The 72,089-nt window shown below is 38.1% G+C and overlaps 2 protein-coding genes across 3 annotated transcripts; one reads left to right on the top strand and one right to left on the bottom strand.

Annotated features, from left to right (window-relative positions):
- The first annotated feature begins 29,999 nt into the window (after positions 1-29,999).
- On the top strand, positions 30,000-49,308 carry acp1 (acid phosphatase 1). 2 transcript variants are annotated; one of them, XM_038271145.1, is made up of 6 exons: positions 30,000-30,145; positions 35,564-35,637; positions 36,358-36,471; positions 41,892-41,953; positions 42,610-42,715; positions 48,997-49,308. In XM_038271145.1, the coding sequence occupies exons 1-6, from the start codon at positions 30,103-30,105 to the stop codon at positions 49,072-49,074; spliced, it is 477 nt and encodes a 158-aa protein (XP_038127073.1). In that variant the 5' UTR covers positions 30,000-30,102; the 3' UTR covers positions 49,075-49,308. The 2 variants fall into 2 exon arrangements, with proteins under 2 accessions (XP_038127073.1, XP_038127072.1); XM_038271144.1 differs by lacking the exon at positions 36,358-36,471 and adding an exon at positions 36,180-36,293.
- Positions 49,309-57,850: 8,542 nt separating this feature from the next.
- Positions 57,851-61,567, bottom strand: alkal2b (ALK and LTK ligand 2b). The gene is made up of 5 exons (XM_038271161.1): positions 61,225-61,567; positions 61,014-61,067; positions 59,450-59,530; positions 59,246-59,328; positions 57,851-58,205 (listed from the first exon to the last, which is right to left on the bottom strand). Exons 1-4 carry the CDS (start codon positions 61,496-61,498, stop codon positions 59,264-59,266), a joined length of 474 nt encoding a protein of 157 aa, XP_038127089.1. The 5' UTR covers positions 61,499-61,567; the 3' UTR covers positions 57,851-58,205; positions 59,246-59,263.
- Between the last annotated feature and the right edge of the window lie 10,522 nt (positions 61,568-72,089).

The raw sequence follows: 72,089 nt of genomic DNA, 5'->3' as shown, positions 1-72,089 counted from the left end.
TGCTGCGAGACGCTGCTCCTCTTCCCTCCTGGATCTCTCTGGCTCAGAAAAGAGCAACGGAGTTGCGCTCCTCTGGATTACACTCCTTCTTCTGGGCACAAAATGAACTCTGCCAGGTTGGTGACTTTCTTGCACATCATCATTCCTCGTTTGAGTTTAGATGTCACTGACCTGAACTTCTACTCCTCCAGAGTTTCCAGTGAACCCGTCGCAGCAGACGAGCAGCCAAACGTTTCGTTGAATGAATGCCTTTTTAAAATTTCACTGTCTGTCTTGCCTAAATTCTGGGTCCAAAGTTTTGGACATTTTATGACTGGGAGGAAGTCGGAGTACCCAGAAATAACCCACACATGCACAGAGAGAACATGCAAACTCCATGTAGAAACCCTTAGGTTGGGAGTCATACTCAGGACCTTCTTGCTGCAAAGAAACAGTACTACAAATTGTGCCACATTGCAGCCCTGTGTCATCTCTCTTCATCTTATTTTTCTTTTTTATTATTTATCTAAATTATTTGAAATTTAAAGTAAAGCTATAATTGATAGTGTTTATTCATTTGCCTTACAACTGTGATTACATTTGATTTTTTTCTCTATATATATACTGGTCATACAAAATTTGGTCCCAACAACTTCCTTAAGCCAGACAGTTTTATTATCACATTTAAAACTGCATCTCAAGGAAAATAAAGTAATACCAGGTGTTATGAGAGCCCCACCCTGCATTGAATTCTGTGCAAATAGGTTTTTAAATCCCTTTTGTTTAAATTTTTACCTCCGCCATGGAGATTATGTTTTTAGTCAACTTTGTGTGTGTGTGTTGTTTGTCTCTCTCTCTGTGTATGGGATAACTTAAAACTGTATGAACAGTGCAACAAGGTGCACCTCAGTTCAAGGTACTGACCCATATCATAATCCAGGTGCAGGAATTTGTTACAGGATCCTTTAATGTTATTTGGTGCAACAAGCAATTCCCAGCATTCGACTCAAAAAAGTTCAGAAGTATTATACTTAAGACAAAAACACAACAAAGGTGAGCAATGCAATTGAGGTATAATTCATAAAGATTTTCAATGATCCTGGTCATGTGCATGTTTTAGCTATAGAGTCACAATATGGGGCAAAATTTGCTACTTGAAAGAGGTCTGACCTCTGCTTTTTTAGTTATTTCGGTCTTTCTAACAATGGGTAGAATGCAATAAAATACATGTTTTCTTAAACAGTTTTATGAAGGTATGGCCAGAGTGAGTAGGTCAAAATCTATCAAAAAGACAGATGCAAAACATCAGACTGAAGCCGCCTTTACCCTCATGGATGCAAATTTAACTTGATACTGCAGACTTCTGTGTCTTATGTTTTGAACATAATGTCAGAGTTGATACTTAGTTCAGAAGCCATGTTTACTTATCTGAGACAACTATGAAATCTGTTTCTTGTTAAAAAAACCGTTTGTGGGACAGAAGGAAGCAAAATAAACATGTACACTGAAACCATTTAGCCACTTTTCCCCTGAGCCCTTTCTCCTTCATTTTAATTCTAACCTTACACGGCTCACTGGAAAAACATATTTTATTCTTTTATGTGACATCATTCGGTAATTGCTTTCTCATTGAGACATTCAAAACAATTACCAGCCGTCTCTGAGACATGAATGAAACAGGCCAACCCAATTAAAAATGGCTTGCAAATTAATAGATATAATTGCTGTGTCCACCGTTTTACCTGCAGTTATTGTTTAAGTATGTAAAATAAGTTAATTGGTCATTTGCATTCATATTTAATTACCAGGAATATCAAATCACTTTCCATTCAGTGCGTCAGTCTATTTATTACAGACTCCTTTTTGAGATGTGACACCAAACTGTTCCATTTTTCTTTTGTATGCAATCCTTTAATCTTCACCAACAGAAGGAACCCCTAATAAGATTTGTTTACATTATGCAAGTAATGCTGTAAATGAAAGGATACATAATAATGTATGCTTTTATTTTATAAACAAAAGATCAAATAAAGGTAAGGATGTGCTTCAGAAAGCAAATGAAAACCAGAGAGTAAAGAAAATGAACACATAGACTTGATTCCTATTTGTAATTATCTTTTTGTAGGTGGGTTATTTCTTGGTCTTTTGGCATTGGAGTTGTAAACATAGAGGTGACTAATTTTGTTTGTATTGTGTAACTATGATGTTTATTGTATTTTTTTTCTACATGAGTTTGACAAAGTCTCTCATGCAAATATCCAGACAGCTAAAGGGTAAATAATTCATACATCTTCTGTAGCTAAATTGTAGCCCAGATATATTATTTTCTATAAAGAAAGTTTATGGTCTGCTACCGTATTTTCACGACCATAAGGCGCACCGTACTAAAAGGCACAGTCTCAGTTATGTGTGCCATTTCTGTATTTAACACACACATAAGGCGCACCGGACTATAGGGCGCGTTTTTTATATACAGGTACATGTCCTCTACTACCTTTAAATACCTCTACTGCGTATTTAAAAATACAGCGGGCCCAAAACTGAGTATGATTGTGCTTTATTCATGTATTTATTACAAAGTATTAATCAAACCTGGGAGCTGGCCGTGAGACAGACACATCGCAGATGACACAGTGCTGTGATTACTCCTAAATTAACTTAAAAACCTTGAAACCTGCCGACAGAATATGTTCGCTTTTATTACCGGTATCCAGTTTAAATTATTTAGATGAAAAACACCTGCCAGCCACCGCGGTGAACCCGCAGGCTGGCCGGCCTAGAGCCTGCTGATGAAGGGATTTCTACTGTCAGTGTACCGCTGGTATGTCGGGGTCTGAGCGCCTCCGACAGAAATAGTATAGGCAGGATGATAACCTGCATGAACTGACTGCAATTATTAAGTTTTCAGGTGGACTTTCTCACTTAAAAACATATTAAAACTACTTTATTCCCACTGATCACAGCAAATATAGCTGCAAGATTTAGATTATTTAGATGAAAAACAACTGCCAGCCGCCACGGTGAACCCTGCCCTGATGCTGCTGTTGAATTAAGTTTTCAGGTAGAAAAATAGAGCGGGAGCAAAACTGAGTATGTTTGTGCTTTATTCATATATTTATTAAAAAGTATTAATCAAACCCATCAAAGTCATCATCCTCTGTTTCTGAATTAAACAGCTGCGCTAAATCAGAAATGCCAATTTCCCCTTCTTCGCTGTCAGAGTCACTTTCCGTGCCGGGCGGCTCCTCAGAAATGATGCCGGCTTTTGCAAAAGCTTGAACAACAGAGCCAGCAGACACGTTAGTCCAAGCATCTACAATCCATCCGCAAACGGTGGCGTAACTTGCCCGGCGCTGCCTTCCACTTATCGTGAAACTGTGGTCTCCGTCTGTCACCCATCGCTCCCACGCCGCTCGCAGCCTTACTTTGAACGGCAGGTTCACACCGATGTCGAGCGGTGGAAGTTCCTTTGTCAGACCCCCGGGATAACGGCGAGCACAGCGTTTATTGTTTTTCACCATGTTTTTCACATCAGCTGTGAGATGGGCACGCATGGAGTCACATATTAAAAGCGATGGTGATGCGTGGAAAAAACCACCTGGTCTCCTCACATACACCTGCCTCAGCCACGCTTTCATCATCTCCTCATCCATCCAGCCCTTTCATTTGCTTTAATATCATATGTCATCAGAGCGATGTGTCTTACTCGCTGTCAGCTCCCAGATCAGCTTCTCTGATTCGTTGATGCGGCGCTTCCAGCAGCAAAACTTCAATTTTTCCATCTCGAGCAGCAGCAGCGCTTTGGCGGCGCGCTCCCGACGTGCCGCACCTGCTGCTCAAAACGCGCTGCGGGACCTTTTGCTGCGTCTATACGCTCGTCAACCGTTGACTTTGCATGTAAACTCGCTGCTTCTGCTGCACAGCGAGCACAGCATTAATTTGTTTCACCATGTTTTTCACATCAGCTGTGAGATGGGCACGCATGGAGTCAGATTAACAGCAATGGTGTGGTGATGAGTGGAAAAAAAACCACCTGGTCTCCTTACATTCACCTCTCTCAGCCACTCTTTCATCATCTCCTCAATGAGGTGGTCTCAAAAGTCGCAGTTGCAACACACATAGGGCGCACCGCACCAAAGGGGCGCACCGCACATTTTGAGGGAAAAAAAAGACGTTTATGTGCGCCTTATAGTCGTGAAAATACGGTACATTTCAGAGCTGGCTTCATTTGTTTTAGAAGCATCAACAAAACTCAGACATGATCAAGAGCAACATGATAGAGAAAAATCTTTCTTTTTTTATTAAAAAAGAAACAACAAATATTTACAACCAGATGTGGGTAGAACAGGGCATGAAACAAAGGCAGAATCTGTCATGATCTTGGCACTGATGGCTGGCTTAATTGCTCATTACATTCACCTGTCTAACTCTGCCTGGTTTCTCATTACTGCTCATCCACCTGCTCCTGCCTCTATTTAAGCTGCTTGGTCCAAACCATCATTGCCAGATTATTCTTGAGCCTTCAGTGAGAGAGTTTTCTAGTGTCTCTAATAGTGCTCTGATTGCCGGATCCTGATCCATTTCTGTATTCAGGCCCTTGCCTCCCCCTGTCTGCTCTGTTTGCCTGACCTGTCTTCAGATTCGGTTGGATTCAACTGTGAACTGAACCTGGATCTATTTCTTGATTTTGCCCTCTGAATTATCCTGCCTTCCTCCGTCATCTGCTCGGATCTGATCTCCTGTTAGTTCGGTGTCCTTCAAGCCTTCAGCACCTGGAGCTCTGGCAGCATTTGCTGCGTTTCGTCAGCTGATCGGCTGGATTCTTCATAATCACTCACCTGTGGTCACTAACCTGTGTTTTTTCTCTTGTAGAGGTTTCTGCCTTATATACACAATGGTAGCCCACTGCTCCCCAAGGGGATGGGTTAAATGCAGAGAATTCATTTTGTTGCACTGTGCTTGCTCTGTAATTAAAAACCTGAAAAAAAGTATTATGAATAATAAGTAAAGAATGCTTAAAACACAAATGTATAACACAAACCAAGAAAACCAAGCCCCAAACACAAAGTACTTACAGAACGCAAATTTTTACAGCAACTGAACATATCCAATTCAGTGGAAGGACCCCAACTCGGATTAAAAACCAGGGCCTTATTACACCGCCATAATGTTTCTGCACCTTAAATTGAGATAGACCGCTGTGCAGAACACATACATAGAAAAAAAGACACTAAAACAAACACTAAAAATCAACCTAATTTTATAAAGTTTTACACAAGAAGGGGAAGGGATGTATTAAATTCTTTTGCTCAAACTCATTTTATACGATGACATCCTTAAGAAAATTAGATCACGCATAAATTCTCTGCTTCCTTGTTAAAAAATAGACACCCATTGTTTTACATGTTGTTTTGCTTGTGTGATCCCACAGTCTTCAGCTGTTTTTGTTTAAAAACACTGCTGCCGATTTGTATCAACACTGAAATACACCAGTAAAACAGTACCAGACTTCTCTGATGTAAAGTCACAAACAGATGAGCTTATAAATCTTATTTGAATGTTCCTTTGGGTTCTGAAACCACGTCATTGTTCATTTTATCTCTTCAATTCTCGATTTACACAGAAGAGAGGGAACATCAGAACTAGAACGATCCAAGTCTGGACTGAATGTCTGTACAGATATTAATTCACAAGATTTAATAAACTTACCACCACATGCAAGTTAAGCTAGCAATTTGGTTCTAATGTAAACTGTAAGATGTATACTTTTCTTTAGCGCCTGTGCAATTGTAATATGATTCTAATCAGGGAAGTATTTGCGGGCAAAGGCAGGACAATTGTGAAAAATTAACACGTGATATGAAAAGTTGGATATTCATGTCTGCACAGGAATTGCCATCTACTTTTATTAAATTTAGAGGTTACTTTATGAAACTTGGAAAGTATTTCCCTAAAGTTTAATATGGCTTTCTGGAAAGCAACCCATTAAAAGTCCTCTTATAATGGTTTCTTGCAAGTTTTAGATGTGTCCTTATATCAACACCTGGTTTGAATATTAAAGTAGAGCACTAAAGTCCTTACACTGGCTCCCTATATCTCAAAGAATAAATTTTGAAATACTTCTGCCAGTTTATAAATCAATAAATGGCTTAACACCAAAAGACATTGTTATATTTGTTGTCATTTTATCAACCTTCCAGACCTCTCAGGTCTTCTGGTTCAAATCTGCTTTCCATCACCAGAACCAAACATAGAGAGGCAACTTTTAGTTATTATGTTCCACTTTTCTGGAACAAACTCCCAGGAGACTGTAAAAATGCTGAGACCCAGAGATCTTTTCCTCATTAAAGACCCATTTGTTTGAGCTGCATTTGGCTATTCTTTTCAAACTGTTATTGATTCTATTGTTGTTTTTTATGTCTGTTCTTACTGCTATTTTTTCGAGTTTTATGCTATAAATGTTAAACTGAAACATTAATTTTACTGTCCGGTCTGCCTCATTTGTACTTGCCTTTGCTATTTCACTATAAAGAAGATACTATAAAGAAGAGGTCACATATTAGCGGACCGCGGTCCAGATCCAGACCCACCTGCTGGCTTATCCGGCCCTAACCTAATTTAAAACATTTATGAATTGGTGCTTGTTGTCCGACAACAGTGTCTAATTCCACTTGCGACACTTCTCCTGCTTGTACGGTAAAGCCCTCTGGAGCGTCCAGCACCAGGCTGCAATAGATGCAAATCATCCAATGAGCTGTGTCAGTCTGGGTTGCTGCTGCTAGTTACTTTTAGACACAGCAGGCAAACCTTTGGCGAGCCGGTCGGTGGGAAAGAAGGAGAAGAAGATGAGAAAAAAATGAAAGTGTGTGAACTAGTAGAAGAAGAACCACTGTGAACTGGTGACAGAAAACTGAAATGGTGTGCTCAAAGAGAACCCTGCACATTTTGAGTAGGTTTGGCTCAACCTACAGTACTGCTGAGACGTAGGATTCTCCACTGTGAACATATTAAAAAATAAATATCATTCCAGGCTCGAAAGGAGCACCTTGATATGTGCTTCAGAATGGCTTTGTCGCCATTCAAACCCAGGTTTAAAGCCTTGCAAGGCTAAATAAAACCCACTGCTCTCATAAGCCATAAAAAAGAAGAAAAAACAAATGGTCAGTTCAGATGTTTTATAAAACATGTGAATCAGAAAATTGTCTATATACCAAAATGAAAAACACTTTAGATTTTAAAATGTAAAAAGATTTTCAATTTATATATATATATATTTAAAGTCAATGTATAACATTGATGCATAAACACCTCCTTTTAATTCAGTGTTAAATTATGTTTAAAGTGTCAAATTATAGATAAAAATGTCTCCGGACCTTTACTGGTTGTTGATTTTCTTTATTAGGACCCCGCTGATTTTTAATTGGTGACCCCTGCTATAGAGGATGAAAACTGACAATCTTTAAAAAAAAAACACACAAAAACATACACACACAAATTTATCTCACTATCTTTGCGGGGACTTATTGACTTCCATTAATTTCTACAGCCTAACTGTGACCCTTATCCTAACCATGTTCATAACTAACCTTAACCTCAACCTAAACCCAATCCACACCTTAGTCCTAAACATGACCCCTGACCCAAAAAGAGCATTCCCCATGTGAGGTCCAGGCATCGGGCCCCACAAGGAGCCAACAACTTGCCATTCCCTGTCTGTTGGATGAACAGATTGTGTTCCTTGCGCCTAAACTAGCCAGTCTTCTTCCCCTTCTTTCCAAACGGCCCCTGAAGTGAACTAAACCGAACCAGAGAGGACAGGACACCGCCCTTCCCCCCTTCCATTCCACTGAGCCAACAAGATGCTGAATAGATACTCTGCTTGGGTGAGAAAGAGGCCAAACAAATATTTTTACATGTGTAGTTTGAGTTTTTATTTGAAAGAAACTTTGGTTCTTAAAGTCGTAAGGAAATGGCTGTTCCAACCGTTGTATTTCCGAATTCTCCTAAGTTGTTCCCGACTTTCCACGAGTGAATAAACTGAATGTGATTGGTCGTTTATCCAGAGGGCAGGATTGTTGTGGCGGAAGGTTCGCATGTAGGTTTGGTTGTGGCCGGTTTGTTCGGAAGCATCTTGCTAACCAGTTAGCAACTTAGTGCTATTATGTTCCCAATGGCAAATTACATTGGGACCAAGTAGCACTAAATTGGTGACTTAGAAACGACAATTTAAAATAAAGCTATGGACAGCGGAAACATGCAAGAGGAGGAGAGTTTTGTGTCAGAGGTCGTGGATGAGTCTCCTTTGTCATAAATTTTTTATTTAAAGAAGGAAAGTGGTACATGTTAGAGCTCTTGCCTCGCAATGCTGCTGGTTCTGTAAGCTCTACGAAGACACAGACGTCCATCTTCATGAACACTGGGACGTAAATCAATGGTAAAGTAAATGATTCTCATTTTGATCGTTGTGCATATTAGCTACGACATATGAATCAAGATCCTATGACCAAAAAAAATGTGATTCACATATGACCTTTGATATATGATATGATATGTGGCCGAATTTAAAGCTACAGTGTGTAATTTTCAGCGACATCTAACGTCCAGACTGCAGACTGCAGCAACATGAACATCTCCCCCCCACCGCTTCTCCCCCCCAACAGTACGGCGAGGGTTACGGGACAAAATGTCTTCCACGATGTCCGCATCACCTACCTTCTCAAGTGATGAGGTTTGTTTACAGATAATTTTACAGATAGTATTTCATTAGTCTGTGTAGGGTATATATTTCATGTAGACTTAAACAACTTGCTGTAGTTACTTTCGAGCATAATGGGCGATCTCGCAATCGCTATTTTGTTGGCTCTGCGCTGCCGTAGCGCAAAGATGTCTGCCTCCATGGCTGCGAGACCCGCTCCTATGTAATTATAAATAACGAATTCAAAGGCAACGCAAATATTAAGGTTAAGAGGCTGAGCTCGTAGATGATGATAAATAACATAGTTATGTATAATATATTACATTTCTGACTGTATATCCCTGTAATTATTACACACTGTAGCTTTAAGTGAGAGACGCAGTTACAAAGTGAAACACATCTGCTTTGGTGGAAAATACAAAATAAAATCTGTTAATTGCAGAGGAAAACAGTCAGTTTTGGAGTCACACATTGCCTATATACCGTAGTAACCGGGAAAGACTTGTGCAAAAACATTGAATGAAACATGAAAAAGAATACTTTACCAATGGTAGGAATTCAGTCGGACGAAAAAACAGATTAAATAGCGATCCTCTTTGAGCCTAACAATAACAACGAGGGACAGACAGCGCAGTTTATCAATCTACTAAAAAAAAATATCTTCAAGAGGAGAAGAAAACACATAGTGATCCTCTGTGACCCTCACAAAAAAAAAATAACGAAGGGATGACAGAGCAGGTAAGTGCGGTGTATCTCTCTTACCTCTTTATGAAAAAAAGAAAAAACTTTGATCAGCTTCACAGATCTCTCTTTTAGAATCACTTCTCATTGGCTCAGTCAGCATGTAAACCACCCTACAGCATTTATTGATGTGTTTTTCTTTTCTTTAGATCTAGATCTCATTATGTTTTCAATATAGGCATATGAACAATCTCTTTCTGTTATGGTTTGAAATGCTGCACAGACTCGCAAAGTAGGGCTTTGCTTTATAGAACGTTCCAGTGGGTTTTTTTGTATTTATTTTTTATGACTATACTTTACTCTGGCCAGATCCACCCTAATTTAGTTAACATTTGAAACAGAGACAGTTTCTTTGGTTGGTAATTAATAACTCTGCCATAGTCCATAGTCCAAATTATTAAATTGGTGAAACACAACTGGATTCTAACAGCCAGTACAGGAGTCCAACCTTTTTATGTAAAAGAATAAGGACCCTGGCGAGCGAGTAAATTACAGTTATAATATTTTAACTGATTATTGATTAATTGATTAATTAAACTTCTAATCAGCTATAACTTCCAGTTCTAGTTATTTAATATAGTCATATTCTTCTGGTGAAATTGCACAACCCTATGCATTTTTGGTTCTGCTTCCTCTTTTTCTGTTATTTTTTCTGATTCTGTTTTTTTTTCCTACCTCCTCCTTTACTTTATAATTTCTATCTCTTTCATATTGGACATTAAATAGGAAGGAGCAGGATACATGTGCATATCAATTGTGCATGCATGCACTTTTGACCCCAGGTAAAGACTATAGAATTGAAGCTAGCCTGCCAGCAAGACTGGTAAACTGCCATTGACTCTGCTCAGATCTGGTCGGACCAATCATAGCTCAGGAAGCGAGTTTTGTGGTTTGCGACTCTCAAGGCCAAATTACCCATAATGTAGCAGTGCTGTTCTGCAAGGGTAGCAACAAGCTGGTGAAAACAATGGAGCAATCTTGCATTTAAACATACATTTTTAGGAAAAATCGGCACAAATATTTCAATGGTGAGTTTCTTCGACAACTTGACAGCAGAGCTCGCCACTTGGAGATTTGTGTCAAAATCCATTACATAAAGAACATAAGACCAAAATAACACTCTAAAATACTATGGTCATGTTAAACTGCACAAATAGATATGAAAGTTTACGGCGGCATAATTCTCTTACTTTGAGCTACAGGCAGATTTCCCTGGTTACAGGTGTCCAAATGTTAAGGTGCACATTGGGGTCATGGAGAAAAAAGTATCTCATGACGGATGAATCCGAAATAAGTTTATGTTTCATATTTCCTCCTCGTTTCTCTCATTATACTATGTAAATTTACTGCTGCCACTGACACTGCTAGCTTGCTTGATGTTGCCATGATATCTTGCCAACATATCTTCCGCACCCTTGTGTTGATTAGGCCTCGAAATAATTAAATAAAAATCCAAATACACATTACAGTCAAAAAAAAAAGTCTAATTATAAATTATAAAATTTATAAATTGTGCCAAGTACTTTTAATAGATTTTTGTTATCTCCCTCTTGCCACTAGGAGCATTTATTAATAAGTGAGAGGCGGGGTACACCCTGGACAGGTCGCCAGTCTATGTCTGTGTTGCAGGGCAATACAGACACAGACACAAACACCCATTCACGCATACACTCAGACCTAAGGAGAATTTAGAAAAGCCAATTAACCTAACAATCATGTTGTTTGACTTGGGAGTCAGCCGGGGGACCAGGAGAGAACCCACTCATGCACAGGGAGAACATGCAAACTCCATGCAGAAAGAATGGGAATCGAACTTTGCAGCCCTGATCACACACTATCTACTTGGGAATTCTGTGTCTCGCAAAGACAGATTTAATGTATTCTATTAGTGGGAGTGCTGTTTTGCCAGAAAGGTTTAACACCTCAGGATATTTGTTCAAATAGTCAACAATAAAACATATGGCTGGCCATTATATTACGTTGCATTGGCCAATAGCTGTTTAGTCTTCTGTCCAAACTCTTCCTTTTTCTAGGCAAACCGTTCATTACTTTTTCACACTCTGCAATGCACTGTCTGCTGCAACTGTCTTTCTCAGCTGGCTGAGTGTGTCTTCACTTGAGGTATCTGTTGCCTCTAGAACCCCAGTAGTCAAGGAACCACCGGCGTACCAGCGGGCAAAGGCGCAGTAGATGGGTTTAATCCTCTTTCAGTCACCAAGTTTTGCAGAATTATATCACTAAATTGGTCAATTAGTGTGTGTGTAATCAAGTAAACATAGCACTGAAACATAGCTTCATAACGCAACATGCTAAACTCCAGAGGGAACACAGTACCGTAAGTTCTTACAAAAAGTGACCTTGTACATTTTTTGTAAATACCTGTTAAGATCCAAGAGCGTAAATAAATAAGTCTTAGGAAATACATGGCAAACCTGATAAACTAACACTAACCTTGAGTAAAGGACTTGATAAGCTCAGAGGTTACCTTTGAGGTCAGAGCCAGTACCTTATAAGTCCTATGACAGTTTAAAAAGTGCAATGTAAGCTAGAGTGACCTAAACTTTTTTGATGACTTACCTCATAAGTTTCAGGATAGTACTTTAGAAGTCTGGCAAGGTAAGTTCTGAACGAAAACTCTAAATTCTTGGAATATACTTTACAAACTCAAAAGTAACCTCTATGGTAAAGGAAAATATCTGATTAGTTAAGTGGAGTTTCCAGAGTGTTTGTGAAAAGATCCTGAAAGGTTATAAGGAGTAACATTTTTACTGTAAGTTCTGGAATATTTTTCATTATGATGTATTTCCTGGGAATGTTTTATTAGTTTATCTTAAAAAAAAAAGAGAAAAAAAAGATGAGAGGCATTTACTCCTACCGTCAAATAACAAATGCTTAACAAGGCCTGTAAAGAATAAGTATTCCTTGATGCTGAAGTTAAGTAATTTCCATGACCTTGGTTTATACTTTAACCAACTGGTTTTATAAGCTGAGACTGTAAGGTTTGGCTTTACAATTAATGAGGTGAAGTTCTGTAAACAGTTTTCTCTTGTGAAACAAAAAAAAAACCCTGTTTTGTCAGTATTATACAAAAAAAAAGGATTCAGGTTACGCTATGTAGTCGACTGATATTTCATAACATTCTTCCCATTCTTCATAGGAAAGAAATCTCACAGCATATGGAGCAAATCTATTGTGGTGCCAGTGTCAAAGGTTAAATCTCCTTAAGCAATGCATAACAACCTCCCTATGGTTCTGACATCCCTGGTTACCGAACAATTTGAACATATCAGATCTGAAACTTTGCACACACTGAATGGCATGTTGGATGTCTTACAGCTTGCCCAAAGGCGAAAGAGCAAAACAAATGTCTTCAAATCAACCCTGTTAAATTATGGGCTGAATTTCCTCGTGAACAAGTGAGCTAAACACCCCTGTCACACCTTGACGATTTAGACAGCGTATGTCTGACGTCCCAGGGTCTTGTAGAACAACAAAAAATAAATTAGTAAATAAATAAAATCTGTCATGTCTGCTAGGAAGTTTGTTGGTCCTGGGTTTGACGCAGGGAGGATGGATCAGACTCACAAACAGATATTTGTGTAACTCTGTTCTGGCCTCCACACCCGCCACTTCAGATCCATTAGCTGATGAATGTGAGTTACTATAGTCCAGATCTTTCATTAGGGGGACCTTTTAGAGTAGAACTGAAGAGAAAAGGGGGATGATCTTACTAATCATTGTTGAGCTTGGAATTAAGAAACTAAAGGTAACTAATAGACTCTTAAAGCTGCAGTCTGTAACATTGAGAAGAGAGCAGACTTCGACTGAAAATTTGAAGAAAAACAGGTTTCACGCCACTCCCCCACCCTCTCTGCTTCACTCATGCCCCACCTCCAAGCTCCACCCCTCTCACAGCACCTGCGCGGCTACCGCATGCGACCAGAAGCGTCCAAGCAGCGTACGCGGCATGGAGTGTGAACCGGTAAGAGCGATAACACTCACCTCCAAGCAGCTAGATATAAGATGCTGGTTATACCGAAGTTTGCCGTGTAAGCAGTTGTCGGCAGGGGCAGTAAGGGCAGTTTCTCTTTCGCTGGTGGCTGTCGCTCCGCCATGACTTCCACGCGCGTCCTCCTGACTGCGGCAGCCGGGCGCTGCGGCAGGTTAAGCGGTGAGGGGGGGGGAGCTGTGATTGACACTCCATCAGACGCTCCTCTGGCTGTGATTGGTTGTTTTGACTCGTTCCAAATTATTCTTTCCAGATTGAAATACAGGCAGTATGCGGGACCAATTGAAGCAGTTTTTTTCACAGGTTACATATCACATGTACTGCTGTCTGGGCATAGGGACAGTTTTAGCCAATATGACAAAAAAGTGATTTTTAAAAACTTACAGACTTCAGCTTTAAAGTGTCTAACAAAGAGTTTCTAATAAATATAGTTGTTCTCTTTATGAGCGGGATGGGATTCCTGAGTCACTCTCTACGGCAAATCATCACTAATCAGCTTCTTGGTATTTAGGCTCAGTGATCTTATCCACATGCTACAAGATTCCAATATGATCATGACTATCAGATCCACCCTAAAAACTTTGCAGCCCACATGCCTCCTAATTTGGACATAAATACCTCAGAAATTTGGAATATCCTATTTAAAGTTTCCAGTGCTTGTTAAGTTGTGTGTGAGCCTCTCAGTGAGCCTTGAAAAACCTGAAAGGTTTCTCTGGTGCCAATTTGGAACTATTTGTCTATTCCCAATGCTAAAACAAAATATTTTAGTTATGCAAATGTTTTAGATCCTCAAACAAAATTCATATCAGACAAATTAAAAATGCACATTATAGATCAGGATTTTATTTATTGAGGTAATAAGAGCTATCTGAACCAACTTACTCTGAAAAGTAGTTGTCTCCTGATTAGTAATAAAATAACTATCAAATTTCAGTTTAATCTCTCATACCCAGACTGGAATAATAATATTACAATTTGAGAATAACTTGTGTGGCAACCTGAATATGGGCCGTTTAGCATTTATTTCATTCTATAAATCTCTTAATTTTGCTGTATTTCCTTTGGTTTGTAATCAAGTAAGTAATATCAATAAGAAGGATTTCATTTAGCAGGTATGTCTTTCTTCTTTTTCTATTTAGAAGAGACCTCTGCTGTAATAAGCTAATACAGCCATATTTCACAGAATATGCATTAAACACAATTATTATTGGACTCACATTTCTGTAACACATTATTTTTTCTGCTTGAGTGAAACACTGACATTTTTTGTTGCTGCTACTCACTGCCAAGCGTCTGCTTTCCTTTTCCTCTGTTTTCTGATCTCAAACCTTCTGCGCTCTCAACATGTTGGCTATCTAGTTCTACATCTGGCTTGCATTTTTCTGGATTTTGATGATGCTTTTTCTTGAATCTGGAATGGGCCATATACACCTGCAGAGCTCCACCGGAACTGTTCCCACCTATTGGAGCCAACGGCAACAACTCTGTGCTAGAATTTACATCTCAACAACTCCACGACCATCAAATCCTTCTGGTCATCCTCTTGCTGCCCTTACAGTAAAGCCTGTCATAATCTTGATCACAGTATGCTAACCAGTCTGGTTGGTTCAGCTAATCCTCCTATCAAGCGAGCCAACACAACTCTTAACTTTCGACCTCAACATCTGTTCTTACAAAAGCAAGGACATCGCATCTGGGATCTACTCATTGACCATAAGTTTAACTTTCTCTGCTTGACAGAAACCTGGCAACAACCTATCAACTGTTCATGACTCAAACTTTGTGAGAGATGCCATGTATTGTGATGATCTACTACAAGAAGTTCATAGTGCTGCTTGTCTCCGCCCCACCGTTCGCCTCCATGGAATGCCTTGCCTTTTTTTGTGTCTTGATTTGCCAGTGTAGCTCTTGGAATCGAGTTCCTAGAGCTAGATGATAGCCCAACAGCTTTGCTTTCACAAGCAGATCATTATGGTTGTTGCCTTATGGTTCCGATTGGTACTTGTATATGAAAATATATTGAAAACTATTTATGGAGTAAAATCATATAAAACAAACCACAGAAAGGGTGCAGGAAAAGAGAGAACAGACAACATAACAACAGCAAAAAGAAGACAACAGACAAACAAAGTAAACATAAAAAAAGCTTCCAGAACAGCTGTTATCCTTTTGATACCCATGTTTGTAAACGACAAAACCTATGGTGATTACACAATGGGTGGTAGGAGTGGTATATATCTATAGCTGCAGCTTAGAAGTTAGTATTAGTGTGTATCTGTGAATACCTGGAACCAAACTCCTGTGGTATTTATGCATGGGCATGCTTGTGTATAAAGATTTTTCAAAGCTTCTTTAGAAAGAAAATTTGCTGAATAGCAGGTGTGGGTGGCCACAAACTCACCCTACAGAGCCAAGGATCTCTAAAGAAGTAATGCCAGCCTCAGATATCTAAACGCACCCCAGATCACTGGGACACAAGAAGGGCAAACATAGTGACAACTGCAACCACCAGAGAGGCCAGACGAGAGCACCCTTGGCCCAACCCTTAAGGGACCCAGTCCCATTCCCCATAGGCCATAGTGCCGAGTTCCCACAGAGCTGGGTCCCTGCAGCTCCACTGTCAACTGGTCACACCTAAGGTGGACCTGGATCAGAGCCCAGGGGTCTGAGGCCTGAGGGCATACACTGCATGAAAAGTGAGATTTTCGTCCCCGTAAACCCCCGTAAACTCCCGCAGATCTCCCTAATTTTCGTCAGTTTCCGACAATTTGCTATCCGCGCTTGTCCGCATTTGTCGTGCCACAAATTGTCGGAAACAGACTCTGACGTATGTGGAGAGCGATCAGCTGTACTAATGGCCCTAATTAGCATATGAATGCAGCAAACCCGCGCGGCTGGCCAGGTCTGGCTTGAATAACCTACTCAGTATTGGCTGAAACCACTATTCTCAAACAAGTAAAATCGCTCGTGATTGGCAGCAAAACCAAACGTGGCCACGCCAGGCTTTAATTTTCTTACTGAGTATTGGACGGAACCATTTCTTTTTAAACAAGTAAAGTCGCTCGTGATTTGTTGGCATATATATATATTTACATATAAATTTACATATATATATATTTATGAATATATATTTATTCGTTCATATATTTATTCATTCATATATTTATTCATTCATATATTTATTCATTCATATGCTGTGTATTTATGTTATCCTTCACTACTACCTCCTTCACTACCTTCACTACAGGAAATGAACATTTGCCAGGAAGCTGTTTATGCAAAGAAAGAGCTTTATTAAAACACACACAACTATACACAACGCGTATCCAAACACATGCGTATCTAAAAATTACAAGTCTGTGAACGGTCCGTTTGCTTCCTCGGGGTTGGAGGTAACTGGCAGCATCCCCTCCGAGGCAGGTCCGATGTGCAGACGCCTACTGTGCGTGGCCCTGTACTTCGGCATCGCTTCTAACCGGGACTGCAGCTTAACACATAGTTCAGTGAGATCCGGCCTACGAAATGGCGGCGACCGTACAATCCATCCAGAGACACCGCCAACGACGCCATCTTCTTCGTCGGACATGAGGCCGACGGTGGCGGACTTCCAGAGTTCCACTTCCTCATCTGCTCGCACACTCTGCCTCGCTTTCAGCAGCTGGAAAAAAAAAACAATGAATCAGCGCACTGCGTATGGACACAACACATCTATTAATGCACCTGAAAAATAGTCACCAAATAAAGTCTTACCCTCTTTCTTCTGGCCCGACTCCGAGCAGATTGCTTGGCAGCCTCCGCACGCAACGGGTTGGCTGGTTGCGTATATCGGAAGCTCCTGCGTACCGTCTCAAAATACGTCTTACAGGCAGCTGGAAAACAATTAAATGAGAGTGGTATGAATAAAAAAATCAAACGCAAGTCACAGTAACAAGGAAGGAGAAAACATTAAAACAAGTCACTTACACACAATGTCGTCTTTATCAACATCGTGCAAATCTGGACTTGCTGATATGGCTCCGAGCAAATAGGAGGTCTGTGAAAACAAAATGTACAGCTATGATCGGTATCCATCCGTATCCATTGCCTTTTACCGCAGAATGAAAGCATATTCTTTAAATCTTACCCTTGCTCCGGTTCATAGCGCCTGCAATTAGTCTCCGAGTTGTGAAAACGGCGTACTGCTTCCTGTGAATCACAAAAAATACACTTTAATAAAACTTGTTCTTGCAAGGCTACTATTAGCCGTAGCTTTAGGCTAGGCTGCTATTAGCCGTAGCTTTAGGCTAGGCTGCTATTAGCCGTAGCTTTAGGCTAGGCTGCTATTAGCCGTAGCTTAGGCTAGGCTGCTTTTAGCCTAGCAGGCAGTAATCGAACATATATTTACCGCTAGCATCTCTTCTTTGAGTTCGTCTTGTTCGATTCAGAGTCGCCATCGCGTCCAAGAGGAGTTTTACCCCGAAATCCCACATACTCCGCTCCTGACCGCCTGCACAAAGCAAAGCATACATCCTCCGATGTGGCTGCACACCGCGCCGCTCTGAGTTTCTTGGAGATCGTAAAGAGCATGCGCGAGATGAACCAGGGTTTCCGCGGATCAAAAAATCATTCATTTTTTTTTTAAATCAAGGCCTTAATTGGCACTAAAATTATTTAAATATGTTTATCAAAGTATTTATAATTCTTTAATAAAAAATGCTTATAAAAACAATTTCGTCAGATATATTATATCGCTCCAGGCGGAGAAAAAGCTAGAGGATATATATATACGTATATATGTGTGTGTGTGTGTGTTTACATACATACAGGAGTCATGGAACTCTGCTTATAGCTCCTTCATATTTCATGTACACTAATAACTTGTGTACATGGTTCTTGTTGATGGCATTAAAATCATTTCAAATAGCATTAAAATAGCATTAAATTAGAGTCACTCATTCATGTATGAACCCTGTGAGCGCTTAATTTAATATGACATATTAAAAAAATCCCACCATCATCCAGCATATGTTCAGTTTCTGCCCAAATATATATATATATTTTTGTAGATTTTTGTAACGGGGATAAGGATAATTCAAAACTGCTTTTTTTGAATGAACTTCTTCACTACTCTCAAACTCAGCATCTCTTTTATTCCTGTAATAAGAAGTTTCTTTTAAATGGATTTGATTAAAGTTTAAGTCCCTCAATATAAAATAAATATTTTGATGGAGATGAGAAATCTGCATCCTCGTTGGTGAATAACCAATAGTTTGGATCCAATCATTTAAATAAACTGTGTTAGTTTTTTTTTTTTTTATATATAAGAATTGTGGTATAATTTCTAGTCACCGATCTGTTGCTGCTATATTTTAATTTGACGAACTGGAATTTGTCGATGTTCTTTTTCCTGTTTGGTGCGATTGCAATTGCGGATCTTGACCTGGCCGGACCTTATGAGCACAGTGTACCAATCTTCTGATGGCTACTTCCAGCAGGATAATGCGCCATGTTATAAAGTGAATCATCTCAAACTAATTTCTTGAAACTTTTCCACTTAAGTAATTGTGAATTGAGCATGTTGACAGACAACATTTTATTTTTTATCTTAAATGCAATTTTTTTTTTTTATAATTACTGCTCTAAATGTATTGCTCTGTCAGCTAAAGATCTGTTTTGGTCTCTATACTTTAATTAAATAAATCAATTCAAGCTAAAATGTCTGAGCCTGATCTCTTTGTATCAGAGATTTTCTTACCTTTTAGAAAAATGTCACTTGGAGTAAAAACCCCCCTGCAACCCTGATTTGCATTTGTATAGCTCACAGCATGTTCAATTACATGTTAAAGCCTCCTCTAGAATTCCATGGAGGGGAGGCATGGGGGTAACACTGCCTAAGAAAGTCCACGTCAATTTCTGACAATTTACGGGAGTTTTCGGCGAAGCCTGCAAATTGCCGTAAAACCTGAAGTTCCACGACAATCTACAGTGCCGCATATTGACGAAAATCCCACTTTTCATGCAGTGATACCAACCTCTGGAGGGGACCCCACATAGCCAGGAGGCACAGGCCCGGCCCAGAGATGGTGACCACTGAAGTACCGAACCCCACACCTAGAGAACCATAAGTGTGCCAACAAAGACTGTTTTCACTGTTCAAGAAGAATTTTCAACCCCTGGATGTATTCCCGCCTCCCTTCCTGTCTACAGCCTCCTGTAATTCAATAATGCAGTTGTTTTAAATGAGAAAATCCACAAGCTTCACCAGTGTCTGTCTGTGAACTTTTCTTTTTAAATACCTCGCCTCTCTCAGTCTTAGTAATTTCAGCTTCCAAGCATCTCCAAAATCTCTGACTTAATCTGTAGATCCAAATTCTCCACTTGCCTGCTTGACTCAGCTTCAACTGAACTGGTCAACTTCTGCCTCCAGCTTCCACTCCTGACCATCCCAGCCATTATTCACTCCTCTCTGGAATTGCTCCATCATTCTTTAAACTGCACCAATCATTCCTACACTGAAGAAACCTGGATCAGGTCCTAACAACACAATAACCTCTGTCCTATTTCTAACTTGTCTTTTATTTCTGAAATACTTTTAAAAAACAGTTGCCTCCCAGCTTCAGTCCCATTTTACTCAGAATAACTTTTATGACCAATTCCAGTCCAGTTTATTCCACCACCACAGTGGTGAACCTGCTCTCTTAGAAATTTACTAACAATTTTTGGATGGTAACCGACGTAAGTCTTTCCATTTTTATCCTTCTGGACCTGAGTGCTGCCTATGACACAATTTCTTACTCCCTCCTTCCCAGTAGGCAATCTTCAATTGGCATCACTCACACCCCGCTCCAATGGTTCAGTTCCTACCTCTCTGACCATACTCAGTTCATCCAAATTAGGTCCTTCAGCTCTAAACCATTCCCTATCACAACTGCTGTGCCTTTGGTCTCTGTCCTGGAGCCCCTACATTTTATCATCTACCATCTGCCGCTTGGAAATATCTTTTGGAAAGTTGATAGTCATTTTCATTATTTGCTGATGACACCCAGTTCTATTTAGCTTGTAAGCCAAACTCCAAACTTCTTCCCTCATCCCTCACCTTCTGCCTTGTGAAAATAAAAACCATGTTCACCTCTAATTTCCTGAAGCTCAGTTGAAACAAAACAGTGATACTCTAGGTATGAAAGAGAATAGTTTAATCCAAAACTGACAGTTAATCTCTTTTAATTGATAGCTCCACCATCTCTACCTCCCCTCAGGTCAAGAGTCTGGGTGTCATCTTTGATAGCACTCCCTCATTCACCTCGCACATCAATAACCTGTTCTGCATATCTTCTCTAATATAATAGTTCTTTCCCCGCATTCTGCATCTTTTCTTGTTCATAGCCTCGTCATCTCCCACATTGATTACTGCAACTCTCTTCTTTTTTGTCTTTTATAAGCTTTAGTTGGCAGAATTAACTTTTGCATTTAATCACCCAGGTCCAACAGGAGCTTCACTGGTTACTGGCTCACTGTTAACTTCAGAATTCAGTTCAAAATCCTCCTGTTATTATTCAAAGTCATTAATAATCTTGGTCCAATTTACCTCTCAGATCTCCTTTAGATTGCTACCTCCTCCCGAGACCTTAGATCATTGTCTTTGACCTATCTGACTGAGCATTCTGCCCACCTGATCAGAAGAAGTTCAAGTGCCAACGACCACTTGTGGAGTGCTTCAGAAAGACCTGGAATTAACAGGTACAATTGTTTAAAAAAAACGGGGAAAAAAACAATAAGTAATGCACTTAACAGCTATGGCCTGTATTCACGCTCACCCCACAAGAAAAAGCATGTTGAAGCTCATTTAAAGCTTGCTGCACAAAATTTAGACAAGCCTGTGGAATCCTGGGACAATATAGTCTGGTCTGATGAGACCAGAACTGTGAAATGAAATTGAATTCTCTGGATGCCATTATACTGTACACATCATGTTTGAAGGTCAAATGGCAGGACACATCACCCCAAAAACACCATACCAACATTGAAGTTTGGAGGTGGGACCATGGGGCTGTTTTTTAGCATATGAAACTGGCACACTTCAAAGAATTGAAGGAAGGATGGATGTAAAAAAGACATTCTTGGAAAAAAAAAATCTGCTGCCATCTAAGAGGATGATGAAAAAGAAATATGGTCATGGAAATTTCAGCAAGACATTGACCCCAAACTCACAGCCAAGGAAACTCTGAGTATGTATGAGAGAAAGAAAATAAAGCTGCTAGAATGGCACACCCAATCGCCTGACTTGAATCCAATAGAAAACCTATGGAAAGAACTAAAGATCAGAGTTCATAGTAGAAACCTTCACCATTTGAAGACAGTTTGTGTGGAAGAATGGGCCAAAATCACAGCTGAGCAGCGAATTTCTCCATACAGGAGGCATCTTGAAGCTGTAATTTACCAACAAAGGCTTTTGTACAATGTATAAAATACAGTTCAGTAAGTATGTTAAATAATTTTTTCCCTGTGTCATTAATTTATTACAAATAACTTAATTTATTGACATTTTTGGTGTGATTTCTTTGTATATGTGGATTACATGGATTGCTACCGACATCTGAAGAAAATGTCATAAATAGTACTTCTAGAAATATATTTAGTGAGAAAAATTGTGACTTTTCTGTAGCTGTTAGGTAATTTTTATCATTTTTACTCATACAATTTGGCCCTGTTTTTGTGACTGAGGAAGTTGTTCAAACTAATCTTTATTGCAGAAAAGGACAGCATCTGAGTTAATTCTTTTTACTGCCTCTAGAATTGTGTTTTTTTTTTTCCTGTAATGCATTAAATGTATTTAGACAATCTCTGCTAGTTATTCATGAATTAGGTAAAATAACAAACTTTTTTTATGTGATTGAGTTTAATTCATTATTTTTTTTTTTTTTATTTTACTCTGGTACAGTCTCTTTCAGCAGGGGTTTGTTTGTCATCTGGAGGCCGCATACTCTTTTAAAATTTGTTTTAATAAACAGATAGTGGTCCCCAGGATAATGGAATAACTGTGAGGAAGCAAACAGATAAAACAGCAGGTGAGGGCTCAATGTCAGCACCTCTTTTCATCTGCTTTTATTACACTGAAATGAGACACAATGTTTGCATTGCAATGAGGAACTTTCAAATGGTCATTTAAAGCAGATGAAATAATATATCTATGAGTGGTGATCTCAAGCAAATGAAATGTTGGCAAAAGAGAAAAAATCATGACTAAAAATGCAAAGAGCACCAACAAAGACAAAGTTGAAGACAACTGCAAAGTGGAACTGTAAAAAAGACTTAGTGAGTTCTCTTCTGATTAATGGGGAGCCCACACAAAGCTGTCCGCCATTAGGAAGATTTGTTTTGTCTTGTGCATGATTTCAGTCAGTTTTATTGCTTATTTCAAAAACAAGATTTTCATGATGAATGTGATTCATTGTGTTTGGGACTAATGACTGTGTCCTCCCTACTGATGAAAGGACATTTTCCATTTCTTTAGAAATTGGATCCTCAAGAATCCTCTGTGCCCACTGGGTATTGTTGAAGACTCTTAATAAAAAAAAGGTGTTGTTCAATTTTTGCTTTTTTTAGCTGCTACTTAGAGCTAGCTTTTTTCTTTGGCCAATTCTGGCCTGATTTAGCTTATGGTCAGGACATAAACTGGGCCGTTCTAAAACATGAGTGTGATTTGAAAAAAAAAAATACTGTATGGTAAAGTCTTTCCGCCAGAAGATATTGCTATATATTTAACTCTGTTCTGTCAATACTGACCATATTTTCTGCTGATGATGTAAGAAACAAACATCCCAATAGAGTGGGGCTGCCCCTCCTTTCGTGTAAATATTGTACTCAGTGTGATGTGCTTTGTTTCTTGTCTGAAATTGTATTTTTTTGTGTTGGCCAAAAAATTTGACTTTGGTCTCTTCTAACCAGAACACCTTCTTCTATATGTTTGCTGTACTCTAAATACTGTCTTCTACTTATTGTGGCCATCTTTAAAAAAAACAGCTTTTAAAAAACAGCTTCAATATGCCGAGGCTCAATATGCTGATGAAGATTCTCAGTCATCCAGGTCATAGTCATTCCATAAAAGTTTAAAAAATAATCCACTGGACTTGGTTTCCAAGGTTTGAAGACCTTGTTTTTTTAAACTTTTACGGAAAGCAGAGGCTCCTTTCGGCCTTTGCTTCATGCCCCCTTTTTCAACTGAGAGGTGATAAAAGATCAAATATATTAATTAAGCTAATTTAATAAGCTTTCAATTTTCCTGCATTCTGAATTATTAGTTGTAAACGCTTTAAAACGGGTCAGCGGCGATTAGGTGAGTTTGAAGAGGTTAAGAGGGAACTAAGTGTAAGAAAACAACTAACATGGCTACCTCTCTGCTTCTTAAACCTAAGGATCTGTTAAAATGGAATCAGACTATTCCAAACCAAAGGACTGACAATACCCAAATAACTGTTTGGACATTTGGAGCATAATTTAAACAGCTAACCAATAGTTTAAATAGCAAACAGCCTTACGGACAAACTTAATGATTTCAGATTTAGAAATCACATGTCAATTATGTACTAGATGTAAAATCCAGGTGCTTTACACACATTTTTATGGATTAATTTATGTGTCACATGAAGAAAAACCTGCTTAAATTTAGATTTGGAACAGTTCATTGTGGAAAAAGACATGCAAAGATGTGTATCACATATTTTCAGATGTTCATCAATGTTTATGACATGGAGAACATCTGACACACTAAAAAAAAAACAGACACATATTGCCTCTATGTCCTTAATTCAGCTCAGGTCAGTTCAGTTCAAAATGTTTGATTACTACCAAAGAAAAATTAAATATAGTAACTCATGTTTTTTTTTTCAACAAGTTGTTATAAATGTTAATAGCTGTAGGCAGGAAGGAACTTCTTGCACCAGAGAAAGTCATTGAATGAACAAAATTATTGCTGTTTAACAATCATGTGATGATGCTGGCTGTTGTCCATAATGTTCCTTATTTTATGAAGAGTTTTTATTTTTGAAATCATCTCCAGAGATTCTAGAGGAGTTCCTAGAGCATAGCTGGTCTTTTTTTATCAGCTTGTTGAGCTTCTTTAAGTAATTTGCTCTGATGCTGTTACCCCGGTGGAAGAGATGGTGGAAGAGATCACACATTCCACAACAGACTTATAAAAGACATTGGGCATCTTGTTTCAAACGTTGAAGAATATAAATCTTCTTAAGGACTACAGTCCTTTCTTTCCTTTCCTATAGGTGGCTTCACAGTTGCGTCTCAAGCAAAGTCCAATGTCCAAGTAATCACAAAGGCTACAATGATTTCCTTATTTTGTTCACATTCAGAATCAGATGATTTTTTTTTCAAACAGTATATCAATATTGTTCATTAGCTCCATGTGCCAAGCTTTTTTCTGTCTCTAATGTGCAACTGCAGAGCCATCTGAGCATTTCTGCTGCACAGGAGTCCAGCTGCTAAAATCCAGTTGTCTTTCACCACTTTAGTAAGTTAGACCAGTGTTTCCCAACTAGGGGTACACATACACCTAGTGGTCTGCGAGGGTATTACAAGGGGTACATGAAAATATAGGGCTGGGATCTGTTCTGCTTTGTTAAGACCCAATTAAAAAATTAAAACAAGCTTCTATCAACCAAAAAGTATGTTCTTCTTTGAGTTAATCTTCAGCTGTGACACACATTAAAACCAAGCAGAGGTAAATCCTGAAAGTAAAGAACAGCCTGGTATCAGCTGTTTTTCACCCTGAGCTATTGGAGCTTATCAAAGCAGCTCAGGTTTCTTGATAAAAAGAAATAAAACTAATTAAGTCAGTCTAATTTAAGTCTGACTAATTTTTGTTCTGCGTTTTGTTCCCAATTCATCAAGTTTAAATGTGAGACTCGTTCAGAGGAGCTCCAGTTTTTTAAATACAGGTTTATATTATGCTTTTAAATTATTTATTTAGATTGATTACTAACTTCCAGGCAAAATAAGTTTTTCTTTTTATTTTAGATGGAAACAATACAGTGATAAAAATGTAATGCTCAATTTAAAAGATTAAGTAAAATGGTCTTTATTTTATTTAGTTATCGTACGTTCCACTTGTGGACAATCATCATTACTTTTTACTGTCGGGAACTTATGGTAAGACAAAATGCCCAAAGGGGTACACAAGTCAAAAAAGGTTGGGAAACACTGAGTTGGACTATTGTTATCAGCAGAGTTATTTATCACCAAACAAATGTCAGGATGGGGTTGAGGCTTGTGGACCCAAATGCAGAGGCAGGGAGAAAGAGGTAAGTTGACAGATCACTGATGCAGGTATCCAAAAATCAATCATGAAAACAAAGACAAACAAACCAGAAACCAAGGAAACATCTGGGGGGAACAATCACGGGGTAATGTTCTAGTACAACATTATTGTATCTAATAACTATGCAAACACCTAACACTAAAGAAAAAAGCACAAGGTAAATGAAAGGCTAAAAAAAAGTTGGAAAAAAAAGTAGTCTAAGAGTTTGTTAAAGTTCTGTTCAAGTCTCTAAGGAATGTTGGGTGGTTTAATGCATTTAAGTTGTCCTTTAAAATCGCAGCAGATAAATATAAATAACTGATGCATAGATCTTAAATGCAATCAAAACAGGGAATATTTATCTGTTTTACTGTGAATAAAGAACAATGAATCAGAAATGCATTAAAATCTAGCAGCACTGGAGAAAAATTAGTTAACTCAGATGGACCCAGAAAGCCAGGCTATGAGGCAGGGCTGAGCCAGGACAAAAGGTTTGTTTGTCCTAATGGATATCACCACTTATACTCATGACTTAATATGAGGTAGCTTGAAGCTACCAATGATAGCTAATCAAACCTTAAAACATTAACTCATTAGACAAAGGGAAAATTAACATAGACAAGAACACACGCTCAACATACTTTTAGTATTAGAAACATTACAGATATGACACAGAGTACAACCACAGGATCTTCACATGCAACAATTTGATCGCATGGTGCACATGCTTATTATGACCTGATTATATTATGTTGATGTAAACAATAATACTGCACTTGACACAACTTAAAATTTTTGCCCTGTTCCAAATGATTTTCTGAACATTTCAGTTGATGAACCAAACTAATATATTGACATTGGACCAACCTAAAATACTTACTTTTAACTAAATTAACAAGAATTAATGTTTGTATAGTAATTCAAACATAACCAAATTAGATTTTTCACATATTATTTGACTTTACTTCAAAAGTAATTTCCATTTCCCATCTTACAAACTCTATACACCCTGGACAGGTTGCCAATCCATCCCAGCGCAATACAACCATTGACACACAAACTCACACCTAAGGATAATTTAGACAACCTGCAAACTTAATTCAGAAAGATTCTGGACTGGGATTTTAACTCACAACTTTCTTGCTGCAAGGCAGCAGTGCTAGCCAATGCACCACTATGTGAAGGTCAGAGTCCTGGACTTCATCACGTGCATGTAAAGCGCATTTCACATTTGACTCAAACAAAAACAAAAAATACCTGCAGGCCATGAATAAATATATACATATTGAGAGAAATCAAAAACTTTGTTTTGGGTCTTTTCTAAATGTATTTAGTTCAAGTTAAATCAAACTTGATGTCACAAACCCCCCCCCAAAAAATGAGTTACACAATCAAATCGATACTTTTATCTAGTTTAGAGTGAAAAGCATTAGTTTAAATGAACAGTTACATGTTACAATTTTTTCAGTGCAGCTGTATCTTGGTCTGTCTGCCTGTGCAATAATTCAGGCTGGTTTCCTCTAATGGAAAATCCTAAAAAGCAACAAAAAAAAACACAACAAACTAAATTGCCTGAGTTGTTACTAACGGAAAAGGGGCGCGAGTCTTTGGGGGAAATGTTATCTTGCTGATATCATCTCCTTATTTTTTATTAGAATGTATTAACAATTCAAAGAAGAAGCTCGTTGTGAGGGAAGCAGGAAAACTTTGATGGTCACCTCATAAGGTTAATTGAGGAAAATGTTGTCAATGAGTTGATTTAGTACCTATGAAAATGAAGGAATGGGTTGGTAAAACATTGAGTTAAAATCAGAGTCATACATTGCAAGGGCTTAATGTGACCAGGGGATGAGGAAAAAGCAATAAGGCTGTAAGTAATTGTATGTTGAATTTAACCCAACAAAATAAAAGGAGTTTAAAAAACTGGAAACTGGTCTCGCTGGCAAGACTCACAAAACTTCTTCCAGGTGGTGAGTGTTCTCACTCCAGGACATGAAAGAAGCAAACACGAAACACAACGGGGTGATTGGGGTGGATACAAAATTCCCAACCCTTGAATTTAAAAGTATTGACAGCTGCTATACAGATTTCAAGAACTTAAAAAATTACTACAAATTGATATTTTCCTGGCTGGTGTTTTAAAAAAGATCTGGGAAAAGAATATAGAAATCTCCTATCCTAGGAACTACTAGCAATAAAAATTTTGTAATTGTGATGTGTAATTGTGTAAGTTGTATGTGTAAAAATAGGTATGAATATATTCTTTAATGAAAAAAAATTACTTTAAATGCAGATTTCAGTAACTTTTTCCAGTAAAACAGATTTTGCACCAGCTCTAATCTTTACAGATATTTTCAAATTGACAAAACTGATTAATAAAGTACTGAACATCAATAGGAGTCTTGAATATCTATGCAATTAATATTTATAATATAATTATAAAACACTGTCTATTCATTAGTAGACTTTAAAAGGGCATGTCAGTAAGTCATAACTCATAATAACTTTCATTCATGAAAAGCTTAGCAACATTGACACTTTAAGCTGTTGTAAAGAGCTAAGCATTACCACTTCAGTCTAGCCTAAAATCACATGCTAATGAGGATAAAGCATTTTTTCCTTGAAATTAAGGGAGGAGAAGTATTATGCATAGCTGGGATCTAAACAGCATCTACAGCTTTTCAGAAACTGACTACAAAAATGTTTGAGCAATACCCCCTTTTGTTTGAGAGGTTGCCTTAAAACATGGACTCTCATCAAAAAATTAAATAGAATGTATTTTGAATTCAAGTCTTTCCACTCTGTCTAACATTAAAATTACATAAAAAAATACAAAACACTTTTCTAACTAACTGCTTAGGAGTTTTTCATATATTTTCACATTCCAGGAATTTTTAGGATTTCACTTGGCTAATATACACACAAAATAGGGTTGTGACGCTGATTTAATTCAGTATGAGAAAAACTGCAATACACCTTCAGCGTAGCTGTAATTTAAATACTACACTGGTTCTATCCTTAATTTCCAATTCCCAACTAATCTAGCTAAGCAAGCTACCAGAGAGGTCTAACAGTACAGAGCTCTGCTGCTCTGATGCAGATTTTAAAAAGTATCTTGAAACTTAAGTTTGTGGAAATATTAAAGGTATATAAATGCTTTTACAATCCCCTACACCAGTTACTGACTTAGCCAGTGGAGCAAAGCGCTGGAGGATATGTTGCTTTACAGAAACAAGCCCCTTCAACAAAGCCCCAGGAAATATAGAAATTACTAGGTTTATAGTAGAACAGGAGCCCAGGGAAAGTGAAATTACCCAATGTGTATGGAAATGCTACTTGGGCATTGAAAAGCCCCTCCTCTGGGTTCTCAACAGGCTGAGGTTTATGAACAGCAATGAAAAAGCAGGCTACTAATAAGCATTAATTTCTATGGTCCAGTTCTATATGAGTCGATGGTGGATTCTACATAGTGGTCAGGTGTAGTTTTGTAGTATTCCTCTTTTTGAAACTGTAGTTTTTTTTTTACAACCTGATATTTATTCTTTATGTGTTAGCATTATCACGTTTGCACTGCATTGATGTTTGCAGCCCTTTTCTACGGCTAATTTCTGCGATATTAGCATTTGTTGTTTGTGAGTTGGTCTAATTTTTTTGTGTGGTAGGTCATTCTGCATTTGCAATACTTTTGCACCCCTCAGCTACCACAATGTTATTCAATAATGACTTTCTTATTGTCACTCGTGCAACAATTTCAAATTTCTGCAGAAATCTGAATAATGTTATCAGATTTTCAGATAAACCTCTCTCTCTTGGTAGGTTTAACTTTTTTGCATTCTTTAAATTCTTAAATGATCTCCTGTTTGATGTGTTCCTTCATGATGCTATTTTTACTCTTTCACTCTCTTACAAACCTTTAAAGGGTTGGAAGAACAATGGTATTGATGCTGATACTAGATAATATAATTCAGCCCCAAATACAGATTTGGGGCAGAATTAATTTACACATCCCTCTTTTCAGATTATTATTATTATAATTTATGTTTTAAATGTGTTCAGCCACATGTATCCTTTTACATATAACTAATGGCATTATGCTGCTTTATATTGATCTCTCAATACACTACCAATTAAATGATTTAAATATTGTTGATTGTATGAATACTTTTGAAAGTCACACTAGGCTTTGTTTGATATTTATACGTCCAGTACATATGTATAATGAAATATACTATACTATACTATTTTTACTACGGTAATAATAATTTAAAAAATTTAACTAATTGTCCGATTTTTTTTTTCTTTTACCCGAGAATGGATAGCGCTGGAGCACAATTTTGTTCAGGCGGGAGTTGGTCGCCTACAGTGACGTAATTCAGGAGCACCAACAGAATCATGGCGGCCACCGGCAACAAATCAGTTCTCTTCGTTTGTCTGGGTAAGAGACGGCTTTTACCATACCTTCAGCAACTGTTTTTTAATTAAACACCACGTGTAGAATAAGTACACATTTTTTACTCTCAGTTATCCCCTTGTTATTTTCTTTATTCAGGTTTCATCGTATTTTTTAGCTAGCTTGCCTCTCAGGTGCTAAAACTTCAGGGCCATACGCCAACAAAATCAGGACTTTAACTCACATTAAAAACATTTTTTCACGTTTTCGAGCATAGATTTGTCCGATGTATCGGAAAGAAAAGTAACTCGCATGTGGGGAAATTTTCTCGCATACAGTGCAGTTTCGGACAAATTTGGGCTAGTTTGACAAGAACAGGTGGATCAATAGTGGCTGTGATCCAGTTATTGGAAGCCCCGCCTCTTTGCATGGTTGTACTCAACGCCCAGGAACTAGAAATGCAGATCTAGAGTGCCTCCCTCGTTAATGGTCTACCACATCAGGTCTAAATCTCTATAATGCAATTATGCCATATTTATTTGTTTTACTGTAGATTGTAGATAACCTTTGACATTTATTACATATAGATTATTTTTTCACCTGGGATTTTATGCCATCTTTTAGATTTATATATATATAAAAAAAACAATGTACAAAAGTCGTTCAAAAAGTAATGCCCCTGACTCACTTCCAGATGTTTGATCCAGCTGAAATTTAGCATGTGAGGTTATTTAACTCTCTATAGATTAAGTAGCAAATTACAGCTCTGAACTATGTGTGGTTTCTGACTTAAAGGGGTTTGAACTGAGTAAAGTCTGAAATGGAGCCTGTTGAGTGTCGAGCAGTGATCCGGTTTTTCTATCTGAAAGGACTCACACCACGGGAGACTTTTGATAAAATTAAAGTAACTCATGGTGATGATGCCCATTATATGACCTTGCAAAATGTTTTACAAGGTTATATTATGGGACATTATCACTATAAGTTACTTTCATTTCATCAAAGGTCTCCTGTTGTGTGCGTCCTTTCAAATGCAAAAACACAAACTAGACTCAGTTTGAACACCTGTAAATCAGAAACCACAATGAGTTCAGAGTTGTAATTTGCTATTTAACCTATAGAGATTTAAATAATTTCAGGTCGATCAAACATCTGGAAGTGGGTCAGGGGTATTACTTATTGAACACCCCTTGTATGTGTTAAAAGTAACTGGAGTGCTCTACTCTAGTCGGATCGAATAATTTCACTTCTATCTAAACCTAACAAGTTTAATTGGATTACATATGATCATATTTCCTTGAAAGTTGAACGTAAAACAAGCCTAAAGTCGTAGGGAAATCATATTTAAATGTCAAATAATTCTGGCTTAAACATAGGGATTAATGTGCTGCTGATGCACCTGAAATTCCCTAATGTGTTACAATAAACGGGAGTCCTAGTTTGTTCAAAATGAGTGTAAACCGATGAATTGTTTTTTTTTCTTTTTTTAAAAGTCTTTATGAAGGTCATTCGGTGGGTGGGGCGGCGCCCTAGTGTCCTCTATTGGCCAGCCGCCACTGGGGTATACAACTTGGCTTTATCACATCATTAGGCTTTGCCCAGCGTAGGGGGGTCTAGGGGTATCCTCCGCCAGAAATTTTTCACATTTATACACTCTGAAACTCTATTTCCTGTGTTTTGAGGTGTAATACAGCAAACATTTTTTGTCTTTGTTATGACACTACTTTTTTCCTGATTATGAGAAGTATGTGTGCTTGACCAGAGGTGGAAATTTCATAAGGAAGGCATGAGATCATTTTCAGGTACAATATTAAATTTCATAGGTTTATTCAAACAATCAGAAAGTGTAATGCTATGTTTACACCCCATGCGATTTAAGCATCAAAAAAGCGCCTGCTGTTTCATTTTTGATGCATGTGCACATTAAGGTCAGACACACCTCAAGAACATCTTTGATGCTTCGAAGCACATCCAGTAAACTGAACAGATGATTCTGCTCCTCTTGTGTTCAATGCCAGAGAGCGGTTTTTCTATATTTGCTGTGATCAGTGGGTAAAAAGAAGTTTTAATATATTTTTATGTGTGAAAGTCCACCTCAAAACATATTCTGTGCAGTCAGTTCATCAAGAATACAATCCTGCCCCAATATATTATTTCCCTGTCAGAGGCGTGCAGACCCCAGCATACCGGTTGGGGTGTAAATCACATCCATCATGGCGATTTGATTCAGTATCGATTTCCTGACCTAACGATTCGATTATATTCGATACTCAAGAATACACCACGATACGATTAATCGGTAAATTTTTTTATTTTTTTATTTTTTTACACCTTACAGGCTAAACACAGTTTCAAGTTTAAAATAAATCAATGAAAGTTGTAATATCGTTATGCTTTTTTTTTTTTTTTTAGAAACAACAGCAAATAACAGAAGTAGAAAAGTTGCATCAAAAAATACTGCAAAAATACTGCACAAGATCAGTGCAAAGAGTGCAATGCAATACCTCGACTCCAGACGTCCCCGCCCCCTCCACAGACGCTCCGTTGCTCTTCTCCCAAATTGTAGCTGGCCGCAGACAGGAGGCCGGCTTGTTTTGTGAAGTTTGACCTGCTAGAAGAGCGCAGGGACCCTTTTTCTACCTGGATCTCCGCCCTTTTTGGCCCTCATGTCCCTCCGTCTTCGGACTAAACTCGCCCCCACTTCCTCTTCGTCTGGGCCGTATCTAGACCCACAGAGTGTAGCACAGACCACGCTTCAATACTGAGCATAATTTAAAAATGTCTGTGTCAAGCTCACTGCAACACACTGCTGTAAGAGTATAACCAGGAAGTGAGGTTGGAGGGCAAAATAGGTTTAGCGCCACCGCAGCATGGGAGGGAGAATTACGCCCAGGAGCAAATGGATAAAAATAGACCGGAGGGAAAAAAACATGAATCGATTCTCTTGCGGACATGTCGATGCATCGGATCGTCGGCTGTTGGATCGTTGCATCGATACAAAACGATTGTTATTTACACCCCTACATACCGGCGGTGCACTGTCACTGGGAATCCCCCAGCAGCAGCTGCCTCAGGCCCTGTCGCCTTTTTAGGATTTTCCCCTACTGATTTGTGGCGGTTGGAAGGTGACGTTAGCATTTTTCAGGTACATGGTAAAAACTGCAGGTTCCAAAATAATAAAAGCGAACACATTTTCAACATTTTAAGTTAATCTAGGCATTAATAAACAGTTTCAGTGGAGTGATCATAGTGATCTGCATCAGGAGCGCCGTCCGTCTCCCTGCCAGCTCGCAGATCAGCTTCTCGGATTGGTTGATGTGGCACGTCAAGCAACAAAAATTACATTTTTCCATCTCCAGCATCTGCTGCTTGTGTATTTTTGAACATTTAAGCGAAGTGTCTGGGGGGGTAAGTAGGGTGTACCAAAGCTGTACATTCCAAAAATAGGGTGTACAATTTGTAATTTTTTAAATAAAGACCATACACAATGTACGCCTGAACACTAAAAGCCTGCCCGATAAATGGTTGTGGTCATGGTAGGATTTGGAGATCATCCTGGGATTGTCCAATTGGAGACGTACAGGTGCTGGTCATAAAATTAGAATATCATGAAAAAGTAGATTGATTTCAGTAATTCCATTTAAAAAGTGAAACTTGTATATTATATTCATACATTACATACAAACTCATATATTTCAGATGTTTATTTTGTTTAATTTTGATGATTACAAATGACAACAAATGAAAATCTCAAATTCATCATATCAGAAAATTAGAATATTGTGAAAAGGTTCAAAATTGATGGCCCCTGGTGCCACACTCTAATCAGCTAATTAACTCAAACCACCTGCAAAAGCCTTTAAATGGTCTTTCAGTCTAGTTCTATAGGCTACACAATCATGGGGAAGACTGCTGACTTGACAGTTGTCCAAAAGACGACCATCGACACCTTGCACAAGGAGGGCAAGACACAAAAGGTCATCGCTAAAGAGGCTGGCTGTTCACAGAGCTCAGTGTCCAAGCACATTAATAGAGAGGCGAAGGGAAGGAAAAGATGTGGTCGAAAAAAGTGTACAAGCAAGAGAGATAACCGCACCCTGGAGAGGAATGTGAAACAAAACCCATTCAAAAATGTGGGGGAGATTCACAAAGAGTGGACTGCAGCTGGAGTGAGTGCTTCAAGAACCACCACACACAGACGTATGAAAGACATGGGTTTCTGCTGTCGCATTCCTTGTGTCAAGCCACTCTTGAACCACAGACAGCGTCAGAAGCGTCTTGCCTGGGCTAAAGAGAAACAGGACTGGACTGCTGGTGAGTGGTCCAAAGTCATGTTCTCTGATGAAAGTAAATTTTGCATTTCCTTTGGAAATCAAGGTCCCAGAGTCTGGAGGAAAAGAAGAGAGGCACTTCATCCACGTTGCTTGAAGTCCAGTGTAAAGTTTCCACAGTCAGTGATGGTTTGGGGTGCCATGTCATCTGCTGGTGTTGGTCCATTGTGTTTTCTGAGGTCCAGGGTCAACGCAGCCACATACCAGGAAGTTTTAGAGCACTTCATGCTTCCTGCAGCTGACCAACTTTTTGGAGATGCAGATTTCATTTTCCAACAGGACTTGGCACCTGCACACAGTGCCAAAGCTACCAGTACCTGGTTGAAGGACCATGGTATCCCTGTTCTTAATTGGCCAGCAAACTCTCCTGACCTTAACCCCATAGAAAATCTATGGGGTATTGTGAAGAAGAAGATGCAATACACCAGACCCAACAATTCAGAAGAGCTAAAAGCCACTATTAGAGCAACCTGGGCTATCATAACACCTGAGCAGTGCCACAGACTGATCGACTCCATGCCACGCCGCATTGCTGCAGTAATACAGGCCAAAGGAGGCCCAACTAAATACTGAGTGCTGTACATGCTCATACTTTTCATGTTCATACTTTTCAGTTGGCCAACATTTCTATAAATCCTTTGTTTTTATTGGTCTTCAGTAATATTCTAATTTTCTGATATGATGAATTTGAGATTTTCATTTGTTGTCATTTGTAATCATCAAAATTAAACAAAATAAACATCTGAAATATATGAGTTTGTATGTAATGTATGAATATAATATACAAGTTTCACTTTTTAAATGGAATTACTGAAATCAATCTACTTTTTCATGATATTCTAATTTTATGACCAGCACCTGTAATTGTAGAAGAGGGCAGCAAAATATGTATAGTTTTAAAATCTTATGCCATCTGTTTCCGTGCTTTGGAAGAATTTAACTTGTAACTCATTTAGTGTATGGATTTAATTCATCTGGATCTCGCATACGATTTTTGTTGTTCTATTTTGTTTGCTTTATCAAAGCGTCGATCCAATAACGGTTTAATCAACAAGGGATACTGGCATTATACTTTTCAAACAGTTTATTTGTTTTTAATCATCCCAATAATATGTGTTGTGGTTTTCAACAGGGAACATTTGCAGGTCACCCATTGCTGAAGCCGTGTTTAGGAAGATGGCAACTGATACTGGAGTGGTTGATCAGGTAAAATGATCTGTATTCACTGAAACATTACAGAATATACATCTTAGCAAACTACTAAGAATATATTGTTTTAAATTCTGTTTCTTTTTTTATGAAGGCTATAATTGCTATATTCAAACCATATGTAGCTTTTTTATATTTTGAAGAATCTCTAACTGTTGGCAAGTTACTTTTATTTTGCTAAAAAAAAGAAAGAAAGAAAGCTTTAAGCGGCTCTAGTCTAATTTAAAACATTTACAGAAAGGCTGCCTGGTCTGGAAGTTAATAAAAAAATAACTGATATAAGTCCTTTGGTAAACACTGTATTGTGTATAATTATATTTTTTATTTGATCACACAGCAGATGATCTGACAATTCTGGTATTAGCAATTAAAAGGTTTGGGATTTATATAATTTAAATTGAATAAGTTTAAGGCTACAAATTAAGATGATTATCTGTAATCCCTATACTATTTAAAACACTTTAAATACTTGACCACTTTTTGTTTAGCAGTATGACACTTCTGATATGTTGTTGTTTTTCATGCCCTGCTATTCCTAGTGGAGGATAGACAGTGCTGCCACCTCTACCTATGAGATAGGGAACCCTCCAGACCACCGCGGTCAAGCCTGCATGAAGAGGCACGGCGTGCCCATGAGGCACGTGGCCAAGCAGGTACGACCACGCTCTTTACACGTAGCAGTAGCTAGCGGCCCCTTTCTGTGCTCTGTTCTTGCAGTGGGTCATAGACAGTGGCGCCACATCTGACTGGAATACAGGCAGCTTACCGGATAACCGCGGTCTGGCTTGTCTCAGGAAGTATGGCATTGAGACAAGCCATAAGGCTCGACAGGTACACCTCGACGATCCATGGCTACCCTTACCTCATCAGTGAGATTTTGTAATAATCTTCTGCTGATAGTGCATCATTTGACTATTAGAGGTCATTTTGGATCCAGAGCTGTCTGAGAATGTGTCAATAGAAATACAGGTGTTTGATAAAAGTTTACTGATTTTTGTCTTCTTAAAAATTATTTATTTATTCGTTCTTTTTGTTTTTGTTAATGCAGAAAAACTATGGAATATGTACAGTGCTGGGAAAAAATATAATTTTCCTCATGCATTGCCTCTCTTTTAGCTCTTTTCTTCCTTAGAATTAAATATCAGAGAGAGAGAACCAGTATAGATAGAAAAAAAGAGAAATATAAATAGGGGAAACAAAAACACTGCCTGCATTATAGAGATTTGATCAGCCAAGTTTTGCTGTCTTACAGCATATATGTTATGCTAAAATATATATATATAAAAAAAAAAAGCACAACATACTAATCAAAAGAAAAGAAACAAGGAATATCAGTGGAGAAACTGTTCCAAAGGTCTTACTATGGCTTTGAGAGTCCAGTGAACATCTGTAAGAACTATTTCTAGCTGGATGAAAGCTTAAAACATTCAAACTTCAATACTTTGCTGACAAAAATTAGTCCAAGATTGCATCAGCTACTCATCCATGAGGTCAGAAAGAACCCTGAACATCTAAAACACTATAGGCCTCATATGCCCAAGTTAAACCTGCTGTAGGAAAGAAAGTGAGGGGAAATGGCACATAGGGCCTAAAGAGTTTTGGGAACATATCCCGATGTTTAATGCTAAACCTTTTATAAAGATCTTTAATCTTATTGTCTATCTAATATAACACTAACAGAGTTTATAAAAAAAAAAAAAAGAAAATCATAGCAATAGCCAAATGTGGTGGAGGAGTGATGGTTTGGGGCTGCTCTGCTGCTTCATGACCCGGATGACTTGTCACAGTTGATGGAACCATGGATTCTGCTCTCTAGCAGAAAATCCTGGTGAATTTGTGACCTTAATCTCCGTTGGTATGCAGCAGGACAATGATCCAAAACACACCAGCAAGCCTGAATCTGAATGGTTAAAAAAAATTTATCGAAAAAAAAAAAATTTATTTTTTTGGGTGGCCTAAAAAAAAAAAAAGGTCCCATCTCGGATCCAATTGGCATCTTTTGCTGTAACCTTAAACAGACCGTTTCTTATTGTAAAATCTTCACTGTGGCAGAACTTAAAATAATCATTACTTGTTAACCAATATGTTGGGCAGTTGTTTTTATGATTAGCGTTAGATGGGCATTACTTTTCCAAATAAACTGAGTTTATAAAAAAAAAAGAAAAATCACTAATGTAATTTAATTTATGAAACATTTGGCCAACAGGTGTGTGTAATAGTAAAATTAGTTTCGAAGTGTGACAATATTGCAAAAAAAAACAAGAATAATACCTTAAGGGTTTTTACTGCATTTTAAAAAAAATAAAAGTTTCATTATTTTAATTCTTATAGTGGCGGAAAAGAAATCCGATATGCTGAAGCCCTATTTTTTGGATTTTAGTTCATTTTTATTTATTCTGAAAATATTTGACTCCAGAACAAAGAATCCTGTTCTGTTTTTTGATATGTACCCATTTTTAGTGTTAAAGTTACAACTCAAATCGGCCCGTCTCCTGTACGACTAAAATTCAGTTTTAAATGATCCTAGTTGTAGTGCCAGAAATCACTCTGAGATATTTGCTTATCTTGGGACTTAAAGCTGTTTGTGACGCTGTCTCATCCTGAGCGTGGCTCCTAGTCCCCCATCACCTTCTAACACCTTTTTTCCCCTCCTCCGTCGTGAGACATCTTAGGTGTCTCACCCTTTTTTCTAAGATCTGCTGTCTCCTCGCGTTGTCTCACAATAAACCCATTCTGTCAGGCTAACATGTAATCTCCTTAAATCAGAAAGCTAGACCTCTGGCTTAAACTCAACCAAATCCACACAATGTGCTCTGACAAGCTTTTGCGTTTTCCTTTATCAGTCTTTTTTTTTCTTCATTTCACTTTTGCTCCCACCATCCCGCTTTGCTGAACTTCTGGTACAGCTTGTCTCTAAGCAAATTGCCCAGTTGGGATTACGCCTGGAGACCATTGCATCCCTAAATACACGAGAGTGTTTGTTTAGTAAAACAAGCATTCTCAGATGATATCTTTAGCAAGTAATGTGGAAAGTTTTTCTCGTATCGAGGAACTGCCAGCAAGACGTAGGATTTAGGAGAGCTAAATTTGTGATTCTATCCTCAGTGATATGTTATCATTGTGTCAACATTTTAGGAATGATCATCTTCAGCCAAAATACCGCAATCCCCATGTAATCACATTCATTTAGCCTATCATCTCTAAAGTCTCTTTTTTTTTGTTTTGCACAAACATGTCTTCCTGCTGCCATTATCGAATATGTTTTTTGATCAGATATTGCTCTTTTTCTTCATACTACTGATTACTAAGAGTTAGTACTATGCAATGGCGGAAAGGGAAGATTAATACGGTAATTAAAAATATTTTTTTTAGCGAATAAAATGTTTTGTTACCTCTGGTCAAAATGGCTTTAATGTAGTATTAAAACATAAACTTTGAAAATTAACTTATTGTATAATAGTTTGCAGGATGTTTTAGATCTGCCACAGGCAGAGGCTCATTTATTTGTTTATTTATTTGCTCCAGTTCTCAGCACTTACCAAACACGTCTGCATAATATCAGGGAAGAATCTTAATAACACTACTGTGGCTTATTATTTGATGACAAAAATAAACTATAATACACATTTTCCACATTCTTTGCTGTATTGTACAATACTTAGATTTCTTTGAATATTTTTAGAATCATGGCCACTAAAACTATTTAAGCAGTGTGGGGCATTAATGATGTGTTATTACAGAATGCTCTGTACTTGAACCTTGATGTCCTACGAAAAAATGGGTCTAACTAGGACATCACAGGTGCGAGTTATTTTATTATACAACTCTACAGCCACCTATATTTGGAAGGATTGCAAGGGCAGTAGATAGAAATGCATAGTAGAACAAAATACAATCAACTTTCTTTGATTTTTGTCTTCTCCATTTATTCCATCTCAGTCCCAAATCTAACCAATGACTCTGGATAACTTGCAAATGGGAATGTTCAACAATTTGTCTCTTTGTGTGCTCCAAACTTGTAGATTAGCCAATTTATGTAAAGAAAAGAATGTAAATCCCTTTATTATCCCATTGGGAAATTCGCACTCTGCATTTTGACCCATCCAAGCAGTGTGCTGCCATTGTGTGGTGCCTGGGGAGCAATCAGGGGTTAAGGGTTTTGAACCCAGAGTTCAGGCTGTCGGGATCAAACCGGATACTTGCAACCTTCTCAGAGAACAAGCGCACTGCTCTAACCCACTAGGCCAAAACTCCCCCTTCAATGTAGTTTAAAAAACATTTAACTGGATTAAATGGTTATTTTTTCCTAAGGATTTGAACAAATCTCCAATAAATGTTATGATCCAACCCATTGTAAATACATTATCAATGAGAAAAGGATAGAGCGATAGAGTAAAGTTATTACCCTCCATTCCAGTGAGACCAGCTACTGAGATACCTCTTGGTATCCTGAAATGCTTCTTAGGCCCTATTTTGCTGTTGCAACCATGAGATGTGAAAGGTTTTATTTATTTTATTATATATTTTGTTGCCTAATGTTGAGGTCCTAAGTCCACATTTTGACAGAGGGAGCAGATTTTTTTCCAAATGTTCAGGGTTGGATTCATGGCAATTATAATAGTTTTTATATCCTCAGCAATAGTTCAGAAATATTAAACTAATGGGGTTAAATCTTTGAAGGCAAAACTGAGCTATTGTGGATTAAGACTTTTCTTGCACAATGGAAAGACCTCTGGATAGATGGATCAATGGTGTTTTTTTTTTTTTTTAAAGGGAGGACCACTCTGGTGAATCAGATGTGTAACTCTTATAAAGGCTAATTTTATTAGATATTAAAGAGCATTGTGTTTATTGTTTTGCCTGAGAAGAGCACACATTATTTTTTATTATAGGATTTAAAAAAAGGTTCCATTAACTTGAGGAGTAATAAATTATGACGTTGACTCTGGAACCATCCTGAAACAAGAAATGTTTCACGAACTTGTACTTTTCTAATAACTTTAAATTTATTTCTTTTAAAAAGCAGGTTATTTTTACGAACAGCACCGTCCCATCGCCACATATCTCCACATAGCTTGTCTAAGACTTTACCCTAAGTTTTTTTTTTTGTTTTTTTTATCTGAGTTTAAACATTGTTTATCGCTCCACTCACTCCTTATTTTCGATAGGACCCTCCCTTCTCATTCTAAGCTATGTTTTTTCCATTAAATCAATCCAGAATCCCTATCAGGCTTGTAAAGAATTTTTTTTATTTTTTATGGAAGTTAAGCACCTTTCATTTAAACTGTAATGGTTAGTCTGTGCGTGTTGAGCTCTTTGTTTCTAATACCACATTGTGTGAATAAGGGGAGAGAATATGAACTCACTTGTTACATAAATGATAGTATCTGTCTGCAGAGATTTTTTCTCCTGTTTTCCTTTTGCTTTTCAAACATGTTTTTTTTTTCTGTGCCATTAAAATGTCTTAAAAGATCAATCACTTGAAATCCATGTTGTGCTTTGAGAACTATTTACCTCTTTTTTCTCCCGTTTTTATTTGTTAGATCGTCAAACTGATTTTTATATACCTTTAAGATAAATCAAACAATTCAAATTGACCCTTTGTGAATAAATAATTAACCTCCCTCATGTCAGAAGTCAAACCCAACAATACGAAGTAGGCAAGCTCTCAGAAAGGGACTGATGAAGAGTAACTTCAAACTAAAAAACAGAAAAAGGGGTAACGAAAAAGAATTTTTTTTAGCTTGTTGGAGCAAAATCGGAAAGAAAATCTTAATTGAGGGAAATACTTGTTCACAGCACAATATATGCATGTTTTTTAGAATCTGTTTCTTATTATTCAGCCAAGTTTCTTGATTAAAAAATTATGAAAGCATAGCCAACAATAATAAGACGTTGATGCGATTTATTCAGAAGAATTGAGAGTCCAAAAAGAGGAGAGTTTATCTTGCAGAGGAGTGGAAGCGCCTAACTGTCTACCTTAGCACTGTCATGATTTGTTTACCTTTAAGTTTTTCCTGTTTAACTCTAGATTCAGTTACTTTCTGCTGTTAAACTGCTATTTTTATGACAAATCTAATTTTAAAGTATGGATTAAAGTGGGAAGTTTAGTATGATAATGATTGATATTTACTGCTGAGGATTCCTCCTCTCTCTGGAAGGACCAGTGGGAGTCTTTGCTGTCTGTAACAGGTTTCCACAAGAGCCAAAACTAATATTAGCCTTTCTCTGTGTTTCTATTCCACTTCCAGGTGACCAAAGATGACTTCATGAGCTTCGAATATATCCTCTGCATGGATGAGAGCAACCTGAGGTACAGTTATTCCAGCTCACAGCGTTGTTTATTTTCCCTTTCCAGCGCGGATTGCAGTTTGACGAAATGCAGGCATTAAAAACACCAGGGTCATTTTTAATGTGTCTCATCTGGCTGTTGGGATCAGAAAACATTTACTCTTAATATGCTTGAGCTATGGTTGTGATCCATGCTGTTTGATCACATTCAAACAAAACTGTGGTAACATTGAGCTATAACTAACTCTTTGCTGAATGCCACTCTTTAATGAGCAGCGGCCTTTCTTAATCTCTTTCCAAAGGTCATGAGGAGGGATATTTTTTTGTTACTTTGAACGTTTAGGGATCATTTTGAGATCACATGCCTATGGCAGATCTGATCCGTAAGCAGCTTACTGAGTTCTTTGGATGCCTTGTCTTTGCCCTTTAGGTGTTTTTTTCCCTTCGTTTTTCCTCCCACATATTTTTATTGCTTGAGAAAGAGTTGACTAACTTTTTAACCTCCTTTTTAGGGCTAAATTTTACTTTATATGTACATTCTCTTGTATTATTTATTTGATATGCTTTTCAGGTAGGATTAATCACATAGATGAGTATTATTAGCAAGTTTGAGTTGAACATTTTTAGTATTGTTGATTCTTGCTATGAATGAGTAACAATTTTTGTTTAACTTTCCAGCGACTTGAAAAGAAAGGCCAATTCAGTGAAAAACTGCAGAGCAAAGATCGAGCTTCTCGGGTCATATGATCCTCAGAACCAGCTGATCATTAAAGACCCATATTATGTAAGTATTCCTACGTCAAATTGAAAATAAAAAAAAAAACACTTGAAAAAAGTCATGCAAAGTCTTGAGAATGGGTGCCATGCACGCACAGGACCTCAGAATCAGTTGTTGATGTAAAACTCCCTCCTATAGATGAAGCCGTCTTAATGTGAGTCTGAGAGTTTTTCATCACTTTGTATTGTTGTGCTGAAAAGTAATTCAACACTTCAAGGGCTAAGAAAACACTGGTGTGTTGCTTCTTCCTTATTATCATACAATCTGAAACAGTCATCAGTCACTCCATGGATTCATACCAGTTAGAACTCAACCAAGCGAAGAAACTGAGAAACTCATATTTCAGTGAGATAATTCTGCTCATGTTACGATAGGATAGCTCTGCGTTGAAAGCACATCCTAAACTGACCACTCATACTGTCTTACGCATTATGGTATTATAACAAAACCTAGTAAGGGCCCCAAGCTGTTGGGAAACTTCACATTCTTTATGAAGCGAGTGTAAAAAAACAACATTTCCACCCATAGAGCACGGGTGTTTGGTGTCAGCAAACATTGATGCTTCTTACATATTTACATATTTCATATAACTACATATTTTGTGACATCCATGTATAAAGAGAAAATTAGATTTTTCTTTTCACCAGATGTGAGTAACAACCCAGGTAATTCATACATAGAAAACAGAAAGAAAAGAAGAATGTAAAATGACACAGGAAACAAATATTGAACTCATAAAACAATGTGAATACCAGAACATTTGTATGTGTGATCATATAGACATTTATAGCCCGTCAAGCCAGACTGACGGGGCATAAGTTAATCTGGTATGGCTCAGGCTCCTTCCGAAAAGTGCGAGTCAGTAAGGATTTGCACTGTTTGGAAGACTTACGCCAAAGTGGAAGTCTATCAGTAATTTTCATTACAAGTGCTAGCTTAAAAGTGGTGGCAGTAAAGCAGACCCTAGGAAGAGAAATCAATGAAAGCTTTAATATTGTTATGCAGTGTTTTTTCTTTAGAAACAACAGCAAATAACAAAAGTAGCTCCACCAATTCCTATTAAAAACTCATTCACTGAAAAATAATAATGTCCCTGCGTTATAGATTCTGAAAGGCCTTGCATCAAAAAATACTGCACAAAATCAGTGCAATGAGTGCAATGCAATACCTCTGCTCCAGACGTCCCCGCCCCCTCTGCAGACGCTCTGCTGCACCTCTTTCAAATTGTAGCTGACAGCAGACAGTGCCGCAGACAGGAGGCGGGCATGTTTTGTTTTTATGACCGAAATTGTGGAAAACAACTCATGAAGTTTGACCGCTAGAAGAGCGAGGTGCGTGAGAACGCTGGGACCCTTTTTCCACCTGGATCCCCGCTCTTTTTGGCCCTCATGTCCCTCCGTCGTCGGACTAAACTCGCCCCCACTTCCTCTTCGTCTCGGCCGTATCTAGACCCACAGTGTATAGCGCAGACCACGCTTCAATATTGAGAATAAATCAAAAATGTCTTTGTCAAGTTTACTGTAACACACTGCTGTAAGAGTATAAGCAGGAAGCGAGGTAGGAGGGCAAAATAGGTTTAGCGCCACCGCAGCACGGGAGGGAGAATTACGTCCAGGAGCAAATGGATAAAAATAGACCGGAGGGAAAAAAACATGAATCGATTCTCTTGCGGACATGTCGATGCATCGGATCGTCGGCTGTTGGATCGATGCATCGATACAAAACAATTATTATGTACACCCCTAGTGCCGACTCCAAGCAATCTTTCTGTCCTTTAACGACCAGAACTCGATTAAACTTAGTTACTTTTTAACTCCTGTTTTATAGTCCTTTTTATATGATTTTACCCAGTTTGAGTTAAGAATAATTATACTATCCACACAATTACCTGATTTTTTCTGATAGTCCAGGCCTAGGCCTGCCTTTGAAACTGGCTTTACCAGCTCCTTTCTAGACTGATTCACTAGATATGTTTCCATTTTTCTATTGCACATTTTGAATAACTGTATTAGAAAGTCTTTATCAAATAAAAAATTTCATTCTCAAAATTTTTTACTCTCACTTAAGTTGACACAAGAGATGAAGATACTTTTTCCGAATCAGCTCTGACGTAGCTAACTTTACTCGCACGGCTGATCAGCTGTTTCTGCTATCAGTGTCTTGCTTGATGTTTTGCTTATCTGTTTTTACATATTTCCATTTATAAATTACTTTAGTTTCTATCCTGGTCAAAACTTCCTGCCAATGGCACATTTAGAAATACATTTACTGTGAAAAAACTGCATTGAATTTAATAAAACAAAAAAACCTGCTGTTCAACTATATGAATTTGACCTAGTTTTACAGCATTGCATGTAAATCTAGGAGAAAAAGCCCTGCTGTTACTCAAACAGTTTCCAACTTTCCACTTTGATTTAGAGTCAAGTAAAAATACTTTCTAAATAAGGGAATTTGTTGGGTTGGGCGACTGCAGAGTTTTTATTGGTTGAGATTAGACTGAACACAGCCGCTCTTGTTTCTGATTAAACATGGTTTAAGCTCAGGTAAAGATAAACAGATGGCACTAAAACATTATCAACCAAATTGTATACATTGCCCTGTGTGCCTTGATTTAAAAGTTGGCTGAAATGATTTGGTGTATAGAGAGAAGGGAAAACATGAGGCAAAGCTCCATGGGTCAGGATTTGATCGTTAATTCCCACCAATTGTTTATGTATGGAAATTTATAATAAGAAAAACATAATGAGACAGATTTGTCTTACTTTCCTCAGATTCATAAGTTCACATACACTAACAATCTTATTCATTAAAAGAATTTGCAATTGCCTAGATAGAGCTGATGTAATTGCTTTCTAAACATCTTTCGTTTGCAGTATTTGAATGAAGGCATAAATGTAGATGTATCTTCTAATGGAAGACTGAAAAGTTTGCACCTCTAAGTTTGATTTATACTCAAGTTTAATTTCCATGTGTTTTAAATTGTGACATTTCTTTGTTCATGAATGTATTTTCATCATGAAAATGTTCAGCTGTTATTTTGGACATATTTGTGTGAAATTTACATATATACTCCTGAGCAGAAGCAAAAAACCTTCTGAAGCTGGTAATAGTGTTATCCACAGTAAACAATATGTCCTCTTATTACTAAAAGTTAATTTTAAAGGAATAAGCCATTACTGCAACACATAAATTATTTAACTCATAAAATCGTAAGGCTGAGAAAACCATCCCCACCACTGAAGTAGCAGGTTTTTAGGGTGTTTCTGCTACCGGAGGGACTGGTGAACTTTACTCAATTTATTACATGATGAGGAAAGAACATCATTTTGAAACAATGAGGCAGCATCTCACATCATTATCCAAAAAATATGAAGGTTAGAGTCAAATAGGTCTCTTAAATGGATGATTTCCACCTTTTTTTTTTACCTCTATACATTTTCAAAGATGCATATATCCGCAAGCAAAACATTTAAATAAAAAATACTCGTAAATGCATGATGATCAGTCTGATGCTCCTTGATTAAATCGTACTTTATATTAAACCTCTGTTTTTGATCTAACAATGAATTTCCAGCTTATTATAAATGTTGAACTGAAATATCTGAAAGAATAATGGCCCCTATTTCACTATTGCTTTTATTGACATTTCAGAATACTGGTTTAGCTTTGTAAAAAATAGGCCTAGCAGGAAATGATGCACATTGAAGCCTTTTGTTTGTCTGTTTGTCTTTGGGTGGACTTAATATGTGTTCAGATGCATGATGGGGTTATAGAGAGAGTTCACAATCCAGAGGGAGAAATGAGATCTTTTCTAAGCATGTTTCATGCAATAATCAGCTCCAAAGCAAAACAGTGCGGACTGTTGTGATAAAACAGATCAATTACTAGTTAAAAAAAAAAAAAAAACATGTCTCACAACCTTTCCAGACCTGTGCTCATTTCATTCGCTTTTCTTACAGAACCGTAATTACTTGGACTGCAACATCAAGTCATTTTCTTTTTTCTTATGTATCCGATTAGTTTGGCTTTTCATGCACCATTGCTGGCTCAAGTCTTTTGTTCTTTACATACTCTCCCTGCAGTGGGAGGCCCAGCCAGATGATTTGGACAAGGTTTCTTGGCTCCTTTTTATCTTTCCTAAGGGTTGTGAATGAGAAAAGGCAGAAGTTGGAGAGGTGCCTAAGGAGAAGTAGTGAAAGGTTTGAGAGCACAAATGGCAGTGATAACATCAGGATAAATTCGTGACTCACTGTATATCTAATGGTTGCTAAATCTTTTGTTTTTCTGAAAGTATTAAGAATTAAATTTTTTTCCTGTGTGGTCTCAGAGAGAGCAGGCTCTGGAGATTTGTGTGTGTATTCCTTCTTTTCTCATCTGCCCTTTTACTTGTCTTGGAACGCCATCCCTAAATAAAACATAATTTCATTAGGGTTTTGGCTGAAGGAAAATAAATATGGCCCAACACTATAAAGGGGCTGACAGTTGTATTCGGTGTGGTTTGAGCATCTCACTTCATCGCATAGTGATCAGGGGCTTTCTAGGTCTGCTTACCAGAACTCCTGATATTTAGTGTGGTTTTACTTTGAATATTTTATCACCATTTAGAACGTGGAGCCTCGCCATCAACCCTCTGTTTTGACCACAAAATGAGACAATGGGTGACTAAATAAATGCAGACATGTGTTTCCTCACTCTACTGGAGGGATGGGGATGCACCTTGGAGCCAAACAGAATGCTTCCTTTTCATCCTCTGTCTTTTGCTCTTTTTATCCTAATTGAGCAATTTTGTTTCATGCCTAAACAGAGTTGTTTAAAGGTTCAAAGAGTTTAATCATGTTCTATGACAATAAATTGAAGCATAACGTTCTTGATTTTTGAGTTGCTAAATTTAACATGGTGTTCTGCCAGATTACTAGATTGCCTGTCAGCAGTGTGATTTATTAAGAAGCATCTAACCAACTCCCTCACTTTATCTGAGAACTGTGTTCTGCTTGAGCAAAAAAAACAAACAAAAAACAAATGTACCCAATATTAAGCAACAATTCTTGTTCACGTTTGTGGTCTGAATTTTCCTCTAACATTCATCATAAAGTGCAAATATTTTGACATCAAAGTAGTTTTCCAATAAATTATCCAAGCTGTGAGAAATATTGCAATGCAGATTAATCCTCAAAGTTTTCCACAATTTGCCACATTACAAGCACAATCTTGGTTAAATTTTAATTTTATTTGACGAATACAAACTCAGCGGCTCTGCAGTGAAAAGCGACATATGAATAAAATTTTTATTTGCAGTTGCAAGTCTTTAAGTGTAGAATAATATTCTTTATTGCGAGGATCATTCAACAGGTCCTTTTAATTCCCAACAATGTAGCATATTCCTTGCATATGGAACTGAACATTAATGGATTAAAAACACATGTTCTTAAAATCTCCAATTGTCGTATTATTTGAACCAGCAATGTTTTAATATGCTAAATATGTGCAAAGAAATCAGCAATGGTTATAGCCTTAACACAGAGTGGTAGGAACGTTCCCCCTCATCTATCTGCTGTGGTCTTTGGTGTTTACGATACTGTTAACTGTTACATAAAAAACTTTAAGACTTCTGGGGAACAGCTGGATTTAAACTGAGGTTATAATAAATTCAATTATGCAGTATATTATAATGATGATCACACTTTCGTCAGTAAAAAAACATGTTTCATCTATTATTTTCTTTCTTACTTAATGTTAATGTGATTCTTTATGTTGTTCTTACCTTTGCAATCCTAGTAAAGGACATTAAAGCTTTTGGTTCTAACATGAGAAAATGTCTAGGTGCAATGATATTACTTCAGAATTATACAGTAATGTCTGTATTTACATTCACACACAGTAGATGGGGTTCAAACAAAAGTTTCCTGTTTTTCTGGAGTGAAAAAACAAAACAGAAACCACCAAGGCATGTGCCAAAACCTCCATGAACTGAACAGTTCAGAGTTTCAGAAACACTCAAGTCTCTTTGGTGTTATGCCAATGTTTGACATATAGGAATGTGTCAGAATTTTAGTGCGGCTTTTCCGCTCAGATAAGCCCCTTAGGATCCGATTTAATTCAGTTTGAAACTTAAAATAAGTTGAAAACAATTTTCTGGGTAAATAGTTTCCATCATTCAAAGTTTTCCCCTATATTTGCAGTAGTGTGGTTGGGTCAATTATTGCCTCTTTAAAGTGATGTAAGTGACCATTTTATCAAGCTTATGTAACTGAAAATGTTTTTTTTTTTCCTTCTATTTTGTCGCTCAGGGAAGTGATGAAGACTTTGAGAAGGTGTATGAACAGTGTCTACGCTGCTGCAAAGCATTCCTGGAGAAGAACTCCTAACAAGATCCCATCATGAAGCACTTATGACTAAATTTAACAGCTGAACACGGTCTACCTTGATACATCTTTACTGTCAGAAAACCAAGTCAATGTATCTGTTCTGCGTCTGTCAATGAAACACCACCACAGCGCTATTCTACAGTATTGTAGATGTTTTAGCAATGACATTAACACACTGCTGCTTCTACAGGTTTATCTGGATCATTAAAGAGAATCATTTACTTCAAAAACTGTTTTACTTGGTCAGAAATCTTTCCTCTCTGTGTGAATTTCTTAACTAGATTTATGTAAAGCCTTAATAAGAAATCTATAGAGCTAAGGAATTGGTGATAAAAAAATATCTTATTTGAAAAGATCCATTTATGAACATGTTTAAATAAAGGAATAACTTCTGTCCTGATTTAGTCTACGCAGCTAACAGTTTGGTTGATAATGGTCACACTTTAAGTTAAACTATTGATAGAAATAAAAGTCTACTTACCATAATAAAAAATACCTGATTTTTAAGATGTTTAAATATTGCATTAGGAATAAATAATTTCAGGACTTTTTTCCACATTTAATCTAATATAAATCCCATCTATTCAGTCAAAACAGATATGTAAGGGAATAAAGTGATACAAAAACAGTATTCCGGTTACATATGTGTTTAAGCTCATAACCAAATGCCTTGTTTTCTTCAGCATCCAAGTCTTTGGTACATACCTACCGTAGATTATACTGGATGTTAATTATGTATTATGTTATGGCCTGGCTCTTGGAACTTAACAAATAAAAGGAAAGCCACACATGGAGGATAACTTAAAATAGGATTTTTTTAACAAAAAACATAAATGGCTGGAGGGGAGAGGAAGAAAGAGCGAGCTGAGCTCCTCTAACCTTGTCCGGTCTGAGCTGAGCTGCTACTGGCTGGGGTTGATCACCTGATTTAGGCTGGAGCGGAGCTTGGGCTGTGGAGCTTGGTTTGGAAGATCGGTGCTCCTTAAGATGGATCTGACGTCAGTCTGGCCAGCTGCCTCCACTTCCATTCAGCACCAATTAGAAGCTCTACACAGGGATGTTAAGGACTCAGGAAAGGCCTTGGGCCGTAATAATTACACAATGACCAATGTGGTGTCCTTGTTTCTCCAAAGGAACTGTTTGCCGTTCAAATCACAAATGCAAATGCTTATTTTATTTCCATGTGAAGTATAAAAAAAAAATCCACTAAGAATGTTGTTTATAATTGCATTTGTAAAAGATTGGTCACTCTGACAAGGATTTTTGTTTCTGCAATAGGATGCATCTTATGTAATATGTCCCATAGTGAAACTTTTACACAAACATACAGTATTCAATATTCAAATGTTTGTGGTATCATAGTTGAAGGGGATGACGAAGTAATGCAAGGTCAAGAAGCTGGGTCAGGGGATCCTGAGCTCCATGGCCAATTTTTGCAGTTTTGACAGACCTCCCATCTTAATATGGAGTTAAATTTAACTCTAAAATAGCATCTAAAGAGGACCTGCCACTAGATTTATCTAAAGTGACAAGATTTTTTTTGGCAGATTTTCAGTGGAGCAACATTTCTCTGATTGTATTTTCAAGTTTGATGCTGTAGAGATGAAAATGTGGGGCTGTTTTTCTTTTTATGAATTTGACTCAACTCCATGGTGAAAATATGCTATGCTTCCCTCTTTCTGGGAACAATTTGGGAATGGCTCATTCTAATTCCAACATAACTGCAGCATTGTACATCAGATGGTCTATGAAGACAAGAATAAGAGGTTGGTGTGGAAGAGTGTACCTTGTTTGCAGAGAGTCCCAAAAAAAAATCATAGAACACCTCTGGGATAAATAAGAGCGGCAAATGTAAACCAGGACTCATCCAACATCAGTGTGTGACCTTACAGATAAGCTTCTGGAATAATAGTCTAAAGTTACAATAACCTTATTGCTAAACCCTTGTTGAAAGTTTTTCTAGAATATTTATAAGTGTTATATGGATTTATAAAGAGATGTGTTTGAAATATGGGTATGCTTGCAAAGAAGCAAATCTATTTACTGGTGGGCTTGTTTTTCTATGTACCCTAGACTGTGCTGCCCTGGGATGTCAGCTTTATTGTCCATGTCTATCACCACTAAATATGTTTGTGATTTGCCTTATGCTTCTGTAATCCAAGTAGGCTTATTAAAACAAATGTTTATTATATTCCTGTTTTTGACTGTAAAGATGTTTTTGTTCTCATCTTTGTTGTTTACTGACATAGTTTTTCTACTGTGTGCCAGTCACTGGTTATTCAGGACATCCCACATCTTTGCACTACCAGCACAGATGACTTATTAGCTTTCTTATGGTAGACTTAGGATTTCATCACAGTTGGAGATGGGAAAACGGCTGTAAATCATTAAACATGGGTGGGGTTCAAGAAAAGATGAACCATCTGCTTACTGGAGGGTTTCCATGCGTTGAGGAATGTAATTTCAGAGAAGTCTGTGAATCTGTCATGTTAATCTTGGCAAAAAGAAATGTCTAATCAAACGCATTTTTTTAATATTCATTTATAGATTAGCGCAATTATCTGACATTTCGATCAGTATGATACTGTGTTAAAACAATTTCAAGGTTTTTTTTTAGGAAATGTGGCACACTGTGGAGAGTGAAACTTCGAGGAGGAATCAAGTAACCTTTTTGTGCACCAGCCAGCCAGGTGTTGTAAATTACTGCCAACGCCATCCAAAAACTATTAGAGGAAATGTTTTAACATGAACACCACTCTTTGTAAGATGAGCCTAAGGCCACCACAGGTGCTAGGTGTTTTTAATAAATTTCACAATGGGTATATCTTTGCTTGAAATATTTTCATCTGACAGCTGTTGACAGCATGTCATGGCTTTGTTAGCACAGAAAAAAATGTTTTTGTATCTTTTTTTTTTTTTACATTTGCTTTTTTTCAACATTGAGGGTCATGTGTTCTAGTGTTTTGTCCCCTTACAACTAGGATAAATGGGTTTCAAACTATTTTGCAAATAAAAATGTGTGGTCTTTATTTGTATCCAGACCCTAAATTCGTGGCATACACCATGTGTGATTTCTAATGTTACTTCAAAAAAAAAAAAACTGCTGTGTGGAGGCCTCTGATGTTTTTTAGAATATCTAAAGCTTTGGAGATGTCACGGAGTTCTTTTAAATGTATAATAAAAATGAGGAGTTAGGCATCATTGCAAATTAACCAGGACCGCTGGCGTTCCTATCAGGAGAGGCCTGTCGACAACTATCGCGCACAAATAGGACTTCTGGCATAAAGAAAGCCAGAAGTCCTGTTTGAAGTTTCTTATAAGCCTGGTCGAGGACAGAACAACCTTGTACTCTGTGGCCTAGATGCAAGTATTAAGTTAACACTCCACATTTTCCTTACATGATGGCCAAAGTCATACACGGAGGTGGCAACATCATCCAGTGGGATTCATTCCTCCAGTGAGGACAAAGAACCAAGTCAAAGTTAATGGGACAACACAGAGATAGATAGATACAGGATATACTTGAAACAAGCTCTATGTTGCTATGAAAGACAAGAGATGCAAGTTCACGTTCCAGCCGGAGAATGACCCGAAACATAAAGCTGCAGCCGCAATGGCAGACATTTTCAAAGCATATTAACTTACTGAGAATTTAAAGAAATAATTTCAAAGGGATGTTCATTAACTTTCTCTGTCTAGTCTAACTTTTCCTTAGAAAAACATACAAAAAAATCCAATCTTTAGATAAAGACTGGTGGACACATACCACATAGACTTCTAGCTGTAATGGCAGTGAAATCTGCAGTTTTTACTAATTGATTCAGTGGATGAATTTCAGGCATTCGCCCTCTCTGCATAGCAAAGGGCTGTAGGCTGCAGTCTGCACTGGAACCTGGTGGTAGAACTTGGGATGAACTCAGTAGAAGTGGACCATCACTATTTTTTGCAGGCTGAACTTCTTCAGATGGCATAGGAAATACATCCTGTGCAGTTCCTGTGAGGTGGAGGTGATTTTCAGCTCCCACTTGAGATACAATAACCCTAAATTAAACCATTACCAGTGCATACCTAATCCTAATTCAACCCACAAAACACCTTAGCTTAAACCTAACCTTTAACAAAATAGCTCATTAGGACCAGCCAAAATGTCCTCTCTTTGTAAAAATGTCCTCATTCCAAAGATTAAAAACTAAAACTCACTTATTCTAGAACCGGGGCACACATACACTCACTTACCCGCTCACTCTCTCACTCTAATTGAAAGTCCAATCTCACTCCTGTAGGTGAAATCATCCCCCAGAGATGAGCCTAATGAGGGGAGGTGTTGATGTGTTCTGGGTGAAGAGCAGGTGGAAAGAACACGTGCTGAGTTCAGTTATCGTTGGAGCTCCACTTAAAGAGGTTAGAGTGGTATAATCACTGAGGTCAATTTTTTTCAGTTTCCTGCCAGTGGACCTTTGTATTCTCTATGGCCACCATGGCAACGGTTACAACCTCAGCAATAATAAAAACATTGTTCTTCGCAGTATTCTGTGCCCATAATCACCATCTACTAAAGACAAGTCATACCTGAAGTGACTTAATGCTACGTGCGTAATGACAACAATACAAATGATAAAAGTATGGCATCCACTCAGATACCATCCTGTTGCACTGATTTCTGACTTGTAATTTTAACTTGGTTTTTCTACTTAAAATGTCTGACTTGGAAGTTGGAGTTTCCATCTTCCAATGACAAATGAAATGCACCAACAGCCTGGTTCTGATGGTCCAGGAATCCGATATGTTTTCCTGCTTCACATCGTGCTTCCTGTCTGTCAGGAGGACGGTGATCCAGCGCTCATCCTGCAGCAGGGCTGGGACACTTGTTGAGCACAGCATAAGTCCATAAACATGATACTGGTGCAGGTTCCTGTGGAGTCCAATTGCAGCTTCATATAGTGAAGGACTATGTTTATTGCAACCTCCACAGATTCACTGGCTCTGTTGGCAAATTGCATTGGATTCAGAAATTAGTCTGTGATGGAGTTAAGATAGGGCAACATGCAGAAACACCTGCGCACACAACATGGCATACATTTTAACAAATGCTATGTTTTTGATGCTTTCAGACAGAAGCTGAAGTTACGACCAGCATGGAAGGCAACTCTGGTGGTATGTAGCTAGTTTTATTTCACTGGCTGTGCTTAATGTGGTTCCTAGTAAATCCTATGCCAATTCTGGGAATAAACCAATTTGCTACCTCTCTGGGGTTATTAAGGGAGTGTGCCTTTCTTGTTAATCCAGCCCTTCATTGCTAGCATGTTTAATTAGAACTTCTGGTAGCTGGAATTATTTCATGATTCTAGCTATTGCAATGGATGTAACGAAACATGCTACAAAGTTTCTCTGTAGTTCAGGGAGCGAGAGAAAGGTGACAATCTTTTATTTAAATCAGGGGGAGATGAGTTTATTTCCCGAATTGTACAGTAATGCTTTTTCATTAAACGGATGCCTTCTCCATTAGGTTTAGATGACTGTGACGAGCAGGGTAGCCTGGCTGGCTGGCAGCTCCAGTTCACTGCCTTCTGTTTTCGCCGAGGCAGGCAGAAATAGAATGTCCCAGGCAAAGGTAGACGAATGTCGTCGTGCACTTACCTTTCACAGAATCAATAAGAGAATCGATAAAGAATCAAATCGTTTCACAGAATCGATAAGGGAATCGGAAAATGTGAAAGTCTGATCAATTCCCAACCCTAAACATGATGGACTGAGGTTTTAATCAATGTGTTGCAATCAGGCCCAGTTGTCCTGACTGATCATGTCAGCTATTTTTAGCAATAGTTCATGTCATCTAGAGACATCGAGAGAGGAATGTTTTCTAATGCTGCATTCTGGGTGCCAGCAGCATCAGAAACAGCCGATTAGCCATGAGAGGTAAATGTTTGCTACGTCAAAACATATGAAGAAAAATGTATTTCTATGTCTTCTTTAGCATATTTATGCTTTTCAAGTCAACATCCACCTCAACCAAGCATTAAAACCATTTGTGCAAAATCCACTAAGTTTATCCTAATTTTCTTGTCTCCATCAAGCTCTTCTAAAGCAATACTTAAAAATGCACATAATAAAGGACACATCTTTTGATTAAAGCCGCTAAGCTTCTCATTCCTCACTACACCTCGATCACAATGATATGAACAAGCCCAAGATCTTTGGCTGTAAACTTTGGTTTACGGCCAAAGTCACACAGACTTTGGCCGTAAACCAGGGTTTATCATTGTTGTAAATTACCCTGGTTTGTGTTGGTATAAGATGATGTAAGACATCACAGATTCTGTGAACTCATCTAGGCTGTTGGTAGCAGTTCTGGAAACGTTACAGTCAGAGCAGTCCAAACACACATGAAGATCCTGAACAGTGTTGCTGGTCTGCTTCTTTGATGTCTTCACAGGGTTACAGAGCTTTAAGGAGATCCTCCTGCACAGTCAAGTCTTTTACAGCCTCTAAGAGGTTTTCATTAGAGGTTTTCATTGGAGGCTACTCTGTGCTCTGTTTAGTTCTAACAAGCTTATTATTAATACTGTGAAGTATATTTTCCCTTCTCCATTGATAAAGAAAAGTATCCCAAAAGTATGATGAGTCCCTGAGGTGGAGTGATTAAGGGTCTAATCGTAAATGAAAGAACAACATCAAAAGGCCAAATAGTTGGGTAGCTTTAAAAGTACCACAGTTTGTTTCTCAACTTAGTCTTAACCGTATGTGTCAAACTAATTCTGGTCCATACCAAACAATCTCGGGTGTGAATCACTTCAGGTATGACTACAAGCCAGGCTTGGTATGACCCAAATATAGAAAGTACCATAGTATTAAACATAATATGAAAATTATACCTGTTTCACTATCGGTTGCTTAACAATTCTGCTTCCAATAAGCAGGAAGCATTCTCCAACATCACAAAATTCTAAGTAAAACTTCTTTCTACTTTAGAAAAAAAATGCAAAGTACATTTTTGTGAACTAAACATTAAAGTAGACACCCATCTTAGCACTCACGATGGTTTTGCAACAGTGACGACAGCATAAATATGCAAAATAGAGGTGCGTTCCTGTTTTAGTAGTTTCACTCCATTTTCTTGTCTGTGTGGGCTTGTTGTGAGTTATCGTCCACTTGCAAAGAAGTACAATCTGAACATGAACCAAACCTAATGAAAAAAAAGTCTGCTTTTGATCTGGAACAAACAACCAGACCGTTTCCAGGCCCAAAGCACTAAAGATTGATTTCTGATCAGAACACCTCCTGTCCCATGTGTCCTGTTAAATCTTAAAGAGCTGACGATGAACTTGGTAAACTTCCTACAACATTGTCTTCCTCTTACCGTTCTTACAACAAGATCAGATGTCGAGTGATAAACTTATAGTTGCCCTTTCAAGTTACCAGCAGCATCTTAGCTGCTTCTTCCCTTATAATCTTAGCTATCAGATGATAGATGTATATACAGAGTTTTGGGTATTGTTTTATACGCTGTTTTAGTCTTCTCCACGGCTTTGCTGATCGGTTTATTGAGTTCCAAGGTCTTCATGATGTTGCTCGTTTTCCATTACCTCTAACAAACCTTCAGGCCTTCACAGAAGAGCTGGATTTATGCAAAAATTAAACTTCATAGATGGATTCTATTTACCAACAAAGATACTCCTGCTTATACTTGCAACAGATCTTATTTAGGGCATCAGAGATGGAAAAACAGATCTAGACCACACCTGTCAGATTTGTTATTTTCTTTAATAACTGCCTTGTCCAACTCCAGCCTGCATTGTTTTACGCAAATGATCTACCAGTTTGTTAACCAGGCAGTTGAAGGCTTAAAACTCTGTATCACTTTCCTTCAACTTTCCATTTATGTGATACTTTGTCTTGGTTTTTCGCTCAAGACGACCCAACAAAACATTGACTGAAGCTTGTGTTTTTTTTTTAAGGCACTGCATATAAAGAGAAGCGGCTGTGTGTGAGTGACTATAGAGTGCTCGGTTGTATCTAAGTGCAATAAAACATGGAGAATTATGCTCACTCAGTCTGGAAAGTGATCACATAAAAGTGATTTTGCAACACTATTTCAAACGTTAAAAGAAGAAGAAAAAAATTTCCACTGCTCTTGAGTTTGAACTTTTTTAGTATCTTTGTCTGGAGCAGCAGTGGGAATTTCACCAGATCAGCTGTCCCAGGGCTCAATCCAGTCATGCGCTCAGGCAACATTCCTCATTTTAAGATCGGAACACAAAAGAAAACACTGAACAGCATGACCACGACTCATTTTTGTACCAATCTCATAATTTATTTAAATATATCTCATTTTTTAAATATATATAGATATACACTTTTATATATTTAACACCTCTTTTGCTAAATACCAGCCAAGTCATTTATGGTGGATTCCTTCCCGTTGTTTAGCATATGTACATTACACTCCTGGTTGAACAGATCATGACTTATACATTCTGTAATCTTAAGCCTTTTGATGACTGAAATACATAAACATAGGCTTCAACACCCCTTATCCAGGGTTAGTCTGTCCACAGTTTGGCTGTAGCTTGCAGCCACCACTTGTGCTTTTGTTTTGCAGGAAAACATTCATGCACTGATTTAACAACAGTTCATTCTGAGCACAAGGGGACCACACCAGGGGAACTTCTGTTTTAGGTCAAGTTAGTACAGTAAGAGGATCAAAGTCAACCTAAAACAGTCAAAATGGGCAAAATGTCTCAAAAGGAAAGCATTTCTTGATTTATCTTTTTTTTTCTTCCATTTGCTTAAACAACATTCTTTTGAAATCCTGTTGGAGAGGAAAAGCCCCCGCTTTGCTCATCTTTGCTAGTTTCAACTCTTTGCACTCCACTGTCTTTATCCTGGTCTGTTTTTTTCTTGCTTGTTGCTCCCGTTTAATGACAGCTAACCTTCGAGGCCCAGCCAAAGTTGTGATTGGAAGCAATTTTCACCTCAGCAGAAGGGGACGTGGGTGAAGCAAAAACCCTGTGCCTAAAGTCAGTCAGGCGGATCAGATTTAAGCTTCCCTCTCATCGTCCAAGGCACCTTTTACCAAAGTATTTTTTTTTTTTTGTATCTCTGCTTCTGAAGTACTTTTGATTTACTTCAACCTGCAAAACCAAAAGGAAAAGGGAAATGTCAGCATGGTCTTCAATCAGGCAACAAAGAATTACAAATGATAAATCAAGAAACTTTATATGCCTCAGCACTGACACTCTGACAGTGCCAACACAAGGGCCTCTGTATGTTGATACAGCCAGCACTAAGAACAAATGTTGAGCAGCATGGTCTACACTCTGAACTCGGGCCTGATTCATGCTGAGCTTTATGAGTCTCGACTGATTATGATCATTTGCTGTTTATAAGTATCTGGCACAGCGGTAATAAACCACACTTACGAGGAAAAGCCACAGTTTTAGGTATGTTCTAGACCACAATAAAGCTCTGCACAGAAAAACATAGTTGACTTTGATCCATTCTACTTTTACAAGTTCTCAACTTTGTTTTAAAGCATTTTAGTTCTGCCAACATCATATGTTACTCAAGACATTTGGGAATTATAGTATTTAGGTAAGTGTGCAAAGTAAAAACAAAAATTACAAATAGTCTGATCATGAATGAAGCTAACATGTAAAAATTGACATCTGAGCAGAGCTCGACCAAGATTACATGGGGTCCAGAGCAGCACTTTGATTTGGTGCTGGAAATTACAGCTTGCCTTTTCTAGACTTAGACAGATTTTATTTAGTCATTTTTACACACAAGTGTATACAAAAAGAAATTTCATTTAGTACAGCTCTCTAGATTTTTTCATTTTCATTTAGTATAAATCTCATTATTTAATTTAATTTTTTATTTTCATTAAATTTTGGTATAAATCAGTTGAATATATAAATTATGCTTTGAGTAGTTGGTAGTTTGTTAAGCAGACACAAGAAGCAGGATAATTAAGCTGTTGAAATTAAATGATGGTCAAACTATGGATATTTCCTTGTTAAAATACATAGATTGTTTTTACTTTTTTCTTTTACATATAACTAAATTCAAGGTTTTAAGTTCTGTGTGAGAACCCTTGGAGCCCTAAGCAGCAGTGGCTATGTTTGCTTATGCCTTAGGTCAGCTATGTGTGTGAGTTGAAGCATCCTAGTACCTTTTGAGTGTGTGTCTGCTACCCCTCTGTGCACTGTGGGCTGCCTGCAAGCCGTGAGAGAAGTCGCGCACATCTTTTGAAGTCTGAGAGAAAGAAAACACAAAGAGAGAGACAGTGAGCGCTTTCTTTTCATGCACAATGTTGATATTGGATGGGGATAGCTTTCCCTCCTGACGCAGAAGATCCAAAGCAACTGTGGCTTACATGCAGGTAACGTGCAGTCTCTGGTGTGGTGATAAAGTCTGTATGCATTCTTCCTGCACTTGGAGCTGAACGTGATTGGACCTGGAAGAGAAGGAGAGAAAGCGGTCTTTGAGCACATTTTTTTCACGAGCCCCTCCATCAACATCTGTTTAATTAAGCTACTTTCATCTATATTTGCTCATAAAATTGGTGCCACCAACAGGGTCATCAGTGAGAAGAAGGCAAAACTGGGATCAACGGCATTTAAGACAAATTTTGATACATATACATCCTAAGCAGGATTAATGGGTAATTGTATTTTAACCAGACACAAACATTAGGTTCTGCTATAGTAACACTCCTATTCAAAGCTCCTGAAAGTAATTTTCTAATGTATGGCAAGCCATAAGGGCTAAATATTGACCCTTTGGGTAATAACATTTTATAAAATTTACATTTCATTAGCAAGGTTGCTGCATTTCACATCAGTGATTTGGCTTTAAATGCCTCTATTAGAGCATGGATAAAAAAAGAAATACGTTTGATGAGCTTTTTGAAAAATGGCATTCAAGGACCTGAAATAATGCTATTTTCATCCGTCCTTAAGAGTCAAAGTACCATCTTTTGACATTGCTCATTAGTGACTGCCTGGTTGTTGACGGGTCAAAATGTATCATTTCCTAGCTAGAGATCTTGCTGTTTTATTTAAAAAAAATAATAAATTAACAATAATGACAAAATAATTTGGTATTGGTTTTATCATGTGATGTAGCTTACAGTAAACATGGTTATAAGCACCAGAAAATATCTGTTTATCGACTATTGCATGTCTTTGTGTTTTTAAGCAGCAAAATACACACCTTCATAAACAGAGTTTTCATTCAAGCTGCTTGACATGAAAAAGCCTTTCTGTTTTCAATGAATGTACAATATTCTCCTTTCATGACCTTCGACTTTTAAATCATCTCTTTACCGAACATGTTGGTATTTTAAAAAATTGATACGCCTTACAGGGATGCCTTCAAAAATAGCCTGGCCAGTCAGAGTGACTCAGCTGTATCAGTCTGGGAAAGAATAAATAGAGCCAGATTTTAAACATTGGACCTATAGAGTCCGCCAAAACAGGTAAACACCAATCACATAACGTTGGATGTTGTGCAAAGTTGCCTTCAAAAAAAAAAAGAAAAGCTACAACATCCAGTTGTTGAAGGTTGAAAGATAAATCCAACTCATTCGGGAAATGATAAAGAATATAATGAAAACGTTTTGTCTGCAATGTTGACAGTTAATGTAACAGTATAGTGCAGTTGCTTTATGGGTAAGCATAAAATCCTGCTTCCTGCACTGTGATTTGTCTGGTCTGTTTGAAACTATTAAATAGTCTTGAGCCTTTCCAGACTGACTGATGTCCAGTGTCTCAGTCTGGGTGGCCAGATGGGGGCAGCAGCAGAGTCTAAACCGGAAGCTATACTTTGAGTTATATAGTTTAAGATTAATATTTAACAGGAAGTGCCAATGTTTAACACAAATGGCTTGCCATACCCTGAAAAATCATTGTCACAAAAACTTTTAATCAACCTCTTACCTGTGAAATATTTAATAATTCTCTCTTTCATTTTAAAATCTGCGGGGGATAAGGCTGCAGAAAGAGAAAAAGAGCAAAAATGGTACACAGTAAGTAAATTAAATGACATCAGAAAAAAAATGTGGTGTTTTACACCATAATGTTATTATTATTATATTTATTTTAAATGAGATGCAGCTGTCAATTCCACCTTCAGGTGTCATCCACTTACCCAGAGCCTGGTTCCCTTTGTCTGTCTTGCTTCGGACATCCCTCTGCTCCACCGACGCGCTCCCCACCGCCCGCGGTGTCAGCGGGGCTTCTGTCCTCGCGGCGTGTCGCCCCCGACTCTCCCCCACGTGCTTCATGATCGCTATCATCCGCCTGAAGCCCCGCTGCGCGTCCCCAGCGGCCCCAACTGTCGGCGCGCTTTGGGCGCAGTGCTCGGTCAGAGCGCACAGCAGCAGCAGCAGTCCCATAATAACGGGTTTGCGCGGTGTGCTCATAGCTCCAGTGTAGTGAGGAAAGGTGAAAGGTGGATGTAAGTGAGAGAAAGGGAATCCTTTTCTTTTTGGACACCTGAAGAAGGAAATTAAGGAGCAGTTTTAAATGTTGTTGCGCTTAGAAAGTTAATTAATAAAAGGCAGTAAAAGCAGAATTATAGGACTGTGAGAAACTAACACTCACATTGACAAGACGACTTCAAATAAAGTAGCAATATTTAATAAAAGTCTATGCTTCTTATTGTGCAGTTAATTAAAAAAATAAATGCATTCTAAACTATTAGTATTTTCTTACCTTAATCGCGTCTGGTGCGTCCAGCCAAATCGATGCACATGGGTGCAACTTTATTTATTTTGCGTTTTCTCTGGGTTCCAAACTGTTCAGCTTTTGAAAACCTCGACTCCTATTCTTGAAAAAAAAAAAAAAAAAAGTAAAGAAACTGAAGATGAATCGGTGAGGATCGGTAATCAGCCTCCAGACGCGGCACGCAGAGAGCAAAAACAAGGCACAGAAATTATCCGGTGTGGCGCTCCAAGTTCCAACTTCCAAGTTTGCCCTCTGTCAGTCCCTTTTTATTCTATCTCCCCGACGGCGGGGGGAACTGTCCCCTGTGTACTACTCCAACAGATTATGTGGTAATTATGGGAAGCATTACCTGAAGAGGAGAGTTAACAAGAGTTGTCCGACCATTCACTGAACACTGTCAAGTTTACTGAGGCCCCCTCCCTCTCCTCCTTTCCGTTACTCCATTTATCTGTGCGATATACGCGGTTACAGGAAGCGTCTGTCCTCCAGTAATACTTCCACTGAATTTTCCAATCAGCCCAGCGTCCAGCTCAGATGCTGTGCATCTCAGTGGAAACGCAGCAATACCCTTCTTGGGATCCTCATAACCTCATTTAGAGCCATTGCGCGCTTTACATCCATCATGGAAAATTGAAACCCAATTATGCACCTTTTAGGGACCGATTCTTCGAAAATTGATTGTTTTGTTTTAAATCGGTGGTCATTTGTTTCAAGTCAGTGCAGCCTGTTGAAGTTTGTCCTCGCTGGAAGATTGGCTTGCTCTGGCCTGCTGCTGGGGCTGGAACAGCTTTCTTAAAAGTTGGGGCGTGCAAGAGGCTCCCACGCCCACCACTTCAAATCCCAAACCAGGGGGGGGGGGGGGCATATCTTTAAAAATAATAAACACTCATTCATGTCAGCTTCAGGTTCTATTGGCAAAGCAGGGTTCCGAAAGTTTAACCTCAGCGTATACTTGTCATATTTATGAAACGTGCCTTATTTGGCTCATAGTTTGCTATTTTTTTGGTCATAATCGGATTTTAGTGTTGTGGTCACAGCCTGGTTACTTCACCTCAAAGCTCCCCTGGGAAACGACCTTGCAGCCCTGCTTAATAGAATAACACCTCGGTGCTGAAAAGACAGCGCACTGTCGCCGTTCACCAAACTTCTTTATTGAACAAAGCCACTCTGTGTGCTCTTTAGCATTCCTGGCCAAGGGCATCTACGTTTTTAAAGGGCTAGCCAGTGGTGTAGTGATGGGTGGTGAGCATATACACTATACAAAAAAGATGACAAAAGTATCAAATAGATAAAAGAAATCTATGATTTCAGTCAGGAAGTGTCAGCAGATTTTTACTATGGGGTCTTCATATATGAGAGGAACAGGGGTTAGGGAATTGAAAGCATTTTTCAGTTTTAAGTCTTATCACATACCTCACATAGAATGCTAAAATAAGGAAAGTAACTTTGGAGATGGTTGTGCCTGAAATGTCCAGTAGATCTGCAGCTTCTGAAGCATTCAGACCAGCCTATTAGACCACCTTTAGGCTAGATCCCGAAAGATATGAGTTGCTGCCACATGATTAGGTGATTGTCTATTTCTGTTTTTGGAAAATAGATAGATAGATAGATAGATAGATAGATAGATAGATAGATAGATAGATAGATAGATAGATAGATAGATAGATAGATAGATAGATAGATAGATAGATAGATAGATAGATAGATAGATAGATAGATAGATAGATAGATAGATAGATAGATAGATAGATAGATTGATTGATTTAAAACGTGCACTTTCATTTCAGCCTAAGGACACAAATATCAGGAGAAATCCATAGGAGGAGGTTGGCAGTTTCAGCAGGGGGCGTCATTCTGCAGTTGCTGCACATTGGAATTCTGCACATCTGTGCACTAAGCCAGCAGGTTTGGAGGGAATTTGAATATTTCCATACAAATGGATAATCAAAGTGCCATCATAAAAATAAGAAAAACAAACTATGAGATCAATTTTCCCCAAAGGATGCATGTCTGTTTTGTTGATCATGCTTTACAACTATTCTAACATATTCCCCTCACTATCAGATACAGCACAGGTTTGGGATTATAAAGATGAACAAAGCAAACAAGAGCTGGAACTTTGGTCTGATCATAATAGCTATATTATGGGGTACTTTGATCACAACTAAAGGCAAAGTTCATGATTTCATGGAATTCTGAGTGAATGAAAAGAGAAAATAACAGTCTTCTAACCATACATGTTGCCTGCAGTTCACCACTGCTGAGAAAGTATAGAAATCCTATCTTCTACTCATTATATTCAAAACTCAGGGTCCAATTTTTATAAATAGCAGAGGTATCAAATACTTCAAAAATAATATCAGACTATATCAATTCCACAAGAGTGGAGCTGAACTGTTTCAGCAGCAGGACAGAGTAAAGAGTACATCTCTATGAAGATAATAAAAAAAAAAAAAAAAAAAAGGACACATAGGGGAAGTAAAAAAAAAATGCTATTGTCTAAAACAAAGTTACACAGATGTACCCCCTGTATGCACAAGTTACCTCGCTTAACCTCCTTAATAACATGGATCAGCTTTCCTTAGTGATCACATGTGAAACAATGTGCACTGCCATGTTCCAATTAGTGACTCAGGCTCATGTGAGTTTAGAGGAACCATGGATGCTAAAACTTCCCAGATGCTTTATACTGCTTTTACCTCTTTCAACAGACTGACTATGACACTTTCCATTTCCAAGTGACCTCTGCAGTTTAACTGCTGTATCATAAGAGGATGTCATCATCATCCCAAGAACACCGTTGCTTCTTGTCCAAGTTACTGACTTTAAGAAAAAAAGAGGATCCTAAATGTAAAAAAATATTTTTTTCCCCCATTTGTGGGTGTTAGCTAATGAGGCTGACTTTCAAAGTGAACTCTAGGCCTGAACATGCAATTGTATGGAAAACAAAAAAAATATGTACTTTTAGTTTCTCAAAGGATTTGGGGTTTCATTTAAAAAAAATGAACATCTGTGGAAAGAATGCATTTTTTCATTTATATATTTCTTTTTTTCTTCTTTTTTTTTAAATCTGGATGGGAATCACTTAAAATTACTGTGGAATGTAATAGCTGCGTAAAAAGTTTGTTTAACAGGTTAACCTATACCTATCATCAGCAGAAATGGCATTAGGTATTTTAATTACTGGTTCTAAGTTATGTGTTTTATGGTGGTCTAATATTATAAATAAAATGTCACTGATTTCTTGAATCAAGACATTGGGTGGTGGACCACCCTCCTCTGGGTCAAAGGTTAGTCAAGGTGAGGAATTTAAGTGTCTTGATGTTTTGTTTACCAATGATGGAAGATGGTGGTGGATGTACAAACTGAGGGTTCATCTAGACAATGCAACCTTACAATCCAGACAGAATGAATACCCTTTGCAATCTGCATAGAACACATATGCTTCTACTGCGTTGTGTAAAGTATTTTATCTTCCTTATGGCCCCTCCAGTGCCCCATGTTCTCAGAAATCATAAATTCCATTCATATTTTGTTTTCTTCCAGACTCAAGTTAAAACATCATTTACACTTCATCATAAGCATTTAGTTCACCAGCTTCTAGAGGCCATAGTTAGGCTGTTTTATTAATTTGAAAACAAGTTATGAGGTTGTCTGCAAAAAGCAAAGCATGCTTTGCTTTTTGCAGCAAACCCTGGTAAGCTCTTTAGGAAATTAGCTAAAGAGGTTATTTTTTATTTTCTTTATGGTATAATTTTTTCCCGGCATATATTTGGCTGTTACACGGATTACAAAACAAAAAATTAAGTTAATCTGTCATGGTCTGCCCTGATAGCTGCCATTAATTGTTCATGTAATTCACCTGCTTAATCCTGCCGGGCTCCTAATTATCACCCATCTAATCCACCTGCTGGTTCTGCTTTATATTCGGCTCAGCCCAGCTATCGTGGCCAGGTCATTCTGTTTGTCTCATGCCTGTATGTTTCATTAGTTTTAGTTATTTCAAAGGTTTGTGTCCTTGTTCTTGGTGGCCAGTGGATTTAGAGGGTTTTAGTGTTTGTCCTGTCTATTGATTGTGTCCTGGTCCTTCTCCATAAAGCCCTCAGGGTTTTGGCTCGGAACGCGGGGAAGGTCAGTTTTATACCCGTAAGCATAGCTCCTGAGAGGAGAATGGTTTAAAGTCCTGCAGAAATCCTGATACGCTCTGTGGATTCATATTTCCATCTGTCCCTGTGTGGATTGGAACCCTGCTCGAGCTAAGGACTCCTGGATCTCAGAACTGTCCTTGTTCTGGATAGTTTCCCTGACCTGGCTTAAGCTTCCGCCGATTCCACGGAGGCTGCTGCATTGGGAACACTCTGGGCGACTCTGTGCTGTATCTAGTTGGCTGTCCATTGGGTGGATCCTGCCCCGCTCTAAGGAGATGAACTGTTAAACCAGGTGAATGACTCACACAGATTATCATCTTCAGTCAGATGATCATGGTCACTTACCTGTGTTTCTCCCTCCAGAGGGTGTCAATGATCGGTTGCACCCTGCCCCTGCAGGCGCTGGCGGTCCACAGCTCCACAGTTACGTGCTTTTGTTCTGTTTCAGTTTGTTTGTTTTAATAAACCTTTTTTACTTTCCTACTGACTGTCTAATCTTGAATACTGGGTCCATCTGTCCCACTTATGACATAATCGGTCAAGCCTTTACTGTATGGGGTCAAAGAAGACACCATAATCATTATACCATAATTATTATACCTGTTGCACAAAAATGTTTGCTTACGAGAGAACAAATACTATATACCTATTGCTTGGACATCTATTGTGATGAAGTGTTTATAAAAACTTGTGGTAAATTATGTAAGATCAGATGTGGGTCCATAACTAGATCCTTACCAATTTGCTTTGCATCTAGTGGCTAAACATCTAGAAAACCACAAGGCTTATGCTAGACTCTCTTTAAAACTCTGCAGCCTCATTGTCCTCTGTCTACAATGGGAAAAACAGGGTGAAAATAACTTTATGTGATCTTCTTAACATCTGTATTGGTGCCCCCCAGGGGTGTGTCAGTTCACCTGTTCTGTTCACCTTATGTACCAATTACTGCAGTCGTAATATACTAAACAACTTTGTGTCCAAATTTTCAGATGATTTGACTATTATCTGCCTCATTTCAGGCACATCAGACCTAATCAGCAGCAAACAGCATTAAAAAACCTTCCAGTAGGGTGAGGAACACTTTCAAAAACACAAGAACTGATCTTTGACCTGAGGGCAGTTGGAGACAACTCTCCAGAGGTCATCCATAATCAATTAATTGCACAGATAGATTCCCACAAATATCTCATATTACAAATTGACAATAACTTATCGTAGATTGCTCAGGTTGATTATATCTGCAACAGGGTCCAGCAGCGGCTACATTTTGTGTGCAGGTCGAGGGCCTTTGGTGTCAGTCAGAAAGTCAGGCTGTTCTTTTACTGTGCTGTAATAGAGAGCAGAATTAGGTGCAGCATTTTTGCCTGGTTTGGTAACCATCCATCCATCTTCTCCTGCTTAGTCCTTGTCAGGGTCATGCTGGGGCCAGTGCCTCACTGCCTATCTCCAGCAGGCTCTTTGCAGCCAGTTTGGTAACCCGTCTGTCCAAATGAAGGCCACACTTACTCTCCTTACTCAATGAGCTATGAAGTTGATGGGAGTCGAGCAGCATCCCTCACTTCAGACCATCTTCAGTGAAACAATAACCAGACAGGGCCAGAAAATCATCTCAGACCCCACCGATTTTATTCAGAGCATGAGTTTCTTCCTTCAGGTTGACATCTTAAGACTGATTTATAGTCAGAAACAAGATTGTCTGTGTGTGTGTGTTGCAGTAAATGCAAATGTACCCCCACCCCTGTACCCCCACCCCTGTACCGTCTGTACCCAAGACAAATTTTCCAAATTGTCTTTGGGACAATAAACTTCATCATCTTCATCATCATCTGTTATAAAAAGTTTCTGGACTTTGGTCGGAGGAGGTTTCTGTTAAGTTGGTCGAACAGGTAAGAGCTCTCCGCCACCAGAAATGAAAAAGAAAACAAAAAAAAGTTCCAGTTTCAGTGAGCATGTTTTTGTTGTAGTGCTCAGTCAGAGGGTGCAGCAGTAACAGTAGTCCCATAATTACTGGTTTTAAACAAAGTAAGTTAGTCAAGTCAGATTCAACAAGACTTGAAAAATAAATAAAAAATTGTATTTTAAAACTCAGTGTGCTATACTGAAGGCAATACAAGAAGACAGTTATAGATTAAAATGTTTTATCTAATATACATTTTAATGGTTGAAGCTTGTGTGCAAATGTTAGCAAAATAAAAGACAACCTAGAACAAATTACACAATCATTTAGCATTAACATAACGTCAGAGACACGGACCGGTTATGAAAAGAGGATGGACTTTGAGCTGGAGGGATATGAATTAATTATTTGAATAGAGTGGACAGGAATGGTGGAGAAGAGGCTGTATATGTGGACAGAAACCTGAAATACAAAGTAATTGATAAAATTATAAACAGTGTTTGAGGGCATAGTTGAATGTATAATGAGTGAAGTCTGTATGGAAAAGAAGAAAATTGTTCTGGTTTGCATCTACATCCATCTTCTCCCGGTTATTTCATCAGGGTGGAAGTGGCACGGGTTAAAAAACTGATTTGAAAAAAATCAAATTTCCTTAAACCTGAAAAAAAAGTTCCTGCTATTCATAAATATTTAAGGAAATATAGGTGTGACAGCCTAGTGGTTAGGGCATAGAGCTTGGAATCCTGAGGTTCTAAGTTCAAGCCCCACTCCCACAGACTACCACTCTGGGTGCCTGAGCAAAGACCCTTAGCCCACACTTCTTCCTTGGGCGTCCGACAATGGCAGCCTTCTGCTCCCCAAGGGGATGGGTTAAATGCAGAGGTCAATTTCACCAATGTGAGATCATAAAAGTTAAATTATTATTATTATTCAATGTATATGGGGTAGAGGCGAAATGAGTAAATTCAATAATATTCTTTGGTGTGATCAATAATTATAAGATCTGTTGGAAGCCTCACATCAAACCATGTCCAGACCAAATTATCCAGAAGCATCACAATAATTAGTAAAGAAAAACATTATCTGAACTATTGTATAAAGTATTACACATTTTTTACTGTTTACTGATTTTACCACACTTGAGCTAATGTTTAGAAGTCTGGGGTAACTCCTACAGGAAATCATCCAAACCACTAGCATGCTGCAGAAATGAGCAAGCAGGATAATCCATAAGGCTGACTATCTTGATCCATTATTCATTCATTCCTACTTGCTCAAATTCTCTGATCTGGTAGAGGTTCAAACCTTACAGCTAATGTAAAAAGCTAGAAATAAAGAGCAGACTTCATCCAAAGACTATTTGATGAGCGAGGGGAGGGTATCACTACAGAGATAATCTAAAGTTCAAAATCTTTCTTGCTCAAACAACCATGCAAAGAATGTGCATTTCTATAAATGGTTGAAAGTATGGAACACACTCCACTTTGAATTAAAGCAATGTCCAAACATGAGACTGTTTAGGAAAAGGGTGAAACTGTTTTTTTCTTAAAAAGATACAAATGAGAGAAGGGAGATAAACATCAATATCTACCCTTAGATGTTTGTATATATATTTTCACAAGGGTTGTGGTTGTGTGGGTAATGGGTAATAATATGGGTATGGGTAATAATTTTATCCATTAAGATGTGTGCAGGCACTTGTGAATGTGTAAATGCTTATATGTATACCTAAACTTATTTGCTCATTTATGGACTTTCGGAGCAGTAACTTACATCTGCTGGAAGTCATCCAGGTCATAGGCATTCCAGAAAGTTTAAAAACTATCCACTGGCCTTTGTTTCCAAGTTTGAAGACATTTCACTTCCCATCCAGGAATATGTAATATTACATATTGTATTATGTAATATTCCATCGGAATATGTAATATTGCTGGTAGGAATTATAGGAATTAAATAGGTTCCGTTTAACAAAACGTTTATTTAAGACAGAACTGCAGAGAACAGTGTTGGTGTCTAAGGCAGAAACCTCTGTAGGGGGAGAACACAGCTTAATGACCACATCAATTTGGTGGAGGATGATAGTGAACGTGTGAGTCACTAACCTGGTCTTGTAGTTCATTCCGTGCCCAGAGGATGAGGAAGGTTGTAGCCGGTAGGATGGCAACGAGTCGCGGCGGGCGCCACTCAGAGAGTTCCAAATGTCGATGTCCCTGGGGTCGGAGAAATGGCAGGAGATCAGAACCAAACAGACGAAGGAAGGCTCCATTGTCCAGAGGACAAATCCAAAGCTGGTGTCGAAGATTTGCTCGGTACTCAAAGCCAGGAGATCAGAGGTCCGAAGAGGTACCAGAGGGGAATTCAGAACTGAATCGGGGAACAGTTTCAAGTTTGGTAAACAGGCAGACTGAAATCCAGAAGGAGTCTGAGGACAGGTCAGGCAAACAGAGAATGGGAACAGGCAGGCTCAGAGGTCCAGAGGCAGAAAGGGTCAGGATGAGGCAATCACAACACACAGGAATGCTAGAGAACTCTCACCAAAGGCTCAAATAATCTGGCACTGATGACTGGTTTGAAGGCTGGTTAAATGAGACCGAAGCAGGTGGATAATTTCAGTGGTAATGACAAACTGGGCGGAACTAGGAAGGTGAATGAAATAAGTAATCAGACATCAGCGCCAAGATCATGACATAATTATAGTATTTACATGTTAAATTTGTAATGTTTTCCCCCTTTCACTCTATTTGCTCCTTTGTCCTGATTCCTAAAGGTCAATAGGGGCAGTCTGATTATTGTTATTTGTGTATTATTATTTATATTACTACCGCTTTTATATTCATCCACTGACTTTCTTTGATGTAAACAATCAGAGGGGTTCAGTGTTGTTTTTATTTGAAACATTCAAAGTCATTATTAACCATTGCTCCTTTAATTTAGTGAAAATATTTCGGAACCTTTGTTTTCATCATGACATCATAGATGAATGTGTAGTATCATGTTCCTGGCCCTCACTTTATTCAGTCCAAGTGCACAATGTGTAATTTAGCTTCATGATTCTGGTTTTAATTTTTTTGGCACTAGTTGACTTTATGGACTTGACAGAGCAGAGGGAAGATTTATTGCAAAGGTCCACTGGACAGGACATGAACTCAAGACAGCTGTATCAAGGACTGAGGCCTTGATACATGGCTCACATGCCATAACCCTTCCCCACAGCTGCCTGCTATTGAATTCTCAAAATGATCAGAGATCTTGGCTTCAATTAATAACATTTCTCTATAAGGTGTAATAGAAATAATGAAATGCTGCAACTAACAGTTTTCTTACAGTTTCGGAAGGTGCAAATGTGCTGCAAGCACATAAATGAGCTGAAAATACCAAAAATGAGTTTTGGAAATGACAGCGACAGAAAAAAATGCTAGAACTAACACTCAAACCACATGCAAGAAAAATGCCGCATAAAGAAATGCTTCAGTTACAGATAAAGGAAAGAAGCAAACAGCAAACACGCTGCAAACACAGAAACACAATAAAAAGAGATGTGAATAATGCTAATAATAAAAAAAAAAACACATGCACACATTTTTTAGGCTCTCTAGGGTATTTTTTGACCTTTCAAAGACACCTTGAAGCTTACTAGTGGAAGTAATATGACTGATGTAGGAATTAATCTGATGTAAAATTTTTCCATATCCTTTTCTTAATTTCAAGTTCCCTTTTTAGGATCAATATTGGGTCTTTCTTCACAGAATCATCCATATAAACCTTTATTTTCTATCATAATTAAACATTGTTTTAAAATGTAAAGAACCTCCACTTTCTGCTTTAATTACTTTTTTACTTAACATAAAAATATACAAGTAAACATTACCAATAGCAGAGCTGTGTGCATTGCGCATATCTGGTAAGCGGTAACCACAGATGACATCAAATTTTAATAAGAAGATATGATCTGTAGCTAGAGGGTTAGGATTAGTGGTTCGACAAAGCTTAGAATATGTGGATGTGCAAAAATGACACCCAAATAAGGATTTAATAACGAGGCTGGTAATGTCCAGCAATAATTTTACTGAAATATTACAAGACAAAACAACCTTACTTATCTTACATTTGTTTTCCATTGTATGTATATTGAAATTACATTTTTATATAATATTGGATATATATATATATATAAATATATCCATCCATTTTCCATCACGCTTATCCCAAGCGAGTTCACGAGGGGTGCTGGTGCATCTACAG

This window comes from Cyprinodon tularosa, unplaced genomic scaffold, assembly GCF_016077235.1.
Source record: "Cyprinodon tularosa strain WSP-4 unplaced genomic scaffold, ASM1607723v1 ctg791, whole genome shotgun sequence".
Taxonomy (NCBI): domain Eukaryota; kingdom Metazoa; phylum Chordata; class Actinopteri; order Cyprinodontiformes; family Cyprinodontidae; genus Cyprinodon; species Cyprinodon tularosa.
The sequence above is the reverse complement of the archived record's forward strand: the minus strand, read 5'-3'. Positions and strand labels throughout refer to the sequence as shown.

Coding starts and splice junctions, on each gene's coding strand:
- acp1 (XM_038271145.1), top strand. CDS start 30,103: ATGGCGGCCACCGGCAACAAATCAGTTCTCTTCGTTTGTCTGG. Junction 30,146..35,563: donor AGTTCTCTTCGTTTGTCTGG/GTAAGAGACGGC, acceptor GGTTTTCAACAG/GGAACATTTGCAGGTCACCC. Junction 36,472..41,891: donor CAAGCCATAAGGCTCGACAG/GTACACCTCGAC, acceptor TTCCACTTCCAG/GTGACCAAAGATGACTTCAT.
- alkal2b (XM_038271161.1), bottom strand. CDS start 61,498: ATGAGCACACCGCGCAAACCCGTTATTATGGGACTGCTGCTGCTGCTG. Junction 59,531..61,013: donor AATTATTAAATATTTCACAG/GTAAGAGGTTGA, acceptor CTTCTCTTCCAG/GTCCAATCACGTTCAGCTCC. Junction 59,329..59,449: donor AGACTGCACGTTACCTGCAT/GTAAGCCACAGT, acceptor TCTTTCTCTCAG/ACTTCAAAAGATGTGCGCGA.